The sequence below is a fragment of the Hevea brasiliensis genome, chromosome 1 (genome assembly GCF_030052815.1).
Source record: "Hevea brasiliensis isolate MT/VB/25A 57/8 chromosome 1, ASM3005281v1, whole genome shotgun sequence".
In the NCBI taxonomy this organism is placed as follows: Eukaryota; Viridiplantae; Streptophyta; class Magnoliopsida; order Malpighiales; family Euphorbiaceae; genus Hevea; species Hevea brasiliensis.
Genome location: NC_079493.1, coordinates 7,308,035 through 7,372,618, shown reverse-complemented (window position 1 = coordinate 7,372,618; position 64,584 = coordinate 7,308,035). Strand labels below are relative to the sequence as shown.

The 64,584-nt window shown below is 32.0% G+C and overlaps 4 protein-coding genes and 1 pseudogene across 10 annotated transcripts; 4 read left to right on the top strand and 1 right to left on the bottom strand.

The window, feature by feature from the left end:
• The first annotated feature begins 11,132 nt into the window (after nt 1-11,132).
• On the top strand, nt 11,133-14,281 carry LOC131182982 (uncharacterized). Its single transcript, XM_058152550.1, has 3 exons — nt 11,133-11,347; nt 11,447-13,142; nt 13,262-14,281. Exons 1-3 carry the CDS (start codon nt 11,133-11,135, stop codon nt 14,279-14,281), a joined length of 2,931 nt encoding a protein of 976 aa, XP_058008533.1.
• Nucleotides 14,282-15,977: 1,696 nt separating this feature from the next.
• LOC131182977 (uncharacterized) lies at nt 15,978-16,463 on the top strand. Its single transcript, XM_058152547.1, has one exon. It carries the CDS (start codon nt 15,978-15,980, stop codon nt 16,461-16,463), a length of 486 nt encoding a protein of 161 aa, XP_058008530.1.
• Nucleotides 16,464-31,903: 15,440 nt separating this feature from the next.
• LOC110651351 (rust resistance kinase Lr10-like) lies at nt 31,904-40,958 on the top strand (annotated as a pseudogene).
• A 5,183-nt stretch (nt 40,959-46,141) lies between these two features.
• LOC110651352 (splicing factor U2af large subunit B) lies at nt 46,142-50,847 on the top strand. 7 transcript variants are annotated; one of them, XM_021806656.2, is made up of 13 exons: nt 46,142-46,393; nt 47,031-47,323; nt 47,438-47,551; nt 47,665-47,747; nt 48,369-48,439; nt 48,522-48,566; nt 48,705-48,764; nt 48,837-48,897; nt 48,988-49,100; nt 49,232-49,678; nt 49,927-50,059; nt 50,336-50,403; nt 50,526-50,847. In XM_021806656.2, exons 1-13 carry the CDS (start codon nt 46,235-46,237, stop codon nt 50,661-50,663), a joined length of 1,785 nt encoding a protein of 594 aa, XP_021662348.2. In that variant the 5' UTR covers nt 46,142-46,234; the 3' UTR covers nt 50,664-50,847. The 7 variants fall into 7 exon arrangements, with proteins under 7 accessions (XP_021662348.2, XP_021662346.2, XP_057999771.1 ...); XM_021806654.2 differs by having other exon boundaries at nt 48,519-48,566; XM_021806657.2 differs by having other exon boundaries at nt 46,145-46,393; nt 49,930-50,059.
• A 4,065-nt stretch (nt 50,848-54,912) lies between these two features.
• LOC131178619 (uncharacterized) lies at nt 54,913-57,202 on the bottom strand. The gene has a single exon (XM_058143786.1). It carries the CDS (start codon nt 56,978-56,980, stop codon nt 55,082-55,084), a length of 1,899 nt encoding a protein of 632 aa, XP_057999769.1. The 5' UTR covers nt 56,981-57,202; the 3' UTR covers nt 54,913-55,081.
• Nucleotides 57,203-64,584: the final 7,382 nt, after the last annotated feature.

Below are 64,584 nucleotides of genomic sequence, written 5' to 3'. Positions count from 1 at the left end.
AGTTAACTAGCGAGCTAAGATCATCAACTATCTTTCTAATTTTATACATCTATATCTTGTAAAGGATTAATTATTTATTTGTCTTTTTTTTTCTTATTTGTTAAAGAAAACTATATTTGATGTTTTTTTTTTTGTTAAATTTATAGTATGAATTAGAATGATAAAGTCCAACTAGAGATCAAAAACAAAACCTTTGCAAGATAGTACTTATTTGATGTTATGACTGTTATAGGCATGTTTTCGTTACTGGCAACTACAACCACAACCGCAATTTAAATTGATGATGTTTAACCTCAATGCCAAAATCTATGGTCATGATTTCAACCCCGACTATTTGTTGGTTAGCAAGTAGAATAGTGAGCTGATGGAGAAATAGAATGAACTGAATTCTCTAAACCCAATTGTAGTTCCTCAATAACCAATAAACCATACAAATTATCATAAAAGAGATTCTAACAGTCTCCAAGACTTCTACAAATGGTATATAAGCTGATCCTATGCGTAATATGATGGTGTCCATAAGATCATCCTAGGAGACAAAATTCCCTGACAAGGTAAGCTGATTGGATATTACCCTTGCTCTTTGCATGTATTTAAGATCATTCTTCCTTTTTATCTACTTTAATAGTGATTTCAAAGCTTGTGCCTTAGAATTAGACACATATGCTACAGTCAACTTTTGTTAGGCTTGGGTCCCTCCTATGTGGAAAGCCCATTTTGTTGAAGTCCACATTTATTTTGGCCCGTTAGGGCTATATATATATATATATATATATATATATATATATATTTGCCTTCTGTTACACTAATTCAAAGTAGCCTTATTCTCATTTTTTATTGCCCAAATAGATTAGAAAGAAGGAGAGAAAACAGAGAGCATTCTGCAGAATTTCTCAAGGAAGACAATACACATTTTTGAGCTTTAGGAGCTTGTTTACCGTTGGACTAAGCTCAAATTTGGTCTGCAAGATCCTCACATCTAGTTCTTCATTGTGAATGGTGGAGATCTTAGAGTTTTGTTTCTTCTATTTTTGGTTGCTTGAACGCCTATTGTTTTTCATTGATTTCCATAACAGTCTAGTTTCATCATTTCCAGCAATCGGAAAGTCATTTGTGGTCTGATTGAGCTAAATTTTGGTGGGAACATTGTGGACATATTGTTCTTTAATCTGAATGGTGGAGATCCTATTTTGACAACCAGAAGGTGGTCAATTTGCATGGACAACAACTTTATTTTGGTGAATTCTCTCCAAAACCTTGTTATCTCTTGTTAATTTTTTTGAATTGTCTTGAGATTTTTAGTTGAGAATTGTTTATGGTATTTGTAATTACTATAAACCATTGTTGTGATAGTGGAGCTATTTTAATTGGACCAAGAGAGGTCCCATGATTTTTATCCTTCACTTTGAAGGAGTTTTCCATGTAAAAATTATCTTGTCCTTATGTGATTGAATTGTGCATCTTTTGAGCAACCTATTATTGTGATTATTTGCTGTATATATATTCAATATGTTGTTTTTCGTAGGTTCACACAAGTAGGAAGAATTTGTTAGTTTTAATTGTTGTCCAATTTACTTCCTATCAAACTAGCATCAGAGCTTGGTTCTTTTAGTGATTGTCTTGTGTAGAACAATGGAAGTTAATACAAGTAGCATGATTTGTTTGAATGGCATAACTTATCACTTATGGAAAAATAAAGTGAAAGACCTTTTATTTGTGAAGTCACTGCATTTGCCCGCATTTTCTAGTCAAAAGCCAGATTCTAAAAGTCATGAAGAATGGGATTTTGAGCATGAGCAAGTATGCGGGTTTATTCAGCAATTTATTAATGATAATGTTTATAACCACATTTGCAATGAAAAACCTTATGGAATAAGCTTGAATATTGTATGCCTTAAAGAGTGGTAATAACAAATTATTTTTTCTGAACAAAATGATGTAGTTGTAATTTAGAGAAGGTAGTTTTATAGCTGACCATTTGAATGAGTTTAGGGGAATTATAGATCAGTTGTCTGGTATGGACATAAAATTTGATGATGAGATTCTTGGCCTCTAGTTACTTAATACTCTACCTGATTCTTGGAAGACTTTTCGAGTATCACTTACTAATTCAGCTACTAATGGTGTCATCTCCTTTGAAGCTGTTGAGGGAGGTGGTCTAAATGAAGAAATGAGAAGAAGGTCTCAAGCTTCTTCATCACAGATAGAGGTTCTGGTTATTGAAAATAGGGGGAGAAGTAAAAGCAAGAGTCAATATCAAAATAACAAAGGCAGAAGCAGGAGTAAATCAAAGTCAAGGTATAAAAACATTGAATGTCATCACTATGGTAAAATAGGTCACATCAAGAAATATTGTTTCAAGTGGAAAAAGGAGAACAAAGCTAACAAAGTCAAGCAAGAAAGGAAGCGCAATGATGACAATAATGATCGTGTCAACACCATTACTTTAGATGATTTGGTTGTTGTTTATCATGAAAACATGGTTAATGTTGCCAATAATGAAGTTAGTTGGGTATTTGATAATGATGCTTCCTTTCATGTTACATCAAGGAAGGAATTCTTTACATCTTATACTCTAGGTGATTTTGGGGTCTTGAAAATTGGTAATGATGGACTGTCATAGGTAGTGGGCATTGGAACTGTTTGTTTGAAGACCATTGGAACAAAGTAATTGCTCAAGGCTGTCAGATATGTGCTAAACATCTAATTACACTTGATCTTTGCCAGTAAACTTTATGATGATGGATATTCTGGCATGTTCAATGATGGGTAATAATTAAAACTCACCAAAGGTTCACTAGTTGTGGCTAGAGGGAAGAAGTCTTTGAGCTTATACTGGTTACAAGCTTCATTCTCTACCAATCTTGTGAATGTAGTTAAGAATGATAGTTCTTCAGAATTATGGCATAAGAGGTTCAGTCACATTAGTGAAAAATGGCTTGGTTGTCTAGCCAAGAAAAATCTACTTTCAGGATTGAAATGTATTCGAACTGATAATGGTGGAGAATACAGTGGGCCTTTTGATGAATATTGCAGAGAACAGGGTATCAGACATCAGAAAACACCTCCTAAGACTCCTTAGTTAAATGGTCTGACAGAAAGGATGAACAAAACATTAATGGAGAGAGTCATATGTTTGCTTTCAGATGTAAAATTGCTTAGATCTTTTTAGGGTAAGGCACTGTACACTGTTGTACATGTAATTAATTTACTCCTACTATTGCATTGGAGGCTAATGTTCCTAACAAGGTGTGGTACAGTAGGGATGTTTCCTATGACCACTTACATGTTTTTGTTTGCAAATGCTTTGCGTATGTCCCTAAAGATGAGAGATCCAAGTTAGATGCCAAGACAAGGTAATGGCTATGGTGAAGATGAGTTTGGCTACAGGTGTTATGGTCTAGTTGAAAAGAAACTTATCAAAAGCTGTGATGTGATCTTCATAGAGGATCTGAAACTGATGGTTTGATTGATTTGGATCTAACTCCTACAACAAATATGGCTTTTGCAGTTGAGGTTAATATGTAAAATAATACTCATAATAATAAAGCTAAGGGTGAACATGAAGTTACAAATGAGGTAGATTCTCCTGTACATGAAGCAGTTGATGATCAACAATAGACACATGTTGAGCAACTTGAATGAGGTAGATTCTTCTGTACATGAAGCAATGGATGATCAATAATAGACGCATGTTGAGCAACCTGAAGCTCCACTTAGGAGGTCTACTAGAGACTGCAAGGCTTCTACTCAATACTCTTCTAATGAGTATGTACTGTTGACAGATGGAGAGGAACCTGAATGCTACCAAAAAGCTATTGAGAGTGAGCAGTAGGTAGAATAGGTTATAGCCATGAAGGATGAAATGTAGTAGCTTTGCTTAATAATCATACTTTTGAACTAGTTAAGCTTCCCAAAGACAGAAAAGCTTAGAAGAATTAGTGGGTCGTAGGGTGAAGCATGAAGAAAATTCCTCATCTCCACGATATAAAGCTAGATTGGTTGTCAAAAGCTTCAGTCAGAAAAAGGGGATTGATTTTAAGGAGATCTTCTCACCAATGGTCAAAATGCCATCAAATCAAGTTATTTTGGGCTTAGCTGCAAGTCTTGACTTAAAAGTGAAGCAGATGGATGTGAAAACAACTTTTCTCCATGGTGACCTAGAGAAGGAAATTTATATAGAACAACTTGAAGGTTTTGTGGTAAAAGGAAAAGAGAATTATGTCCACAAATTGAAGAAGAGCTTGTATGGTTTAAAACAAATGCCTAGGCAGTGGTATAAGAAGTTTGAGTTAGTCATGGTGCAACAAGGATATAAGAAGACTACTTCTGATCATTGTGTCTTTATGCAAAAGTTCTCTAATAATGGCTTTGTCATTTTGCCTCTGTACGTTGATGACATACTTATTGTGGGTCCTAACTCTTTTAGGATTGATAGAATGAAGAAGAGTTGAGTAAGTCCTTTGCAATGAAAGATTTGGGACCAACAAAGTATATTCTTGGCATAGATCATCCGTGATAGAAAATGCAAGAAGTTATGGCTGTCTCAAGAAAAATACATTAAGAAGGTGCTACAACGGTTCAATATGGCTAAAGCTAAAACTGTAAGTACACCTCTTGCCATATCCTTTAAATTGAGTGTCAAACAGTCTCCTTCTAATGAGTAAGAGAAGGAAAACATAAAAAGAATCCCTTATGCGTCTGCAATAGAGAGTTTGATGTATGCTATGATTTGCACTAGGCCAGATATAGCTTATGCAGTTGGTACAGTTAGTAGATTTCTATCTAATCCAGGAATGGAGCACTGGAATGCAATAAAGTGGATTTTAAGATATCTCCATGGTACTTCTATTTTAAAACTGTGTTTTGAAACTGACAAACCTATTATCACCAACTATATAGATTCTGATTTGGCAGGTGATATTGATTTAAGGAAGTCTACTTCTGGATATTTGATCACCTTTGCATAGGGAGTTGCGGCATGGCAATCTAAATTGCAAAAATATATCGCATTATTTACTATAAAAGCCAAGTTTATTGCAGCTACTAAAGCTTGCCAGGAGATACTTTGGATGAAGCAATTTGTGTATGAGTTTGGGTTCACACAAAAGAGGTATGCCTTATTTTGTGACAGTTAAAGTGTTATTCATCTTGGTAAGAATCCTACTTTTCATAGTAGATCTAAACATATTGATGTGATGTATCATTGGATTCGAGATGTTTTGAATTCCAAATTGCTTGAACTTGAAAAAATACACACTAATGTAAGGTAGGGGGGGTCGTAGTAAGGCGTGAGGCAAAATATCATCCACTAGAATTATATAAAATGCACCAGGTTATGCCCAAGAAAGATGGTGGAGTCACAATGGTCTCACTTAAGTACCACCTCTTTAGACAGCATTTCCTGGGAGGTAATATCAACAAAATAAAATTTTATTTAAATTTAATTAAATTAATTTTTCAAAAATATATCATTATTTTTTTTTCAAGATCATACCATAGAATTAATAATTTAGCTCTATACCTCCAATTACATCTTACAGTCATACAAGTTTTTCATCATCGGGTTCCCCACGGCCTCAATGCACATACTTATAATAAATCACAAAATAAGGGTCTACAACTGATGATAATGGTTCTGATATGTTTACAAAAGTTCCACTAAGAATGAAGTTCGAGATATGCCATTTGGTTGCCAATTTAGCAAATTCCTCCACATAGTCGGGAGGGGGAGAATTGTTGAGCTTGGGTCCCTCCTATGTGGAGAGCCCATTTTGTTGAAGTATGCATTTATTTTGGCCCATTAGGGCTATATATATATATATATATATATATATATATATATATATATATATATATATATATATATATATATATATATATATATATATATATATTCCTTCTATTACACTAATTCACAGTAGCCCTATTCTCATTTTTTATTGCCCAAAGACATTAGAAAGAAGGAGAGAAAACAGAGAGCATTCTGCATAATTTTTTAAGGAGAATAGTACACATTTCTAATTTTTGGGAGCTTGTTTACCGTTGGATTGAGCTCAAATCTGGTCTGCAAGATCCTCACTGTAGACATAATATTTTGTCTAGATCGGAAATTTTTTTTTAAATAAAAATAAAATAAAATAGGAAAGTAAAGAAGAAAAAGAAATATTCTATTGGGTTTTAATTTGTTGCCATTAAATTTTAGTTATATATATATATATATATATATATATATATATATATATATATATATATATATATATATATATATGGAAGAAATAAAAGAAAATAAAATCAATTAATGAGGAATTAATTTTATTAAATTTCCTAAACTTTTTATCTACCTGTACAAGGAAACTCTTCCCTTTCCCTTTGATTGCTCTCTTGAAAACAACCCAGTTTCACATGAAAAGAGGAACCTTTCCACCCCCTTTGACTCTCTTGAAAAGATACAAGCCTCTCTTTAAAAGGGGAGAACAAATCCTCTCCTGGGGACTCTTGATAGCAACGTCATTAGCTTTCCTAGAAGGGGACTCATCTTCTTTCTTCTCAAAAGGAAAAACGTTGTCCCCTCCAAGATTTGATTCTCGCATCAACCGTCTTCTGTTCAATTCTCAGTTTTGCTCCAAGGATTAAGGTATCTTTCTTGATCCCAAACAACTCTTTTAGATTAAGTTTCATTCAATTTTAATGGGTTTTGTTAAAATAAATAAATTTATGGCTTTGATAAGATGATGTTTGAAATTTGTAGCTTTAAAATTCAGGTTGTTTTGAGTTGTTGAGTTGATTTCTTTTTGCTTTGATAGTGATTGAGAAAAGGAAACCTTGATTGTTATTTGTTGGTAACCAATTATAATGCTGGGTAAATTGAAAACGTACTCTCCTAGATGATCTATTGATATATGAATTGATTGTTCAGTTTTCTATGGGTTTAAAAATTATCTATCATATTGAAATGAGATGTAGGTGTGGAAAAATTATTAGTTCATTTTAGATCTCATCAATTAATCTTTTATTTGTTTTATTATTTTATTTTTTTTTTTTTTTGTGTCTAAATATAAGGCCTTCAAGTGGTATTATGTCAGTAGGGAGTGGTTGGATTTTTAAGAATGGGTTTTTTACACCTGGTTGTGGTTTGGATAGATAACTTTTTTAAAAAAAATGGTGATAATTCCATTGTAAATACTGAAAATAAATATTAAATAAATAAAATTAAAATTAATTAAAATTTTGAATTTACTGATATTTTCATCATAAATCTTGAAAAACAAAGTAAATAAACAAATTAAATTAAAGTAAAATTTAAATATCGGAGGTCTAATGATAATTTCATCATAGACCCTGTTTGTCATGAATTTGAGATTAATTATTCTAGGTCTATTGATAATTGCATCTTAGACCTTGTAATTAAAAAATATTAATTAAAAGATTGGTTGGGATTTATTGATAATTTGATCATGAATCCTAAAAACAAAAAATAAATAAATAAATTGAAAATGAGCAAATTGGATTAAAGGAACAAGATCTTCGGTCTAATGATAATTGTATCTTAGACCTCACAAAATCATATTAATTTGTTAGACTTATTGATAATTTTATCATAAATTCTAAAGATAAAAATCTAAATTAAAGCTTTGGGGTTAATGATAATTTCACTTTAAATCCTATTTAAAATAAAATTTTATAATTAATGCTTTAGGTTTAATGGTAATGTTACCTTAAACCTATTAAAATAAAATAATTAATCTAAATCTTGGGTTTTAATGAAAAGTTCTTCTTAAGCCCTATTAAAGTCCAATGGAAATAAATTAATTAAACCTTTGGGTTCATTGATAATTTCATCATGGACCCTAATTAGTATTTGATGGTAATTTCACCTTAAACATATTAAAAAAAATCAATCATTAATTAAAATTTATTGGGTTGGTTGATACTTTCATCACCTAAATATAAGTATAGCCTTAAACCCATAAAATGCACTAAAATACAAAATTAAAATAATTTTAGGTTTAATGATAATCTCATCTTAGATCTTTTTAATTACAAAATTTGGAATTAATTACTTCAGGTCTAATGATAATTGCATCTTAGACCTTAGGATTTAAAAATATAAAGTATTGTTAGGATTTAATAATAATTTCATCTTAAATCTTACAAACTTGAAATAAAGCATATAAAAATCTTTCAGGGTTTAATGATAATTTTATCTTAAATCTTATAAGTTAGATAATAATCAAGATTTTAGAGTTTAAAGATAATTCCATCTTAAGCTCTATGAATCAAATAAAACTAAAATAATTGGAGGTTTAATGATAATTTCATCTTAAATTCCACAAAATAAAATAAAATAAAGATCATCGGTTCGATGATAATAGCATCTCGGACCTAAAGAAATAACAATTAATAGTTTGTTGGGCGTAATGATAATTTCGTCTTATACCCCATAAAATAAAATAATTAGATTAATTTCTCTTAAACTATTCTAAAGATAATAATAAATTCAAACAGAATATTATTCTTGTATGGGAATTATTTAACCTGTCGAGAGCTACAAATTTTGGAAAATCCAGCTTTTGGAGGCATCTTGCTAAATCTCTCGGTCAACTTGTAAGTAATATACGTGTTCAACTCATAAGTTGCATTCGTATATAATTAGGCGCACCACGCACATAACACCCTCGGTCATTCGGACACCAATGATGGGATCAACAATGGAGAGTTGAAAGTTTTCACAATTTATTGGAATCCCTAGGAACTGAATGATACCTTTCTCGGTATTAAAGTTTTAATCATGGAAAGGGAGGAAATTAATAAAATGTTAAATAGATATCATTTGCATCACATATATGCTTGATTTCTTTTAGCAAGATTTGTATTTAATAAAATGACTGATACCTTTTAAAATAAAAATAAAAATTCATTTGGCTTCTATTTTCAATAATGTGGTTTTAAAAAATATATGAACTCTTAAAAATAAAGATCTATTTTAAGATTCATCGTCCGTTCAAATTTTACAAGTCAAAATTTAATTTTTCAAGTTAATTTCATTGCAAACAAGATTTTATTTTAACAAATTTAATTTTCAAAGTACAATTTAATTTTCAATCAGAATTTTGTTTTCAAGCCAAATTTAATTTTCAAATAAATTTTAATATCTGTCAAATTTAGAAGTCTCCTTTAAAATAAAAATTTTCAAAAACAAAATATGGAGTCATAATTCACTTTTAGGGTATTTTCACTTACTTGTGTATTTGACTTACCCTAAGAGTGAGACATTCAAGTGTTCCAACCTTTTTGATCAAAATAAGGAACAGACATTGTAAATTAATCTCCATTTCCAATCATTGACATTAATTTATTTGAGCACATTCTTAAATCCATCTACCCTTTTGGGACAATGCGGGGTGCCTAACACCTTCTCCACACATATAAGGACCCCGAACCTTGAATCTCTGGAATAGAAGTGGATCGTTTTCTTTAAAACAAAAGTTTCAAAAATATAATAAAAGGTTTTCTCTATTTTTCCCACAAAATTAGAGTGGCAACTCCTTACCTTTCCACTTTGATGTGAATTGAAGTATTCAAACCAATGCTTCTGGTCCAAAGGTCCAATGGTGGATTTATTTTTGTGCTCTAATAAATTAAAGTTAATAATTATGGAGTTTAATTTATGGTATTCTTAAAATTTCTTGTGTTTGATTAAACTTGTTAAATTTGCCTCATCTTATTACTTTTTTATGCTTTATTTATTGGTAATTTCTATTTGTACTTAAATGTATATTTGTGTATATATATTTGTTTTTATTTTGCAGTTGTTTGGGTATGGTAGTGTAACCCCTGAAAGGGAAGAGGTTTGTATGTCCCTTCACACACATTCACTTTACACAATGTCCTCACACACTTGAGCTCTACACCCAAGCTATTTTAACCCTTTAGGAATTAGGATTTCCATCATGAGGACTTTCACTTATGTTGGAACTTGTTTCATGTACTGTGATACCTGTGGATTCCCCGTCAGTATCATGGAAGTGAAATGAGGCTCTGCTATTTATAGTAGGGACAATCTGGGGACTTTTTAAACCTTAGCAAGTTAAATCTTGTTTGAGGATAATACCATCCCATTAGATAGCCTCTTCTAATCCTTAGGATGGTTCCTTATTAGGACAAAAGGGACATGCTTACTTCTCTCTTACTCTTTTGCATATCATTTCACAGTCATTAAAGCTAGAACTTGAATCATGTGCCATTAATAATAGAGAATGTTTTCAAATTATATTATCAAAGTGAGTTAATAAGCATCTTCCTACTTTAACAGATGTTTAAAAAAATTTTCTCACCTTGATAATACAATTCGAAATTGTTGAATAGTGTCACTGTATCCTTTAATCAAATAAGAAGTGAACAAAAAAAGTGACTCAAATAATTTTTAAAATTAACTTAGTTGTGTTTTCTCAGAGATTAATTTATCAAAATTGCTAAGATCAAAGGAACTCCAGTAACGCAATCTAATACGCAAACAAGAGTTTACTAGACATCAGCTAGAGCAAGGAAATAGAGAATGGAGGAGCAAGAACAAAATCAGGATTTGCAAGGACAAGTAATAGAGCTGAAAAATTAGATTGCTGAGTTGACAAAAATTATAAAGGGAAAAGGAACTACTAACCTAGAGTCATCTGGTCATTTGCTTGACACAACTGTTCGCTCTGATATTGCTACTTTTAAGCAGCATGTTGGTGATAATTTCCCTCAGGTTTACATGCCAGGATCCTCGGGACAACCTGGAACAGCCTCCATAAGCTTTTCACAATGTTTCTTCCCCTTTAGAGGGCGATGTTTACACATATGCGATGCCTCTGTCCACCAGTTTGCCAGTTCCTCCAAATGTCACTAGCTTGCCTATCCCTAATTTTCCCACCCACCAGAATCACCCTATGGAACAATTAACACAAAGCTTTGCCCAAACTTCTCTTGCCCCACCACCTGCTCCCACTACTTAAGCCATTAATTTCCAATATTCAATAGGGAATGAGATACCCCAGGGACCTGCTACGTTTGACAAAGGAAAGGGAAAAGCAGAAGATGAGAAGTTTTCATTAATTGAAGAGAGGTTATGAGCAATTGAGGGGTTGAACATGTATGGTTCAATAGATGTGTCTGCATTGAGATTGGTTCCCGATGTGGTTGTCCCCAAGAAGTTCAAGGTTCTAGAGTTCGAGAAATACAATGGAACTTCTGACCCACGTATTCACTTGGCAATGTACATAGCAAAAATGTCTGCATTAACTGAAGATGACAAGCTCCTCATCCATTTCTTTCATGAAGGACTTACTGGGTCAGCTTTACCCTGGTATGTTCAGCTAGACAGGAGTAAGCTGCATACATGGAAAGATTTGGCAGATGCCTTTCTTAAGTAGTATAAGTTCAATTGCGATATAGCCCCAACTAGGAGGGATTTACAGAATTTGCTACAGAAGGAGGGGGAAACTTTCAAAGAGTATGCTCAGAGATGGAGAGAGAAAGCGGCAGAGGTGTATCCCCTTGTGACTGATCATGAACTTTGCTCCTTATTCATTGAAACTCTGAAGGCACCTTACTTTAATCTGATGATTGGTAATACTTATAATAGTTTTGCTGACATAATACAGACTAGGGAAAGGATTGAAGCAAATCTGAGACTGGGAAGGTTGCAAGAAATAGCAGGGGAGAGTACTATGAAAAAGGCTACTAATCCTAATAGAAAGAAAGATGGAGAAGTACATGCTATAACTCATGGCAGCTATCAGCCTTTCTTTCCCAGAGGCAATTTTAGCCCAAAATTCCCCAATCAAGCTCCCATGGTAACTCTGAAAAGCCCAATGATTGCAAACATTCCTCAGACATATAGCCAGCCATCATTCCAAACCTATCCTCAATACCAACAAATTCCTCGTCTCCAAAACCAATACATCCCTAGACCAGTAAATCAATTCCCCAGACCACCACTGCCAGTGAATCAAAACAACTTTAGGCCCCCAAGAAATTCAAATCCTCCGCTTCCTATGCCTTTGAGCGATATTTATCGCTACCTGCAGAGTATAAACCAAATTTTGCCTGTTCCTATGGACCCCATTCAGCCTCCTTACCCAAGATGGTATGATCCCAATGCTAAGTGTGATTACCATGCTGAGGCAATTGGCCACTCCATTGATAATTGTTTTAAGTTTCGAGGTGTAGTAAATGCTCTCATTTGGAATGGCTGGTTGAAGATTGAAGATAAGGGGATATCTCTGAATGTATCGACTAACCCTTTACCCACTCACGGGGCTGGAAATAGTGGCCAAGTGAATAGGGTGGAATTCAAAAGAGGGGAACAGATTATAAAAATTGAACAGTTGATAGATCATTTTGAAGATATTCTGGAATTAGCAACGAGGGAAGGGTATGTAACCCTAGTAGCACTAAACGTGGATGAAAAGTTTGTTGGGAATCAGCTAGAATTGAGTTGTAGCTTTCATAAGGGAGCACGAGGTCATGACATCAGGAGTTGTAATCGATTTAAAGAGGAGGTCTTGAGACTTCTAGATTTTAAAATTCTGAGGTGTCAAAAAGGAAGTTTGGAAAGAGAACAGGAAGTAAATGCTAATGAGGCAACTAAACCCACCTCAGGATCAGTTAGTAGCCCCAGAATCTCATTCACCGTTCCCATCATATCATCATCTCAAGTAGTTATCAGAGCTCCTACTCCACTCCCTATCACTAACACTCATGTTGTACCTTGGAATTACAATTACCAGATATTTACCCAGTCTGCTATGGTTAGCACTCCCTTTCCACCTTTAAGCAATCTCGCCTTTGCCTCACCTGCTATGTCATCTAGCCTACGTCCAAACACATCTCCAAACCTCAAAATCATTTACACTGGGCCATCTTACCTTGATAGTCACTTAAGCTTACCCAATAACCAAAGTGAGCCTAAGATTAAGTTTCAATCTCCTTACCCTCAAGGTAGTTCAGTTGCTGAAGAATGGGAAGTAGAGTATATCACCAGAAGTGGAAGATGCTATGGCTCAAAAGAGGCTGAAAGGGTCAAAAAAGGGAAAGCAAAGGTAGGAGAATCAACTGAGAGTACAGAGGAAGTGCCCAAAGAAAAGGAAGAAGGTGAGGCAAGTGAAAAGAAAAACGAAGGGGAATTGTTGCTACAAGTAATGAAACAAAGTGATTATAGTGTGGTTGACCAGCTGAAAAGAACACTAGCCAGAATTTCACTTTTATCCTTGATCAGGCTTACATTGTTCCTGATATTTCTCTAGAAAAGTTTGAGAAAATTGTGGGGCAAATTCAAGCTTCGAATGTTGTGACTTTCTCCGATGATGAAATTGACCCAGCTGGGTTAAAGCACATTAAGGCTTTACATATCACCGTAAAATGCAAGGGATGCATGGTAGCCAAAGTTTTGGTTGATAATGGATTTGCTCTTAATGTATTGCCAAGTGCCATTTTGGCTAAACTTTCTATTGAACCTTCTCTGATGCATTCAAGCAATATGGTAGTTAGAGCCTTTGACGGAACCAAAAGAGAGGTGTTAGGGGACATTGAATTGCCATTGCAAGTTGGGGCTTGTACTTTTAATGTCATTTTTCAAGTAATGGATATTGAGCCTGCCTATACGATGCTGCTGGGTAGACCATGGATACATTCGGCTAATGCGGTACCTTCCTCCTTGCATCAAAGAATCAAGTATGTTGCTAATGGAAAGCTAGTGACAGTCAAGGGGGAAGAAGCAATGCTGGTTACTAAACCTCAATCTATCCCTTATATAGAAACAACTGAACAAGAGCTTGAAAGTTCTTTTCAAGCACTAGAATCAGCGGGTATACCTAGGCATACTCTGGAGGCATCCAACATGGTGGCAAAGGTGATGTTAAAGAGTGGATATCAAAATGGAAAAGGCTTGGGCATTAGGCTGCAAGAGATAGTAGAACCTATTACTGTGACTAAGAGAGAAGGGCATTTTGGGCTAGGGTATAGTGAAAATGGTTTGTTTGATAAGAAGCCCTGGATGAAGCATACTATGAGAGATCAGCGCTTTGACCAATTTTATGATGAGAAGATGGTTATCCCTCATATTCAAGAGACTTTCCTCTCGGCCACTCAAGTAGCTCGTCCACTCCCAGTCATTCAAGATATCACTGAAGAGATTGAGGGGTCTTTGTCAAAATTATCCATTAATGTCCTTGAGCCAAGTCAGAGCTATGATTTGTTGATTGTGCCTATGCAAGAAGGTGAACTGCTAAACAATTAGGAAGAAGAGGATGCTCCAGCATTATTTTTAAAGTAATATATTTGATGTTACCAACCCCTTGATTACTTAGTCCATGGTATTGAATGGGTCTTATGTAAATGGATCTTATTTTATGATTTTGCATTAATAAAAGTAGCACATCTTTCAAATCTTGTTTATTATGTTCCATTCTTCTTTCTAAGCCAACAATTGACTTCTCCTTTTTCATTAATTTCCAAGCCCAATATGGAAAGTAATATTCAATCAACATGGATATTCCCTTGATTAACTTTGATAAACCTTTGATTGCCATGGAGGACAACAGTGTTGATGGGGAAGAAGAGTGTACACCTCTAAAAGAAATAGTTAAGCAACTAGAAATAGATAAGCCCAATCTAATACCTTGTGGTGACGGAATGAACATGTTGAATTTGGGAACAGAAGAGGATAAAAAGGAGTTGAAAGTCATAGATAATGAGGAGATGAATGAAATGGTTTCATTGCTCAAAGAGTTCCTAGATGTATTTTCCTGGACTTATGATGACATGCCAGGAGTTGATCTGCGCATTGTAACCCACAAAATCCCTCTGGCACTAGGGATGATACCTGTGAAGCAAAAACTTAGAATAATACATCCAGACATGTTGATAAAGGTTAAGGATGAAGTCAAAAAGCAATATGATACTGGGTTTCTAGAAGTGGTAAAATATCCTGAATGGGTAGCTAATGTGGTTCCAGTAATGAAGAAAAATGGTAAAGTGAGGGTATGTGTGGATTATAGAGATCTCAATAAAGCTAGCTTAAAGGATGATTTTCCTCTTCCACATATCGATGTACTAGTTGACAATGCCGCAGGTTTGGGCAGGTGTTCTTATGTTGATGGAGCCTTTAGTTACAATCAGATTCTAATGGATGAGCCAGACAAGGAAAACACGACTTTCATCACCCAGTGGGGAGTCTTCTACTATAGAGTTATGCCATTTGGGCTCAAGAATGCTAGGGCAACATATTAGCGTGCTATGGTTACTTTGTTTCATGATTTGATGCACAAAGAAGTTGAGATTTATGTGGATGATATGATTATCAAATCAAGAGGGGCAGAAAGCCATGTGGCAGTGTTGCAAAAAGTGTTCGAAAGGTTGAGAAAATATAGATTGAAACTGAATCCTGCAAAATGTGTCTTTGGTGCAAAGTCAGGAAAGTTGTTAGGATTCATTGTCAGTGAAAAGGGAATTGAAATTGACCCTGATAAGATCAAAGCTACCTAGGAAATGCTGCCACCGCAAACTGAAAAGGAAGTTCAAAGCTTTCTAGGGAAACTGAATTACATTTTCTGATTTATTTCTAATCTCACAGCCAAAGCTGAGCCAATTTTCAAGTTATTGAGAAAAAATAAGTCTGCTACTTGGAACGATGATTGCCAAGAAGCATTTGAGAAAATTAAGAATTACTTATCAAATCCACCCATTCTGGTCCCACCTATTCTAGGTAGACCATTAATCTTGTACATGGCAGTTCTTCAGGTCTCAATGGGCTGTGTTTTGGGGCAACATGATGATTCTGGCAAGAAAGAAAGGGCTATTTACTATCTGAGCAAAAGTTCAATGATTGTGAAGCTCGGTATTCATTTGTTGAGAGAACTTGTTGTGCACTAGCCTGGACTGCTAATTGCCTCAAGCATTATATGTTAAATTATAAGGCCTGGCTCATTTCCAGAATGGATCCAATCAAGTATGTGTTTGAAAGTCCATATCTACCAGGGAGAATAGCCAAATGGCAAGTTATACTATCTCAATATGATATCGTCTATATGACCAGAAAGGCAATAAAGGGAAGTGTTATAGCAGATCTCTTAGCAGAAAATCTAATCGAGGAATATGAAGCTTTGGATTTTGAATTCCTAGATGAGTATGTAAATACAGTAGAGGAAGAAATAGGAGAGCAGAGTGATGTCTGGCAAATGTATTTTGATGGGGCAATCAATGTATCAGGTAATGGAATCGGATCAGTCTTGGTATCTCCAGATGGAAAACATTTCCCAATTGCAGTAAAGTTAAAATTTGAATGTATAAACAATATCACTGAATATGAAGCTTGTGTGAGTGGTTTACAAGCAGCCATTAAAATGAAAATCAAGAAGTTAGAAGTATATGGCGATTCAGCTTTAATAATTTATCAAGTGAAAGGGGAATGGCAGACTTGAGATCCGAAGTTGATTCCATACCAGAAATATCTCATTGAATTAATTAAGAAATTTGATGAGATTACTTTTACTCATTTAAGTCGTGATAAGAATCAGTTCGCCAATGCTCTAGCGACACTAGCTGTCATGGCACGAATTGAGGAAGGTAAAGGAGTACAGATTCTTCTTACCCTGCTTATTGCTTGATGATCGAAGAAGAAGTGGATGGGAAGCCCTGGTATTATGATATTCAACAATATATCAAGATAAGGGAATACCCACCGGGAGCAAGCAAAAATGATAAGAGAATGATCAAAAGAATGTCTTTGGGATATTTCCTTAGCAGGGAAATCCTATACAAAAGGAATTTTGATGGGGAATTGTTATGTTGTATTGATGCAAAAGAAGCTAAGAAGATTCTATTTGAAACAAATGAGGGGAATTGTGCAGCGCACGCTAATGGACACATGATGGCTAGACAGATTCTCCGTCGAGGTTATTTTTGGCTTACTTTGGAAAAGGATTGTATTGAGTATTTTCGAAGATGTCATAAGTGCCAGATTTATGCTGATAGAATAAATGCTCCTCCTCATCAGCTCTTCAATTTAGTAGCCCCATCGCCCTTTGCAATGTGGGGCATGGATGTTATTGGTCCAATCACTCCAAAAGCATCAAATGGGCATCGGTTTATTCTTGTTGCCATCGATTACTTTACTAAATGGGTTGAAGCAGAATCATATGCCAGTGTTACTCAGAATGCAGCAGTGAAGTTTCTTAAATGGAACATTATCTGTAGATATGGCCTTCCTAACAAGCTTATAACTGACAATGCCAAAAACTTGAATGGCTCAAAAGTCAAAGAGTTGTGTGATCAGTATAAAATTCGTCATCTCAATTCATCACTATACCGGCCACAGATGAATGGGGCAGTAGAGGCCGCGAATAAGAATTTTAAGAAGATAATTGAGAAAATGACAATCACGTACAAGGATTGGCACGAAGTGCTCCCATTTGCTCTACATGCATACCGGACTGCAGTGAGAACTTCTACTGGGGCAACTCCATACTCACTAGTATATGGTATGGAAGCAGTCTCGCCAATAGAGGTAGAGATACCTTCATTGAGGATTTTGGCAGAAGCATAATTAGATGCATAAAGTGGGTTTAAACGTGGTTGGATCACTCAACTTGATTAATGACAAATGGTTGGCTACTGTGTGTCATGGTCAATTGTACCAAAGTCGAATGGCTCGAGCATTTGATAAGAAAGTTCATCAACCCGGAGACATTGTCTTGAAGAAAGTTTTATTGGATCAAAGTGATCTGAGAGGAAAATGGACACCGACTTATGAAGGTCCTTATGTGGTAAAGAAATCATTTTTGGGAGGAGCTCTAATATTGACACACATGGATGGAAAGGAGTTGCCAAACCCAGTAAACTCAGATGCGGTGAAGAGGTATTTTGCCTAAAAAAAAAGAGTTGCAAGGATGAAAACCCGAAAGGGCGTCCTTGGCAAAATGAGTGAAAGAGGGTGAAAACTCGAAAGAGCACTCTCTGCAAAATGAGAAAGGGGCGAAAACCTGAAAAGGCATCCTTAAAAAAAAAAAAAAACAAGGATGAAAACCCGAAAGGGCATCTTCGAAACTTTGGAGGAATAAGGAAGATTAGTACGACAGTTGAAATGTTAGGGTTTTCCAAATCTAGAGATTCAAGCACTAAGGTACTTTTCAGAGGAATTGAATTACCAAAGAGATAGGCTACTGGCATTCATGGCAAGAAAAGGTTTTAAAAGTTAATCTGCCAAATTTCAGAGATTGTCCACCACTTCCTGTTCAAAGTCGTAAATCATATTCTTGCTTCTAATCCTTGTACAAATCTGTCCAATATGAATAGAATAATACTTTTGTCATCATCTTTTTCCTTTACCTATCATATTTTCTCATGAAAATTGTGCTGCTTTTCTTATTAATGCTTGATCATAAAATAAGAAATTACAAATTCAGGTGACATTATATATCTTGCTTTATGAATAGTGTTGGAAAGATTTCCTGATAACTTAAGCATGCAGATACAAAGGACTAAGTGGATTTCTCTGATGGCCTAAACATGCAGATATGAGGGCAAAAGGTCAAGCTCGATTGGGGCAGCAATTGGTAGAGAAAGTTCCTCAAGCTCTTACAAAAAGGAAAAATAAATAAATAAAATAAAAACCAGCAAGGATGAAAACCCAAAAGGGCGTCCTTGGCAAAATGAGGGAAAGAGAGTGAAAACCTAAAAGGGCGCTCTCTGTAAAATGAGCGAAAGATGAAGACTTAAAAAAAAAGGGGGTAAAAGGAAAAGAAAAGCTTGAAGGGGGGAATCCGAAAAGGGTGTTCTCGGCAAATGCTCAAAAAAAGTATAAAAGTCCTTCAGGTTCTATTGGGATTGACTCTCTGTCTCTATTTTGGCTTCAAGCTTAATGTCCAGTAAACTCTTGCAAGTAAAAAGGATCCTCTACTAGAGTTTCTTTAAGATCTTATAGTATTTTGTAGGTATTGAATCAAGATTATATCTAATTATTCATGTTTTCCTTAAGTGCACAAATACCCTAACAAATTTAGGAGGCAACTTATCCAAAAATGACAAGCAATTAAATTTCTTTAATTTTTTTTTCACTTTTAAATTTCTGTCAAGCTACGTTGCTCTTCAAATTTTTGTATTATTTTTAAATTTCTGTTGAGCTTTATTGCTCTTTTAACTCCTGCATTTAAATTTCTGTCGAGCTACGTCGCCCTTTAAATTTCCCATTGCTTTTAAATTTCTAGTGAACTATGTCGTTTTTTCAATTTCTGCATTTAAATTTCTATCAGGCTACGTCGCCCTTTAAATTCCTGCATTGCTTTTAAGTTTCTGGTAAGCTATGTCGCTCTTTAAATCCCTGTTCTTAAAATCTTTTTGAGCTATGTCGCTCTTTCAACTCTTGCATTAAATTTCTGTCAGGCTACATCGCCCTTTAAATTTCCCATTACTTTTAAATTTCTGGTGAGCTATGTCACTTTTTCAATTCTTGTTCTTAAATTTTTGTTGAGCTATGCCGCTCCTTCAATTCCTGCATTTAAATTTCTGTAGGGCCACGTCGCCCTTTAAATTTCCCATTGCTTTTAAATTTCTGGTGAGCTATGTCGCTTTTTCAATTCTTGTTTTTAAATTTCTGTTGAGCTATATCACTCTTTCAACTCCTGCATTTAAATTTTTGTCGGGCTATGTCGCCCTTTAAATTTCCCATTGCTTTTAAATTTCTAGTGAGCTATGTCGCTTTTTCAATTCCTGCATTTAAATTTCTATCAGGCTACGTCGCCCTTTAAATTCCTGCATTGCTTTTAAGTTTCTGGTGAGCTATGTCGCTCTTTAAATCCCTGTTCTTAAAATCTTTTTGAGCTATGTCGCTCTTTCAACTCCTGCATTTAAATTTCTGTCAGGCTACGTCGCCTTTTAAATTTCCCATTGCTTTTAAATTTCTAGTGAGCTATGTCGCTTTTTCAATTCCCGCATTTAAATTTCTGTCAGGCTACGTTGCCCTTTAAATTCCTGCATTGCTTTTAAGTTTCTGGTGAGCTATGTCGCTCTTTAAATCCCTGTTCTTAAAATCTTTTTGAGCTATGTCGCTCTTTCAACTCCTGTATTTAAATTTCTGTCAGGCTACGTTGCCCTTTAAATTTCCCATTGCTTTTAAATTTCTATTGAGCTATGTCGCTTTTTCAATTCCTGCATTTAAATTTCTGTCAGGCTACGTCACTCTTAAAATTCCCGCACTGCTTTTAAATTTATGTTGAGTTATGTCGCTCTTTAAATTCTTGTTTTTAAATTTCTATTAAGCTATGTCGCTCTTTCAATTCCTGCTTTTACTCTTTTGTTAAGCTACGTCACTCCTTAAAATTTTTTTTTTTTTTTGCTTTCAGATTTTGTTGAACTATGCCGCTTTTTAAATTTTCACTTTGGAATTTTCGTTGAGCTATATTGTTTTTTAAATTTCCTACATTTAAATTTCTGTTGAGCTCAAATTGTTCATTTATTTCATCCTTTTGTTCAAAATGAGTCTATACCTTCACATGTTTCCTGTTATTAGGAAATTAGAAAATTCTTTTACTTTTCGGACCTTTGTGTCCATAATTTTGCATTGTACTTCAAATTTCTCCTACCTAGTTATCTAGTTTTTTTTTTTCTCTCCAATTTAAATCCCAATTTATTTAATGTTTTTATTTGCTTTGTCTTCTAATTTCGCTAATCCCAATTTATTTAATGTTTTTATTTGCTTTGTCTTTTAATTTACTTACTTTGTCTTCTAATTTCGCCCGTCCAAAATATGTCTTTTTGTCTTTACATGTTTTCTGTTACGAGGAAATTAGAAAATGCTTTTCTTCTTCCCTTTAACAGAAAACATGTAAAGAGGGGCAACTGTAGACATAATATTTTGTCCGGATCGAAAATTATTTTTTAAAAAAAAAATAAAAATAAAATAAAATAGGAAAGTAAAGAAGAAAAAGAATATTCTATTGGGTTTTAATTTGTTGCCATTAAATTTTAGTTATATATATATATATATATATATATATATATATATATATATATATTGGAAGAAATAAAAGAAAATAAAATCAATTAATGAGGAATTAATTTTATTAAATTTCCTAAACTTTTTATCTACCTGTACAAGGAAACTCTTCCCTTTCCCTTTGATTGCTCTCTTGAAAACAACCCAATTTCACGTGAAAAGAGGAACCTTTCCACCCCCTTTGACTCTCTTGAAAAGACACAAGCCTCTCTTTAAAAGGGGAGAACAAATCCTTTCCCGGGAACTCTTGATAGCAACGTCATTAGCTTTCCTAGAAGGATACTCATCTTCTTTCTTCTCAAAAGGAAAAATGTTGTCCCCTCAAAGATTTGATTCTCACATCAGCTGTCTTCTGTTCAATTCTCAGTTTTGCTCCAAGGATTAAGGCATCTTTCTTGATCCCAAACAACTCTTTTAGATTAAGTTTCATTCAATTTTAATGGGTTTTGTTAAAATAAATAAATTTATGGCTTTGATAAGATGATGTTTGAAATTTGTAGCTTTAAAATTCAGGTTGTTTTGAGTTGTTGAGTTGATTTCTTTTTGCTTTGATAGTGATTGAGAAAAGGAAACCTTGATTGTTATTTGTTGATAACCAATTATAATGCTGGGTAAATTGAAAACGTACTCTCCTAGATGATCTATTGATATATGAATTGATTGTTCAGTTTTCTATGAATTTAAAAATTATCTATCACATTGAAATAAGATGTAGGTGTGGAAAAATTATTAGTTCATTTTAGATCTCATCAATTAATCTTTTATTTATTTTATTTTATTATTATTATTTTTTTGTTGAGTCCAAATATAAGGCCTTCAAGTGGTATTATGTCAGTAGGGAGTAGTTGGACAGTTTTTTTTAAGAATGGGTTTTTTACATTTGGTTGTGGTTTGGATAGATAATTTTTTTAAAAAAATAGTGACAATTCCATTGTAAATACTGAAAATAAATATTAAATAAATAAAATTAAAATTAATTAAAATTTTGAATTTACTGATATTTTCATCATAAATCTTGAAAAACAAAGTAAATAAACAAATTAAATTAAAGTAAAATTTAAATATCGGAGGTCTAATGATAATTTCATCATAGACCCTGTTTGTCATGAATTTGAGATTAATTATTCTAGGTCTATTGATAATTGCATCTTAGACCTTGTAATTAAAAAATATTAATTAAAAGATTGGTTGGGATTTATTGATAATTTGATCATGAATCCTAAAAACAAAAAAAAAATAAATTGAAAATGAGCAAATTGGATTAAAGGAACAAGATCTTCGGTCTAATGATAATTGTATCTTAGACCTCACAAAATCATATTAATTTGTTAGACTTATTGATAATTTTATCATAAATTCTAAAGATAAAAATCTAAATTAAAGCTTTGGGGTTAATGATAATTTCACTTTAAATCCTATTTAAAATAAAATTTTATAATTAATGCTTTAGGTTTAATGGTAATGTTACCTTAAACCTATTAAAATAAAACAATTAATCTAAATCTTGGGTTTTAATGAAAAGTTCTTCTTAAGCCCTATTAAAGTCCAATGGAAATAAATTAATTAAACCTTTGGGTTCATTGATAATTTCATCATGGACCCTAATTAGTATTTGATGGTAATTTCACCTTAAACATATTTAAAAAAAAAATCAATCATTAATTAAAATTTTTTGGGTTGGTTGATACTTTCATCACCTAAATATAAGTATAGCCTTAAACCCATAAAATGCACTAAAATACGAAATTAAAATAATTTTAGGTCTAATGATAATCTCATCTTAGATCTTTTTAATTACAAAATTTGGAATTAATTACTTCAGGTCTAATGATAATTGCATCTTAGACCTTAGGATTTAAAAATATAAAGTATTGTTAGGATTTAATAATAATTTCATCTTAAATCTTACAAACTTGAAATAAAGCATATAAAAATCTTTCAGGATTTAATGATAATTTTATCTTAAATCTTATAAGTCAGATAATAATCAAGATTTTAGAGTTTAATGATAATTCCATCTTAAGCTCTATGAATCAAATAAAACTAAAATAATTGAAGGTTTAATGATAATTTCATCTTAAATCCCACAAAATAAAATAAAATAAAGATCATGGGTTCGATGATAATTGCATCTCGGACCTAAAGAAATAACAATTAATGGTTTGTTGGGCGTAATGATAATTTCATCTTATACCCCATAAAATAAAATAATTAGATTAATTTCTCTTAAACTATTCTAAAGATAATAATAAATTCAAACAGAATATTATTCTTGTATGGGAATTATTTAACCTGTCGAGAGCTACAAATTTTGGAAAATCCAGCTTTTGGGGGCATCTCGCTAAATCTCTCGGTCAACTTGTAAGTAATATACGTGTTCAACTCATAAGTTGCATTTGTATATAATTAGGTGCACCACGCACATAACACCCTTGGTCATTCGGACACCAACGATGGGATCAATAATTGAGAGTTGAAAGTTTTCACAATTTATTGGAATCCCTAAGAACTGAATGATACATTTCTCGGTATTAAAGTTTTAATCATGGAAAGGGAGGAAATTAATAAAATGTTAAATAGATATCATTTGCATCACATATATGCTTGATTTCTTTTAGCAAGATTTGTATTTAATAAAATGACTGATACCTTTTAAAATAAAAATAAAAATTCATTTGGCTTCTATTTTCAATAATGTGGTTTTAAAAAATATATGAACTCTTAAAAATAAAGATCTATTTTAAGATTCATCGTCCGTTCAAATTTTACAAGTCAAAATTTAATTTTTCAAGATAATTTCATTGCGAACAAGATTTTATTTTAACAAATTTAATTTTTAAAGTGCAATTTAATTTTCAATCAGAATTTTGTTTTCAAGCCAAATTTAATTTTCAAATAAATTTTAATATCTGTCAAATTTAGAAGTCTCCTTTAAAATAAAAATTTTCAAAAACAAAATATGGAGTCATAATTCACTTTTAGGGTATTTTCACTTACTTGTGTATTTGACTTACCCTAAGAGTGAGACTGTAACACCTCTCATCCGACTACAGTGTAACCGAATAAGGTATGTCACACTCGGTGCCGGAGCACTCTATTTTATCTTACTTTATTCCTTTAAAAATTTTGTTCTCATTATTTTTTAATATTAATTATTTTTCTATGGAGAATCCAGCGGAGTTTTCCCTGTTTCTTTTACCATTTGGTTTATTTTACTATTCACCTACTTGAAATTTCAACAATATTTTCACAATAAAATCTCATCAGTTATTTTCATAATCATCTCATCACACATTCAATTATTGCAACTCATTTGCATACATATCCATTCATACTCAATTTATTTATCAAAATTCTCAAACTTTATAATTTACATGATTTACAAGCTAATTTCATAAATTCACAATTTACATGATGTACAAATTAATTATAATACCATAATTTACATTACAATTAATAACTAATTATAAATACATAAAGTAACTTTTGTGAGCCCTATCTACATGCATTGCTGAGGAGGTGACAACCTTGAGCACTTCTGACACTTCTGCAGATCTGGACTCCAAAAATCTCAGTCAAAGTATCTGCGCGAGGAAACAAATCCATCGCGCTAAGCATTGCTGCTTAGTGGTGTAATAATATAACAAGAAAAATAATATATACAAATAAGAAAGAATCAAGCATTCTAAATATTCAAGTATCAATTTGATTTAAAATGATATTTCTAGTATTAACTATCTTATATGCTAATTCATTCCTCTTTGGAAGTACCGAGTTTATAGCCTTACAGTAATAATATTCAATATACATTTTATTCTAAGAGTATTGTATTTGAGGTCTCTCTACGATTCTACAAATTATATTTTTATTATATTTCTATTGCTAATCTCTTTTTCACATTTCATTCAATACTTTCTAATGTTTTTAATTGCTAATATTCTTAAATAATTTCAATAATTTTACACTATGACAGGCTGACTAAATCGATAATGTGTCGTTGGTCATACAATGGGAAGTGGAACATCAACCACGTATGCAGTCAGTATAGCTAAAAAACCATGATAACACATAATCGGGCATAAAAGCCATGAGTGCGGGCGTAAAGCCATGAGTGCAGGCATAAAGCCTTTCGCAGTACTGCTAAAACAATACCCTATTGGCATGCCAATCTATCCAATCTGACACACGTGTCTAGGCAATACATGGGCACATAGTACCATTAAATGTTAATATATTGTGTTTTATGACTTCATTATTTCATGACAAATTCCATAATTTATACATTCATTTGATAATTCATATGATCACAATTCTCATCAATGGTTCTCATGCACCATTGTACTTAAAACATTCTTCTATGTTTTAGGGTCACTCAAATTCAAAAATCACAATTCACTAATCATATTATATATTATCAATCATAATGGCTTCTTTAATTTCTTTTATTATTCCTTATGTTTTTGGGGTTACTATTCACATATTACTATTCACTCAATTTGTTAACTTTTTCATACATAATATGTATACAAATTATAGATACATAATTATACCACATTTTGGGTTCTAGATTTGTTGGTATTGATTGCCAATACCATTTCAAAGCTTATTTTATGTTATTTAAAATTTTCAGATTTTATGCCTTAAGTTTACTATTCCATTGGTTATTGTTACAGTAGAATTTTGATAAAACTTTCTTCAAAAAAGTTGTTTCTTTATGTGTCTTCTTTAATTTCCTTTTTGAATCACTCAATTTGGGATTTTATAGCTCAAGTTATGGCCATTTTACCATAACTAGCCAGATTGACCTGTACCCAGAATTTCTGGGCAATTTGGTTCTGCCAAATTTTGTGTCCTAACTTGGACTAGCAATTTGAATTGGTTAGGTTCAGAATTTGAGTTTGTTTCTTCATGAAAGTTGTTCTAAATTATCTAAGCTTTCTATTGATATAAAATTTAGGTCAATTGGATATTTCTACTCTGAGTTATGGCTAAATGAATAAACACTGTTTGTTTGGTCACTTTTACCAGGTCCATAATTAGTTACCCGGATTTGGCCAATTTTTAGGTCATCCTAAGTTTGTTTTCTAGGCAAGGTTTCTTCATCAAAGTTGTGCCATTATGTGTCTAGTTTCATGTCCAATTGGCCTTGCACCAATTGAACCTACACAACTCAAGTTACAACTGCCCAAACTTGCTTGACTCACATCTAGCTTTGCAGGTCCTATGAGGCAGCATACCCAACCTCAAATCCAAAGCCATAATTCACTTCAATTCCTCATCAAACACAGCCAAATGGTCACTAATTGACCATTAGGACTCCAATTCCACAACACATGAACAAAACCCTAACTTCATGCCTCAAACCCTAATTTTCAAATGTCCATTTCATACAACCCATGCAAAACTAGCATTCTAATCATATATACAAACTAAACAACTCCAATAATCACAATTTATTTCATTCAAATTCATCAACTCTCTTAACTCATAAGCTGGCCAAAATTTCTCTTGAATTAAATGTGAATAATTTCTCAATTTCTCTTGAATTTCTTTCCATTTTCCTACTCAAGTTCAAGTTTAAAGAAGAGAAAGGGAAGAAGGTAGCACTAACCTCTTTGGAGCTCCTACTTGAGCCTGTAAATCTTCTAATTTTCTCCTTCTAATGGCTGCCCCAAGCTTGCTCTAGTTGCAAGGATAAATTTTTGTGAAGACTAGATAGGGTTTTATGGTGATTGAAGGTGGAAATTGAAGCTTGGACAAGAGCTTCAATGGTGGTTTCTTTCTTCTCTCTCTCTCTTTTTCTCTTTGGTTCGGCTGCCCATGGTGAGAAGATGCAGATTTGTTTTTCAATTTTTGTCTTATTTATCTCCTTTTATTAGTTTATTAATTAGTTGTTTAATGGTGATTGGTGGAGGGCTTTTAATTACATCATGCTTACTCAAGCATGATGTAATTATTAAGCTTTTCTTTCATTTTTCTTTTCTTTCATTTCTACTCATTTTTAATTAAATTTTTAGCAATATTTATTCACATTTTATGTCATGTAAATTATTTATTTAACTGGACAAGTCAGTCAAAAATAATCTTTGAGGACGAAATGACCAAAATGCTCTCCGTTTGGCTTATTGAGCCAAAATCATCTGTACCAATCTAAAAATTTTTCTAAGCATTTTCTTGGCATTCTAATGCCATCGAAACCTCAATGACTCTTCTCTGGAGTTTCAAAAATTATTTCATGAATTTTCTCCCGGGTTTAGGGCTCCTAGCTGCGAGGACCGCAACTTCCCACTGGGTTACCCATCGCTAGGACACCGGCTCATTTAACTTGGTTGTATTTCATTTATAAATTTTTTCCTAAATTTTTCTTATCGTTATTTGAGTTATTTATGACTCCTCACTCTAGTTTACATATAGTTCCAGTCATTCTAGCTGTCCGGATAGACATTGGTCACCGGAACAGTCGAATGTACAGACTAGCTCAGTGTTACAGAGACATTCAAGTGTTTCAACCTTTTTTATCAAAATAAGGAACATACATTGTAAATTAATCTCCATTTCCAATCATTGACATTAATTTATTTGAGCACATTCTTAAATCCATCTACCCTTTTGGGACAATGTGGAGTGCCTAACATCTTTCCCACACGTATAAGAACTCCGAACCTTGAATCTCTGGAATAGAAGTGGATCGTTTTCTTTAAAACAAAAGTTTCAAAAATATAATAAAAGGTTTTCTCTATTTTTCCAGCAAAATTAGAGTGACGACTCCTCACCTTTCCACTTCGGTGTGAATTGCCTGGCAACCGCAAAACACGTTGCGACACTCACATCTGATTCTTCATTGTGAACGGTGTGGATCTTGTTTGGAGCTATATTTCTTCTATTTTTGCTTACTTGAACAGCTATTATTTTCATTCATTTCCAGCACAGTCCAGTTTCAACATTTTCAGCAATCAGAAGGTCATTTGTGGTCCAATTGAACTGAATTTTGGTGGGCACAGTGGAGACATATTATTCTTTAATCTGAACATTCGTGTTTTGACAACTAGAAGATGGTCATTTTGCATGGACAGCAGTTGTGTTTTGGTGAATTCTCTCCAAAACCTTGTTATCTCTTGTTAATTTGTTTGAATTATCTTGAGATTTTTGGTTGAGAATTGTTTATAGTGTTTGTAATTTCTGTATATCTTTGTTGTGATAGTGGAGTTATTTTAATTGGACCAAGAGAGGTCCCGTGATTTTTATCATTCATTTTGAATGAGTTTTCCACGTATAAATTGCCTTGTTCTTGTGTGATAGAATTGTGCATCTTTTGAGCAGCCTATTATTGTAATTATTTGCTACATATATATTCAATTGTTGTTCTTCATATGGTCACACAAGTAGGAAGAATTTGTTGGTTTGAATTGCTGTCCATTTTACTTCCTATTAACTTTTTCAACGCTTCACTGGTTGTCTCTACCCCAACAACCTGAGTTGAAATATTATCCATCTCAAGACCAACTGATCCTATTCAAATCGTTGGAAAAATTTTAGGTTAGGCTTATTAGTGGCAATCCGCCTAGGTGGTGCCTATTGTGTTCTCGTTATTGTATACATGCTAGTGAAAAATATGCAAGTTAATGGGAATCATCCATCGATATATATTGCATGAATTCTAACATGACCCGAATTTGTATGTGTTATCGTAATCATTTTTAACTTCTCATCAACCGAGGGAAACAAAAAAGTAAGAGCATTTCTCTGCATCATTTATGGTTAATTTTTCCCTTAGCTGAGTGAAGTTGGTGACTTTTATAATTTCCCCTTCACATGCATGATCAGATTAACTCCACCATATAATTTAGAATGTATTTTCAATCAAACTACTCGATTCTGAAAAATCAACTCACGTAGATTAAGAATATTCTCCATCCTTGATCATAGTTTCTTCAGGATAGAGTAGTTGGCCTTGGGGACATTTGTAGACTTCATAATTCTCCTCTATGACTTTGTTCTCTATAGGGCAATTGCTTGGATTTATTTGCATACGACACGGGCCGAACACAACCATTTTCTTAGCTATTTTATGGGGCTCCTCTGCCATCACAAACTGCTACAACTGTTGAGAGCCGTGACATTTTGCCATCACCCTAAGCTTGTTGCATTGATATTTTTGGTTATTTACCCCTTATTTGGAATCTGGAATTTTATAAGAATTAAATTCACTTTTTTTTTTATCAATTTTCATATTTAAAATGAAAGAATTCAATTTTTTTTAACTAAAAAAAATTCGTTTCCAGGGAAAAAGAAATCAAGTATGATTACGTGAGTATTCAATTGAATTTTTTTCTTACAAATGATATATTCCAAACAAGGCCTTAATGTTTTTGTAAGAAATGATGCTGCAGAGGTAAAGGAGAATATATATATATATAAAAGCTCATGAATGAAAGAACGCGCTGTTGGTTTTTCTCTCCGAGAAATCTCTCCATTTCTTTGCTTTTGATATCTAATAGGTGGTATCAGAGCCTCTTCACTGATCCTAGAGAGGGCTAAGGGTGATCAGAGGCATAGAAAAGTGAGAAAGAAAAGCTAAAAGCAGGAATATTGCGCATGGTTTCCAGCCATTATTCTGCACAACCACCATCACAATTTACAGGTGAAAATTATGCCTCCTGGGCAATAAAAAGAAAGCCTAGCCATTCATACAGCAGTTTCAGAGGCAATTTTCACCAGGTTTATGATATTTACCTCATCAAAGGAAGCTTGGGACAAGCTTAAGGAAGAGTTCCATAGAAGCATGAGAACTAGGAAAATGCAAGTTCTGAATTTGAGGAGAGAATTTGAATCCCTCAAGATGAAGGAGTCAGAGACGGTGAAGGAATTCTCTGATAGACTTCTCGAAGTTCTAAATCAAATCAAAACTCTAGGCGAAGAGTTGGGTGATTAACGTATAGTGGAGAAGGTTCTGGTAAGTCTACCAGAAAGGTTTGAAGCAAAGATCTCAATGTTGGAGTCTAGAGATCTTTCACAAATTTCCTTTGCTGAGTTGGTAAATGCCTTGTAGGCAACAGAATAGACGGGGGGCTATTAGACCAGATAAGTCCTTTGAAAATGCTTTTGTGGCTGAGTAGAAATGAAGACACCCATAAATAAATGGAGGAAAAAGGAATAATGGTGGTAGAAGGGACAAATAGTAGGAATGGTGATCATAAGCAGGGAAAGAATCCACCCCACTCAATCTGCAAAAAGGGTATCATTCTGAAAGATTTTGTTGGTTCAGACCTCGAGTACAATGCAGGGCTTGCCAAAAATAAAAAGGGGGGGCGGGGGGGGAGGGGGTGGGGCGCATGTTGAAAGGGTTTGTAAGAATAAAGAGAACAAGCTCAAGCAGCCAAGAAGAAGAACCAGCATAGCTACCTAAAGAAATGTTATTTGCAGCTAGTTGCTATTTAGCCAATTGCAGTGTAGAATCATGGCTGTAGATGGTGGAAGTTCTCACCACTTTGACTTCTGAATTAAAGAACTATAGAAAGATTGATAATACTGACAAGTCAAGGGTAAGAATTGGAAATAAAGAGTACTTGGAGATCAAAAGGAAGCGGAACTGTTGATGTGACAACTTTGCAGGTGCTAAATATATTTCTAATGTTTTATATGTACCTGCAATAGACCAAAATTTGCTTAATGTTGGTCAGATGCTTGAGAATAATTATTCACTTGGTTTTATAGATAAAATGTGCAAGATACTTGATCTAGCTGGTTCTGAATTGATGAATGTTAGATATATAGAAGTTTCTCCTTGAATGGAAAACTTCCAATTTTTGTGCAAGTTCAAAATATGCATATACTCTTTGGCAAAGGGCGTTTGGCAATTCCAATTTCTCAGCATTAAAGCTGATGCATGACTAGCAATTTGAGATCTATCAATTTGGAAAGCTAAAATAGACTTCCATTTCCCACAAACAAAGCTTGGAGTGCTAGTGAGAAGCTTCAGCTCATCCATTCTGGTGTGTGTGGTCCTATGGGGACTTCACCACTGAATGGAAGTATATATTTTATACTATTTATTGATGACTTCTCTAAGGTGTCTTGTTTGTTTTTTATGAAGCAAAAATTTGATGTCTTTGAAATGTTTCAGAACTTTTTTTTTTATGAAAGTAAGTATTTCAGAAGTTCAAAGCATGGGTGGAAAATCAGTGTGACAAGAGAATTAAGGCACTTAGTACTGACAAATACTTCTCAGTGCACTTTAGGAAAATTAAACATGTGAGGATCCCACAAATGTGAATGAATGTAATAAAGATCCTAATTGTGCAGTAAAATTAGGAGTAACTTTAGGAAAATGATATTACTTCCATTCATGTTGTAATCTATTTGTATATATATATTCCATCAGCTTGAGGGAATAATCAAGCCTTTTCAATCCAATCTTCTTCTCTTATATTCTCTCTCCACTCTCCACCCTTTCCTTCAAGGACCATTCCTGTGAACATTATAGGAAAGAGAATACTGATTTTTCATATAAAAATCATCAAGAAATATCACTTCTTCATTATTGATGCAGCTTATCCTGCAAAGGATCAATTCAATGTTTTTTGCAGGTACTAGAAATGCTTCCAGATGTCAGACCTTCAATAATGACCCAGACTAATAATAGAAACAAATAGATATGGACAAGATTTTGATATTTGTATAACGTAACCAATTACTTACATTGAAATATTCACAAAGGACAAACAGGCACTCCCCAAATTTGCTTTATACATTAATTTATATTTGGTCTAATGAGAATTTCAGAACATAGATGTCAATGTCATCATTCCAACCCCAGTTTTCATCTGGTTCGTTTGTTATTTATGTAGTTAAATCACAGTGTAAGCTCCTTGAGGCATGAGATTGATCTGACCTCTTTCGTCCTTGAGAAAATCATACAAAAATATACTTGAGGCATGATGACCAAATTATGTCTCTTCTATTTCTTTCTGGTCCTTAGACCCTGGATTAGGCTATAACATGGATGAGTGCAAAGAATCTAAATGTGGAAGTCATGGTCCGGCAGTCCGATTTCCTTTCCAAATCAAAGGCCAGCGACCTGACCACTGTGGCTACCCTGAGACTGGGTTTGATCTATCTTGCTCGGAGAGGCAGGATACAGTGCTGGAGCTCCCAAATTCAATGAAACTCTTGGTCAAAAAGATTGATTATGTTTCTCAAGTTATTTATGCAAGTGATCCACGAGATTGCCTTCCAAGACAGCTTTCCAACATGAACTTATCTGCTTCTTCCTTCCAGTTTTGGGACATGGACTTCAACAATTACTTCTTGTTCAACTGTTCATGAAGAAGAAATCCATCCTATCAGTATCAGATGCCTTGTCTCAATGCTCCTGGATACCAAGTTTATGTATTTCATTCACAAGTTTCCACGGACGACTTTAACCTTTTGTATTTTACCAAGATCCATGACGTTTCACCATTTCAAAAAGACATGATTGATGGAGGTAACGTTCTTCATTTGAACTGGTTCGATCCAAGTTGTGGATCTTGTGCAGCACACGGCAAATTTTGCAGATTGAAAGCTAACAGCACTGAAGCTGAAACTGAATGTTATGGCAAGCTCAGGCATATTAAATGTACGTATCTGTTCCACGATTTCTTCCATTTGTTCAATTATACTATTATAATTTGAATATTGTGGTCTGCATGCCATAAGATGTGGAAATATTTAATCATTTGATTAGTAACAGTTCCTAGAGGTCTGGGTTGAATTATTCTTAATAGCAGTTGCGTTCCAAAATTCCTATCAGAATTTAAGACAAATGTTGATTATATGACACAAGCAACAAGGCATCCAGGGCTTATAGCTTATGGTCAGGAAAAATATATACAAAGTCTAATCTGCCTGTAAATATATGTCAGTTTATAAATATAAAGAAAGGGAGAATCTATCCTATTAATATGAATATTTTTGCAGGGTCATCCCCGAAGTTTGTGGCCCCCGGTTAGTTGTCAAATTCAATCTTAGTTCTCTGCTTATTTTGGAAATAGGTGTTCGCGTTCTTGACTTGGAATGTTCCATCTTCATTCTGCAGGTACAGTCCTGGTTTTGATTCTTCTATTGGTAGTGGGAATTGTTTTTTACCGCATCTACAGCTTCAATAGAATTGAAAAAGAATATCAATCCAAGATTGAAAATTTTCTGGACGATTACAAAGCTTTTAAGCCTGCAAGATATTCCCATGCTGATATAAAGAGGATCACAAATCAATTCAAGGAAGAATTAGGCCAAGGAGCTTACGGAACAGTGTTCAAAGGAAAGCTTTCAAATGAAATTCTGGGAAATTGACCGTACAAGGGTGAGGAAGAAATAAAAATTACTAAAATTAGGTGTGATGTGAAAAATTTACCTGATGAGGGTGAAAAGAGTTAAGAGCGTAAAAACGCTAGTATTAATAGCGTTTTAATGTCCAAAACGCTATTAACAATAGCGTTAAAAAAAAAAACGTCAAAAACGGAAGCTATTCAATTTTTAAAAAAAAAAAAAAAAGCTGGACGCTACTTATAGTAGCGTCCAGCTTTTGTTTAAATTTTTTTAATATTTTAAATAAAATATAAATATTATTTTAATAAATAATATTATAATAATTAATATTATAATATTTTTATTATAAAAAATTATTTTTTATTTAAAATTAAATTTTAATTAAATAAAAAATTAAAATATAAAATATTATTTATTAAAATAATATTTTAAATTTATTTAAAATATAAAATAAAATAATTAAAAATTTAAAGAAAAATTGGACGCTACTTACAGTAGCGTCCAATTTTTTTTAAATTTTTTAATTATTTATTTTTTTAATTTTAATTTTTATTTTATTAAATTTTAATTTAATTTTAAATTAAAAATATTATTTATAATAAAAGTATTATAATATATATTATTAAATATTATAATTTTATTTATTAAAATAATATTTATATTTTATTTAAAATATAAAATAAAATAATTAAAAATTTAAAAAAAAGTTGGACGGTAAGTAGCGTCCAACTTTTTTTAAATTTTTTAATTATTTATTTTTTTAATTTTATTAAATTTTAATTTAATTTTAAATTAAAAATATTATTTATAATAAAAATTTAAAATATATAATATTAAATATTATAATTTTATTTATTAAAATAATATTTTTAATTTATTTAAAATATAAAATAAAATAATTAAAAAATTTAAAGAAAAATTGGACGCTAGTAGCGTCCAATTTTTCTTAAATTTTTTAATTATTTATTTTTTTAATTTTAATTTTATTAAATTTTAATTTAATTTTAAATTAAAAATATTATTTATAATAAAAATTTAAAATATATATTATTAAATATTATAATTTTATTTATTAAAATAATATTTTTAATTTATTTAAAATATAAAATAAAATAATTAAAAATTTAAAGAAAAATTGGACGCCACTTATAACAGTGTCCAATTTTTTTTAAATTTTTTAATTATTTATTTTTTTAATTTTAATTTTATTAAATTTTAATTTAATTTTAAATTAAAAATATTATTTATAATAAAAATTTAAAATATATATTATTAAATATTATAATTTTATTTATTAAAATAATATTTTTAATTTATTTAAAATATAAAATAAAATAATTAAAAATTTAAAGAAAAATTAGACGCTACTTATAGTAGCGTCCAATTTTTCTTAAATTTTTTAATTATTTATTTTTTTAATTTTAATTTTTATTTTATTAAATTTTAATTTAATTTTAAATTAAAAATATTATTTATAATAAAAATATTATAATATATATTATTAAATATTATAATTTTATTTATTAAAATAATATTTTTAATTTATTTAAAATATAAAATAAAATAATTAAAAATTTAAAGAAAAAAGTAGCGTCCAATTTTTCTTAAATTTTTTAATTATTTATTTTTTTAATTTTAATTTTTATTTTATTAAATTTTAATTTAATTTTAAATTAAAAATATTATTTATAATAAAAATATTATAATATATATTATTAAATATTATAATTTTATTTATTAAAATAATATTTATATTTTATTTAAAATATAAAATAAAATAATTAAAAATTTTAAAAAAGATTAGACGCTACTATAAGTAGTGTCCAACCATTAAATTTTTTTTTAATTAATTTTTTATTATTTAAAGGAAAGCTGAACGCTATTTTGAATAGCGTCCAGCTTTCCTTCCAAATTATTTCATCCGGACGCTATTATAAATAGCGTCCGGACCTTAAAAACGCTACTACAATTAGCGTTTTGCACTCAGTCCGTCCACCTCAGCAAAATTCACTCCTTTTTGGTAATTAATTTCAAATCACCTATTTTGGTAAATTTTATTTTTTATTACCCCTTTTTGGTAATTAACCCTGAAATTCTGGTAGCTGTTAAGGTCCTCAACAATTCCAAAGCAAATGGAGAGGAATTTGTGAATGAAATGGGAACCATAGGAAAAATTCACCATGTCAATGTTGGTGGATTTTTTATTAAATGTGGTTCGCTTGATTGGTTTTTGTGCTGATGGATTCAGACGAGCTCTAGTTTACGAGTACTTACCTAATGACTCCCTAGAGAAATTTATATCATCACCAGATGACAAGAACAATTTTCTTGGCTGGAAAAGGCTGCAAGATATTGCTCTTGGCATAGCCAAAGGGATTTAATATCTCCACCAAGCATGCAATCAAAGAATCCTACATTTTGACATAAAACCACAAAATATCCTACTCGACAACAACTTCAATCCCAAGATCTCTGATTTTGGCCTGGCAAAGTTGTGTTCTAAAGATCAAAGAGCAGTATCCATGACAACAGCTAGAGTAACCATTGGCTACATCACTCCTAACGTCTTCTCAAGGAACTATGGGAATGTTTCGTACAAGTCTGATGTTTATAGTTTTGGAATGTTGGTGTTAGAAATGGTTGGAGGAAGGAAGACTATTGCTGATGTTAAAGAAAGAACAAATGATCATCAAATATACTTCTCAGACTGGATTCACAATCTTTTAGAAGGAGGAGAAGATCAAAGGTTTGAAATTGATGCAAAGTATTACAGAATGAACCAGAAATGAAATTGCAACTTGCATTGAATTTAAGTAGAGAAGTGTTTTATATACACTTGAAGAGAAGGGTGGGAAAATAATAGAAATTAGTTATATCTAACTACTTCCTATCACAGTATAAATAAACTAACTTCATTAATTCTCTGGTAGGACCCCCTCCCAAGCTGGAGAATGTATGTCAAGCATTCCCAGCTTGAGAACCATAGATTGAAAAGAAGAAACTAGAAGAGCTTTAGTGTAGATGTCTGCAAGTTGAATAGAAGAAGCTACTTGCAGCAGACATATAAGTCCAAATAGATCCTTTTCCCTTACAACATAACAATCAAGCTCTATATGCTTGGTTTTCTCATGAAATGTAGGATTAGCTGCAATGTGGGCAGAGGCAACTGTTGAGCAATAGAAAGGTCATTCAATAAGTAAACAAGCCACTAAATATCATAAGTTGTTGCTGCATGTGTGCTATAAGAGATAGTGCTTTGCTTTTTAGATTTTTGAATCACCAACAGAAACACCAAAATCTATAACAGACCTCGTGGTATCCATACAACTAGCCCAATCTGAGTCATTGAAATCTTTTAAGTGCAAATTAGAATTGGATGGGAAAAATAACCCTTTGCCAGGATAACTCTTAATGTACCTTAAGTGCTATGTGAAGCTTGAAAATGAGCTGAGGTAGGCTTGGATAAAAAGTGATTGAGTTGTTGAATAGCAAAGCTAATGTCTGGCCTAGTGGTAGTAAGATAAAGCAACCTTCTTGCCAACCTTCTATAAGAAGCATGATCTTGTAAAAGATCTCTTGTGTAATTACTGAAGTTTAGTATGAGGGTCCTTTAGAGTCTTGGCAGGTTTTGTAGCTAGATATCCTATGTCAAAGAGAATTTTCAAGGCATATTTTCTTTGACAAACTGAAATTCCTTTCTTAGATCTTCCAATTTTAAGCCCTAAGAAAAATTTCGAGTCAGCAGGTTCCTTGATTACAATCATCAAGAAACCTTTAATTCTATTAATCTCAAGAAGATAATTCCCTGCTATTATGACATCATCAACATAGACTAAAATGGCAGTAAAAGAATTCCTTTGTTTGTTAACAAAAAGAGAGTAATCTACTTTAGATTGAACATAACCACACTTAATAAGCTCTTGTAACAATTTGGAGTACCATTGCCTGCTAGCCTCTTATGGCCATAAAGAGATTTTTGAAATTTACAAACTTTGGTGGGCGTGGGAGACTGAAATCTAGGAGGTAGAATCTTGTAAACTTCCTTATCAAGCTCCCTATGCAAAAAAACATTATTGACATCCAATTGGTGAATATGCCACTTATTAACATAAGCTAATGCAAGTAGTAACCTAATGGTGGTATGCTTAGTTACTGGGGAGAAAGTATGAAAATAATCTACCCCTTCTGTTTGTGTATACCCCTTAGCCAAAGTTTAGCTTTATACCTCTCAATTTTAGCCATCTAACTTGTATTTAATTTTATACACCCATTTAGATCCAACTGGGGTTGTGCTAGCAGGAAGATCAATAAAAATCCAAGTATGATTTTGCTCAAGAGCAACAATCTCATTGGCTATTGCCTCTCTCCTATGTTTACTTTTGATAGCTTATGAATAGGTTTTGGGTTCAGATGTAGCGGAAATGCTAAGAGTGAAATGATGATTTGAAGCAAATAGATGGTTATAAGAAATAGTAGAGGAAAGTGGATATTTAGGACCTGAAGAATTGGTGACTACAGCTGATTGGGAAAGATTGCAGTGATAGTCTTGAAGATAAGTAGGTGGTCTCCTTAGTCTAGTAGAATGTCTTACACCAGTAGAATGAATAGAAGATGAGCGAATATTAGAATGAAGTTCTGGTATAGGATACTCAATAGAAGATATGTCAGTAAGCTGCAAAAGAGAAAAAGGAGAAGAAGATGAAAAAGAAAAAGGAAAAACATTTTCATGGAATTGAACATTTCTAGAAAGAAAACTTCTTTGGAGTTAAAATCCATTAACACATAGCCTTTTGTATCAGGCTTATGTCCCAGAAAAATGGACTTCCTTGCTCTAAGATCCAATTTGGATCTATGAACAGACAATGTAGAAGCAAAGCATAGAGAACCAAAGACCTTGAGGTCATTATAATCTGGAATATTGTTATGCAATATTTGAAAATGACATTTATCTTGAAGAAGAGAAGTGGGAATTCTGTTTATAAGAAAAACAACATGAGTGATAGCATAACACCAAAATGATTTTGGTAAATGGGATTGAAATAATAAAGTTCTTGCTATATTGAGAATGTGTTGATGTTTTCTTTCTACAAGGCCATTTTGTTGAGGGGTTTCAACACTACTGGTCTGGTGAATAATTCCTTTGGAAGCATAGAAATCAGTCATGAAAAACTCATGACCATTGCCACTTCAGATAGCTTTAATTGAGGTATTAAACTGAGTTTCAACCATGACAACAAAAGATTGTAAAAGGGTCCTAACATCAAATTTAGCTTTCATGAGAAAAACCCAAGTATACCTTGAAAAATCATCCACTATGGTTAAAAAGAATCTATGACCATGAATTGATGTTATAGAACAAGCACCCCAGATATCTTCATGAATAAATTGAAATAAAGCAAAAATATAAGAAACACTGTGTGGAAAAGATAGTTTCTTTTGCTTTGCATAGTGACAAATGTCACAAACATGTGTATCAACATTACAAGAAATAGAAGAGCAAAGCTTATTCAAGGCTAAAATTCTTGAATGAGAAGGATGGCCAAGTCTATAGTGCCATAGGCTAGCAGGAGGAAAAGAAGGAACAGTAGTGATGATAGAAGCAATTGAGGTAGTGGAATGAGATGATGGATTGACCAAAACATAAAATCCTTCCTTCATTTCAGCTAAACTAATCATCCACCAAGTACTCAACTCCTGAATGAAACAAGAATTATGCTAAATTAGTAAGCTACAATTCAAAGAAGAAATGAGTTTGGTTACTGAAATTAAATTGAAAGTAAAGGATGGGATATAAAGGACATCTAACAAGTAAAAATAAGATGTAAATTGTACAGTTCCAGAAATGGTGGCTATAACATGAGTACCATTAGGTAAATTGACTGAAACAGGTTTAATTTTTTTATAAGTTGTAAAAGCAGATAGGGTGAAAATCAAGTATCCATGTGTTAGAATTGACATTAGTATAGAGAACAATGGGATTACCTGTGGAAGAGTTGGGAGTGGCAGTAGTTAAATGAGAAATGTTACCATTGTGCTGTGTAACCAAATGATTGACTAAAAGAGATTGAGGTGATGGAGAAAGTGATCCTGAATTAAAGTCAATAGCTTCTGATATTGCTCAGGAGTGAAACTCACATTAGAACCGTCTACATGAGCTGATGGTAGAGATTTAGAAATAGCAACAGCAACTGGTTCAACATTCTCAATAGTGATAACAACATGTGTAGCAGCATTAGAATTTCGAAATTTATATCTTGGAGGGAAACCATGTTTCCTATAACAAGTATCAACAGTGTGTCTTTGTTTGCCATAGAATGTGCAAACCTTGACTGATCCAATAGACTAACCTCTTCCAGTATAAGGCACATTATTGGAATTAAAATATCCTCTACCATAAGACTAGAACCAACAAACCACCACTCTCAGATTTGACAGCTCTATTCAGAATTCTTTAGATTCTATAATAGGATTAGAGATTTGTCTTTCTTGCTGAATCACTGAGGAGAAAGCCTTATTAATTGAAGGTAGAGACTCTATTAGCATAATCTGAAATTTAACATTCGAAAATTGCTCATTCAAACCTTTCAAGAATCTTATCGCATAATCACTCTTCATATACTTTTGAATAGTCGAAATTGCCCCACAAGAACATGGTGTAGCACATGAACAAGAAGGAATTGGGTGAAAATTAACCAACTCATCCCGTAGAATCTTTAATTGAGTAAATACTCTGCTACTGAAAGCTCACCTTGTTTGAAATTGTAGATCTCTTCCTGCAGATAAGAAATTTGAACAATGTCTCCTTGCGAAAACCTATCTTTCAAATCATTCCATACATCTACTGCCCAATCAATCCAAAGTACACTCTGTGCAATAGAAGGTGAAAGTGACCTTGTAATCCAAGAAAGAACCATTGTGTTGCATCTCTCCCATGTAGAATACATTGGATCTGTCCTCACAGGTGCAGGAAGAGAAGCATCGATGAATTGCAGTTTGTTCTTTAAGGCTAAAGCCATCCTCATAGCCCTAGCCCAAGAATGGTAATTAGATCCAATAAGAACTGGAGAAACTAATACCAAAGCTGGATTTTCATTAGGATGTAGAAAGTAAGGATTAGCTGGATTTGTTAGATGATCACTGGTATTGACAGCCACTGAAGCAAAGAAATTTTCTCAAGAAAACCGTCGAGAGAAAAAGTGCTCGATGCCATATTACAGAATGAACCAGAAATGAAATTGCAACTTGTATTGAATTGAAGTAGAGAAGTGTTTTATATACACTTGAAGAGAAAGGCGGGAAAATAAGAGAAATTAGTTATATCTAACTACTTCCTATCACAGAATAAATAAACTGACTTCCTTAGTTCTCTAGTAAGACAGAGAAAGACGCTAGAATTGCAAAGAAACTTGCAATTGTGGGTCTATGGTGTGTTCAATGGAACCCAGTGGATCGTCCTTCCATGAAAATTGTTGTTCAAAATTTGGAAGGAGATGGGAGCAATTTAATAACGCCTCCTAATCCTTTTAGCTCCACAGCTCCTGCTGAGAGAATGCGATCAAGGATTATTGCAGGCAAAAGCTTTCACCAAGACTTGGAGGTCATCAAAGAAATTGAATAATCATTACTAGTAGTCTTCCATTGTCATGTACATTAGGTAGCAATCCCTAAATACAAGAACACTGTTGTTTTCTGGGTTTAAATATGTCTGAAGTATGCATTTGATGTCTAATTTGTGAGTTTTCTTTCAGAAATAAGAGATTTAATTCCAAAACTAGATAAATTACATCCTAACGAAATTCATGAACTCTCTGATCTTAGACAAAACTCAGAATTGTAGAGAACTTTTTGGGCTAGCTCATGAGCTCTTCTGACAAGTCCATACCATTGTTGGTAGCAAGAGCCTGGTTTTCTTGGTTTGCGATTTTGAAATCCTTCTTGTGTCTAAGTGTGTGCTACACTATCTCTGAAACATGCAGCGTCTGCCCATTGAAGAGACCAGCTTTCCTTGCTTTCCATGGTTACCATAGCACGTACACAGCTTATTACACACTATCACCAGAGTCCTCAGCAGCTTGGAGCTGGTGGACAAAATTACTCCCCACATCCTTTATTTACATCTTACTAGCGAGGCAATCAGTTCTCAGAGCCAGGGGGGACCAAAACCAGACTGCTCTGGCTCTCTCACAATGGAAGGAGTGCAGCATTAGTTATAATTTGCACTGCTTTGATAGATATTGAATTTGAGGGATCATAAAAATGGACTAGATAGAAGAAAATTTTTATTGGAAATGCAAACACCCAATCAACAGATAATCACATACACATATAATGTGTTGTTATCTGGAGCCATTATAATTTTAATTAAAATAGCAATTGATAATTGGCGGAGACTATACATCAAGGTGAACTTAAAAACTACTCATTTTTATTAGCATGCATCAAAAAACATGAAAATACATTCACTTGTCGACAATGAAAAATAAATTTCTGAATCAAAATCAGTCATATCTTTTATAATTAAAAAAATTCATTATAAAGCATTTAAAAATTTAATTTACTTTAAGATTTTTTTAATATGTGTTATTTATTTTTTATAATAATATGATTAATTTTTTTGTTGTTGTAAATAAATGAATTTTGAAATAATTATTCATTTTTTATTATAAAAAATTATAATATAATTTTATTATAAAAAAATCATTATTTTCTATTTAGAAAAAGTTAAAAAAATAATAAATTTTATAAAAAAATAATAAAATTTTTTTTTAAATTTAATTAAATTCTAAAAAACTAATTTTTCTAATTGTCTACTTTGAAAACTCATCACCTCACACACTCACTTGTGTATTTCTCTCATCCCTCTTGCACTCTCCTTTCTCTATTACACACGCATTTATATCATGCATATGCCGATGATAAGGGGCGAAGCCCTTTGGTGAAAAGAGGGGGCCACCACCCCTCTTCACGCCGCGCGCGCGCGGCCCCCTCCTCCCACAAAAAAAATATATATATATCTTTTATTGTATATGAAATTTAAAGAATATATATTAAGGTTGTACACAGTTATTGGAAGATTTAAATCGAATCAAAATTTAAAAAAATTATTATTGTAAGAACTCAACCAAATCAAATTGAAGTTGTTTTATTGTTTTGATTCGATTCTGATTCTTCATTAAAAACTGAATCAAAACCATATCGAAATCGAACTGAATTGAAACTGAACCGATTTTATGCAAATATATTTTCTATACATTTTAGATATATTACATATTTTCAATAAAATTATATATTATATGCAATTAAAATTGTTATATATATAATTTAATTTGTTATTAGTTATAAGTGTATGCATGTAACATAATATTAATTTTTATTATTTTTAATTATAAATATATTAAATCACTTTATAGAAATTAATTATCTTATTAATTCACCTTTTAATCATATAGTATATTTTCTTATTGAAAATTATATAATTGAAAAATATGTACAATATAGTAAAATATATTTATTAAGATATATGTTATGAACTTATATATATATTGTTTAATATAATTGAATTATGTTCCACTTAAAATGTCAATGGTACAATCAAAAAAAAAATATTTTGTGAGATTTGTGGTGATAATAGAGAGTATGAGCCAAAACAATATTTAAGATTCAATGTTAATAATTAAATCCATTAAGTTTAATATTACATTAGCTATCTTATTTTTAATTTGAAAAAGTTTTAATTATAATATGTAAAATTTTTATAAACATCTACTATATTAAAATTAAATTTATTTGTAGTACTCAGTATTGTGAATCAAAATTTAAACTAGCAAAAATTATACATTATCCAACAAAATTTTAACTTTAAGAGTTGAATGAAAATATAATTAAAATTTTTTTCTAAAACCAAAAATTACATAATTTTGTGCCCTTAGCTTAGGTTACATTAATCCTAACTTATGTTATACCCACTAATTTGCTATTATTTTATAATTTGAATGAAAATATTATATAACTTATTATATGTAGGATTGAGCTATACTCACTCAGTATCAACAATTCATTCTTAGCATCTGCAAGGGATTTGAACTCATAACTTCGACTCTGATACCAATTGTAGAATTGAATACTTAGCACCATATTAAAAGTTTAAACTTTTAGCAAAGGTATAACTCTAATCCCTTATAACATAACAGCTTAAGCGCTATGAGCTGAAGGGATCTGAGTAGAATGTTGGCCGACTAAGTTATCTCTACTCAGTACTAATATTATGGATATTTGATCTTATCTTATACTTTTATATGAGAATTATTAGTTTGATTTTAGTATTCCTCTTGAGTAAGTTATTATTTTTATATTATTTAATTGATATTTTATTTAGATATTGATATTACTATTTTAATATTAGTACTATTATTTTTATTAATATTTTGATGTTAAAAATATATAATTATTTTTATTCTTTTAAAAGGAATATAATAATATTGTAATTTTAAGTGTAGAAACCAATAATTGAACCGAATTAAAATTAATAAATATTTATATTTATATTTTAAGGAAATAAATCCCATAATATTTATATTTTAATAGTTAATTAATAAATATTTATATTTCATAACATCTCATAATAATTATTTTCATTATCATTTAATATATTGTATTAAAAATGAGTTCTTTAATTTTAAATAAATAAGCCATCAAATCAAACTATAAATACAATAAAAAAAAATATTTTTTTTAATAAATCACTACCTCAAAATAAACTTCTTACATCCGCAACTGTCGATGATGAGAAGCTCAAGCTATAATTTCTCTGTAAGTCACAAATTAAGCTTCTTGAATGGCAGCGTAAAAACCTTCTCTATCCAGTGGCATCATACTTTTTCTTGGACTCTTCTAGCTATCTTTAAATTATAGTCCAGATTTTTCTCTAACTTGAAATTAAACTATCTTCTGGATAGAGAGAGGCAATGATGAATTTCTTCAATACTCCCTCTTAGTACTTGATGCTAGGGGAGAGCAGTTTTCGGTTTAAACTGAAAAATTGAACCGAACTGATTAATTTGATTCAATCGGTTCGGTTTTAAAATTTAATCGGTTCGGTTCGGTTTATAATTTTGATAATTTCGATTAATCGGTTCGGTTCGGTTATTTTCATAAAAAATCAAAAAAAATTGAATCAAATTGAATCGAACCGAATCAAACCGAACCGAAATCAAAGAAAACCGAACGGAACCTTAAGATTTTTGAGTTTTGATTTCTAATTTTTTTTGTTTTTATGTTTTTATTATTTAGATTTAATGTTAAAAATATGAAATTTTATAAATTTCGGTTTGATCGGTTTAAAACCGAACCGAATCGAAATTTATCGGTTCGATTCGGTTCGATTTTCTCTTATCAATCGGTTCGGTGGTTTTTAAAATTTTTTATTTTTTATTTTAAATTTTATCGGTTCGGTTCGGTTCGGAACCGAACCGACTGTTTGCACATCCCTACTTGATGCTGCCTAGTCTTTCAGGGTCAATGAATGGATATAAATTGATCTAAGACTGTATGAAATATAGAAGGATGAGGTCAATAGCCTAATGACAGCTACTCTGATGCCTTAGTCAAAAAAGATTTCAAAGAAAATATTCTAAAAGCAGCATATCAGAGTAATTGTTAAAAATCATAGAAAAATGCCAGGGTGACTACTGTTAGACCACCAACCTCATCCTTCTGTGTTTCAGGCAGTTCAGGATCAAACTACATCTAGGCAGCATTAGTACTAACTCATTGCAAATCCAATTTTCTTGCCTTGCTTTAAAAGCTCCATGTCTAACTTGATCACAACAGTCTTTAACTTTCATGTGGTTGTTTTTATTTATTATGTATATTATACATCTTCATGTTATTTTTATTTATTACTACTCCAAAATATTTTCTCACAATAATTAGATCGGTTTGGTGTAAAGCCAAAATCAAATCATGGATCTTTTTATTAATCTTTCTGAAGTAATGTTTTTTAAAGTAAAATTTTTTAAATTACAATTTTTCATAGTTTTTAAATCTTTATAATTTTTAGCTTTTGAAAGGAAATAAAAGTTTTAAAGGTATTTGAAAGTTTATTATATATTATTAATTTTATTTTGCAATAGATAAATATTTTATCTGTGAAAAAAGAGACATTTCTCTAAAAAAAACTCTCAAAAGTTTAAATAATTAACAAAATTGATTCAATAAATTTATCAGAATACGCATCTCGACCTAGACAATGCTAATATTGAGTCTCTGCTTTTTAGTCAATTTATTCAGGGAAGTAGATTTTTGAACGGCTTAGATTATCCATTTAGACTAACAGCAGATATTTGAATAAATGATTTGGATATAAATAAATTATTTAATTAAACTAATTTAATAAATTTAATATATATTTTATTATATAATTAATTAAGTAAATTATAAATATTATAATAAAAAACAATTATCACATATTTTAAATGTTTTATATGCAATGCATATGTCAAATAATTATTAAAATGCTATAATACATTTATTGAGTAATTTTTTTTTTATTAGAATATCCTCTACATTTGATAATTTAAATATCTTCGCTGATTTATAAAAAAAATATTAAATTAAATTATTAGCAATATAAAAATCTAGGCTAAGAAATGTTAAATTAATTTAGTTTCATAAAAAAAGTATATATCAATGGTTATATCTATAAACGGTAATAAAAATAATTTTGGGCCCAATTTTATATAAAAAGATTATAATTAATAAATTAATTAATTAATTAAATTTACCATTTGATTACTCTCTTTGTGCTAGAAGGTAAGAAACATCTTTAGCAGCAACGCGAACGCGACTATTTTAGCTTGTAATCATTCAAAAATATATATTTAAAAAAAAATTAAGATGTCCGACTACGAAGAAGAAGGGTACCAAGGCAACGGTGAGGATTTCGAGATCGAAAAGTACGCTGCAGGTGGTGGTACTGGTGGTTCCTCTCCCCAGCCTCGCACTAGCAGCCACAGCCATGGCGGTACCGACGATCTCAGTGTTTCCAAATCTAAGGTGAGAATTCAACTCTACGCAAATTATAAAGCTCTATCCATACCCATATGGACCAATTCAATGGGGAAGATACTTCAGTGCTGGTTTAATTTAGGCTTGATGGGTGTAATAGTTAGATTAAGAACATTCTTGGATTTTAGGTGGTGTTAGGGTTTTTAGTTTGTTGCTATGTTAGTTTTGTATATTATTTCTTCATGCCTAGATGTGTATTATAGAAGTTCCTGGCAGGTAAAAGGGTTTTGATCAGAGGGACTTATCGAGTGTTATGTATTGACTTGTAGAATTTTCCTTTTAATTAATTGTAAAGGAATAGTTTCGGAGTAATTTTATGAATTAAGATAGGATTTGGGTTTAATTATTATTTGTGGATTTGGACCATTTGATGCTGGGATTCTCTAAATATTGGCGGTTCTTATGTTAATGTCTGTTATGCGCTTGTATACTTAATTTAGATATTTGGGGTGTCATGCAGTGAAATGAATTTATTGGTTGGCTGCATTTTAGTTATTGTCCTTGTGTAATTAATCCGACGTTATGTTATCCATTTTGCTATGTGCCTATGTTGCATTTTAAGTTATATTGTTACTTGCTATCACTTATTTTCTGGAATTGCCCTACTACAATTTGTCAATTCCAGTATGGATATCATGACCAGGCAAGAGAGTCTTCAAAAAGTAGGGAAAAAGAAAGAGAAAGGAGGCTTGATAGGGAGAGGGATCGAAATCTTGAAAGGGATGAGGATAGGAATCATGAGAGGGACAAGGATAAGAAGAGAAGCAGGGACAGGGAAAGGGAAAGAGAAAGAAACAAGGATAGTGAAAGTCACTATGGGCGTCGTGATCGCCACAGAGATCGTGGTGAGAAGAGGGAACAGGGCAGAGATAGGGTTAACAATGATCGTTATCGAAGCCGAAACTATGTCAGTGACAGGTAATAAAAATTTGTTAACCATATGAAACTGAGTTTAAATGCTGTTCCATCTTTCATATTTCATTGTTTTATAGAACAAAACATTGATTATTTGTTGTTTGATGCTATTCACAGACACATAGATTATGATAGAGACAGGGAAGACAGACACAGGAATCGATCACAATCTCCTTCAAGGGGTAGATCTGAGAACAGATCAAAATCACACTCCCGCTCACGTTCTAGGAGGTATGCTATGTTCTTAAAAGTGTTGGGGATAGCCACTTATGCTCCGTGATTATCACCATGCTCTTTGCTAACCTATCCTTTCTTTTTGGTTTGTGTGCTATACCTACTTTCAGTAAAAGGGTTAGTGGCTTTGATATGGCTCCTTCCCCATCTGCAATGTTGATCAGCCCAGCTGCTGCTGCTGCTGCTACTGCAGGTACATGTACCATTAAACTTGCACTTTTTCACTGTTGTTTTGTTTGAGTGTGATCTCGTGTGGAAAGATCATATCAAATTACATGATGTCATTTTGGTAAGCAACATTTGGTTATTTTATTTTGTGAGTATGGCTTTTTAAAATTTATGGTCTCTAAGTGGGCTGTATTTTTTATTATTATTGCTTGGTGAAATAATTCTGGAACTGAGAGATGTTTTGGTTTGTCTTCTGTTTGGTGTTTGTTTGTTTGTTTTTTGGTGTCTTGTCATTGTTGTAAGAAGGCAATGTTGGGCTACTTGCCCCAATGTGCTGACAAATACAATGGGCGTGAGCCGACTTCTGTAGCTTTTATGTACAAGGAGGAATCAATGCACGGGTGGTGCTTGTTCATCTTCAACTGACAGCTATTGCCTGCTTCGGTAGTCTTGCAAATGTCACCTCCAGAACTTGAATGCTGCATACCTTTCTTCTTTTTTCTAAAAATCTTCTTTTGAAAATTGGGATTTTTTTTTTTTCTATTAGAACATAAAACAGGAGTCAAACTTTTGGTATCTCAACTACATTGAAATTTTTTTTTTTTTAAATGATTGTGCTTTAAGTGTGATTAAATTACCTTTACAGGTCAGAATCCTGGGACACATCCTGCCATTCCTGGAATATTTCCCAATATGTTTCCTATGGGAGCCAGTCAAGTATGACTCATCTTGATGCACATAAACTAGTATCTGGATCCTTTGATTTATTAATTTTGTGTCATTTGTTCACCTGCAGCAGTTTGGCTCTCTCCCTATTATGCCAATTCAGGCAATGACACAGCAGGTTGGCAGGATAAAAGATGCATTATGTTTGCCTTTTGAACATCTATTTGCCTTTTTGAACACCTTTTTTTTTTTTTTTTTTTGCATTCTGTTATAATTTTTTGTCTCAACAATTTTATGATTTATTTTGTTACTTCAGGCTACTAGGCATGCTCGGCGGGTCTATGTTGGAGGCCTCCTCCCTACAGCGAATGAACAGGTTTTGCCCTCATTTTTCTGTTGGACAATGGATATATCTAGTTGGCATACTGACACTATTTTTTTTCTGCAGTCTGTAGCAACCTTTTTTAGCCAGGTTATGGCTGCAATTGGAGGAAACTCTGCTGGCCCAGGTATCCAGCATTTGTCCTCTTTCCTTGATAACTAGACCCACCTGCATTGTTTCCTTGTCGCCAAATCTTTTTCATGTTTGTTTTCTAAAGGGGATGCCGTTGTAAATGTCTATATAAACCATGAAAAGAAGTTTGCATTTGTGGAGATGAGATCTGTTGAGGAGGCTAGTAATGCAATGGCTTTAGATGGGATCATTTTTGAGGTAAATATATATTTGAACTGATCTCCAAAGTCCATAGGCTTACGACTTTGTTCTGTAATAGTCAATGTTATGTGGTGCTGACTGCTGATCTATTTGAATCTTTTTTCTGGAAAAAATAACTATGCCTCCAGGGAGCTCCTGTCAAGGTGAGAAGACCTAGTGATTATAACCCATCCCTTGCTGCAACACTTGGTCCAAGCCAGCCTAATCCCAATCTTAACCTGGCTGCAGTTGGCTTAAGTCCAAACTCTGCTGGTGGGCTTGAGGGTCCGGACCGCATCTTTGTGGGTGGACTTCCCTATTATTTTACTGAAGCTCAAGTCAGAGAGTTGTTGGAGTCCTTTGGTCCCCTTCAAGGTTTTGATCTAGTAAAAGATAGAGAAACTGGGAATTCGAAGGGCTATGCATTCTGTGTGTACCAAGACATTGCAGTTACAGACATAGCTTGTGCTGCTCTGAATGGAATCAAAATGGGCGATAAAACTCTCACTGTTAGACGAGCCAACCAGGGAACTAACCAACCTAAGCCTGAGCAAGAGAATGTTCTGTTACATGCCCAGCAGCAAATTGCATTGCAGGTGAAATTACATTCCATTGTTCTCTCCTAAATTCCATGTCGCCCCTCTGTAGAAATTATCTGGTTATCCTTCCTTTTTGCCTTTTTGTTCCCTGGTTTCTCATTTTAAGTATTGGTTATTGTTTATAGGTTACTTAGAAGCTTCACTTCTTTTATTTTCTTCTCTCTCCCTTCGTTTTCCTTTTGGCTTTTCCCTTTTCTTTTAACTTGCTTTCCCTTTTTTTTCTTTTCTTTTTCTTTTGGGGTCAGCAGAGACTTATGTTACAGCCTGTCCCTACTAAAGTTGTATGCCTGACTCAAGTAGTTAGTGTGGATGAGCTCAAAGATGATGAGGAGTATGAAGAGATTTTGGAAGACATGAGAATGGAAGGCGGGAAATTTGGTAAAAATCTCTTAACTGAGCATTTATTTTCTTTGTTAGCCTCTATTTTCCCTCCCTTTCCTCTGATGCTTCTTCATGATAATTGGTTTTCTTTATTTTCTTTTTTATATATCCGTTTTACAGCCTTTTGTAATCCCTTATTCTGCTAAAAGAATCAAGCCTAACACAGACAGAAGACTCCATTGCCCTTACTTTTCTTGAGATAATTTCTTAAAAGGAAAAAAAGAAGATAATTTGGAAAATTTCAGTTTCTGTCTTTTCACACGATAAATGCAGGTACATTGGTGAACGTTGTTATCCCTCGCCCAAAGCCAGATGGTGAAGCTTCACCAGGAGTTGGGAAGGTGATTATGCATTGCTTTTTTTTTCTTTTTTGTGGGTTCCCTTGGTGCACTTCTCCTTGTGCTTATTTTGAGATCTTATGTTTTGAGGGTATTGGCTGACTACAAAATCTTTTTATTTTAAGGTGTTCTTGGAGTATGCTGATGTTGAAGGTGCTACGAAAGCCCGAGCAGGGATGAATGGAAGGAAGTTTGGTGGAAATCAAGTTGTAGCTGTGTTTTTCCTGGAGAACAAGTTTTATCAGTGTGAATATGATGCCTAATCATTGTCTACTTTCTTATGTTGATTTGTTAATGGAGTTTCATAAGGATTAGTATTTATTCTAGCTAGCACAACAAATGAACATGTTATTCTGGGAAGTTATGTTGTACTTGGGCTAGTGGTAATTGCCCATTCTCTTTCTTTCTTCATTTTTCTCCAGTATCTCAAGCCCATCATTCTCAAAACATTCGTAATTGAACTTCTTTCACAGCACTAATGTATTTGTTTTGTTGTCCCAACGCATGTATGGCTAAAGAAGAGGTGAGGAATCAGTGAGAGTCGTTTGTGAGTCATTCATTTGTGGGAAATATATTTTTTAAAGTAATTTTTAGTCATATTTTTTGGGTTTTTAGGGCATAAATAAAAGACCAATAGAAGCAAATAATAATAATAATAATATTATTATTATTATTAAAGATTAAATTCAATCCTTGTTGACGAGTGTTCAGATCTAAATCCATCAGTCTTGGTATAGATGGATGTTGTTCCGGGATATTATTTTATTATAAAAAAAAAAATTATATTCAAATGTTAAATTTGAACTGAAATCAAATTTAGCCCATTAGTATGATAATGAGAGAAATTTTAATAAAAAAATTTAAAATTTTGAGAAGGTAGAGTTCAATTTTGAAGGGTAATATTTATGTCCGGTTTAAATTTTATACATTAGATATTTATTATCTGAATCTATTTATATACATAATATATAAATGTGTAGAGAGAATGTTAGTGTCGTCAAGTTGTTTTTCATTATTTATAAAATTTATAATTATATTTTTTAATATTTAATTTAATATTAGAGTTTATATAAATTTAAAATTTTTATGACTTAAAAATTTAATTGTTTATATAATTTAAAAATTTATATAAATTTAAAATTTTTTATCTCTTTTTCTTAAATAATCCTCATAAATTTTTATCCATACGATTAAATTATTTTAATATAATTATATTTAAATTTATATAGAAAAATAAAAAAAATAATTTTTATTAGTCACATATAAATTCTTTTTTTAATATTTTTAAAATTTTGATTTAATTAAAATAAAGAAAAAATTAATTTTATCGATCACACATATAAATTCTTTTATTAATATTTTTAAAATTTTCATTTAATTTAATTTCTTATAAATTCATTAAAAAAATCTCATATAAAATAAATTTATATTTTTCTTAATTGTAAATATTTATTTCTAAAATTTTTTTATTATATTAATATATAAATTAATTTTAATTAAAATTAAATTTATAAGTCTTATATAATTATTACAAATTGATAAACTTTATATATATATATATATATATATATACACACACACACAGTAAGACCAGCGCAGTATTCTGCCGTCCTATGGTAATATCTCAATCTCACGATTGAAAGCCAACAAAGGGGATTGTCATTTTATGCCAAAAACACGATGTTTTATAAAACAAGGACGATGTCAATGTCACTTAGGAAGGGAAATTGCAGTGATGCCAAAAAAACGCGGAGCTTGGATGCAAGTGGCACGATTGAAATTGACGTAATGTATAAAAAAATTCATATTTGTTAAATTTATAAAAAAAAAAATTAATTAGTATATAATATAAATTAAAATTATATAAATTTAAAATATCTAAATAATATATAATTACTTATAAAATATAAAAAAAAAACTATATATATAAGAAAAAATATTTAAATAGATAAATATATATTATTTAAAAAATTAATAATTAACAGGATATATTAAGTTTAAACTTTTTATAAAATTAATATAATTAATAAGATTATTATAATTTATTATATTATTTTTTTATTTTAAAATATATATTATTAGTAGTTTAAAAATATTAATGTTTATATATATATAAATAATTTTTTTAATTTTTTAATATTATAATATTACCCTAGAAATTATATTTTAAATAAAAAATTATTATTTTAATTTAATAAATTTATATTTAAATTAAATATAACATTAAATCTTATTTAGATTAAAATTTTTCTTTATTAAAATTTAACGTTTGCTCCAAAAAAATAATTATAAAAAAATTTAATTTAAAAATACATTATAAATTATTTAACAAAATATTTTACTATAAATTAAATAATTATTTATATATTTTTTATTATAATTATTTTAATTAAAAATAATAATATATTAATGTTAGCGTTTTTTATTTTATTCTCATCAATTTTTTAATTTTTTATATAAAAAATTTAGTTATTAATTTATTATTTATAAATAATTTATTATGATTAATATATTTTTCAATCTTATTTTTAAAATTTTATTCCACATCATAAAAAAATGAAATTATGTAAAATATTATATATTAAATAAAAATTAATAATATTGATACTTAATAATATGGATGTATATAATTATATATCAAACAAAATTAAAAAAATAAATTGAAAATAATTAGAAATTAAAAAACATTAATATTATATAAAATTATATCAAATTAAATTTATTTTACTATTATGTATATAAACTCTTAAATAATATTAGAAAAAATTTATATTTTTTATGTTAATTATATATATATATATATATATATATATATATATATATATATATATATATAAAATTAACATAAAAAATATAAATTTTTTCTATAAATATATATATTATAAAAATTATAAAATGACAAAAACTAATTAGTATTTGTAAGCTCAACGCTTAAAAACCAACCAAATAATAAATATTTAAATTTATATATTTATTAAACACTTATAACTATAAAACTTTATTATAATAATAATTTTTTATTATAAATTTTAATTCTACAATTTCTTATTTTTATTATTATACTTTCATTTTCATTAACTTAATCTAAAAATGATAAGTATATATACAATATAAATACCGCGAAAAAAAATTATTATATTATCATAATAGTAATTAATATATTATAATAATATTATATCATGTAAAAATTAATAAAAAATAATATGTAAAAATATTAAATTACAAGTAAATACAATAAATACAAAAATGTGTAATACACGTTTAATAAAAATTAGTATAAATAAATAATTAAACATAAAATATTTATTTTTTATAATAATATTTATAAATTTTAAATAATTAAAATTTTAATATTTTATAAAAAATTTTAAATTATATTTATTAATAAAAAATATTTTTTATGTAAATTAATAATTAAAACATATAAAATTAAATATATTTATATATTTTTTGAGCAATAATAATCGTATTTGAGATGAATTTGAATATTAAAATTATTAATCCAGTATGAGTTCAAGTTCAAATACAACTACCCATTTCCATCCTTCACGTAACCTCCTGGTTGATCAAATTTAATAAATAAAAACTTGAAAAAAGAAAAAGAACAAAGAGAAAGATAACTAACCATGGAATAATTTCTCTTACCAAACCTAGAATGGTAAACAGCTAGATGAAATATGCAGGTAGTTGCTGGTTCCAGTTTTACAAGCTTTTTCTCTAATCTCTTCTAATCCCACAAGATATGTAGATCTATTATTAGTTACTGCATTGTTCATCAAGTTTTGCCAGGCCACCCATAGATGGTACGTCAGAAGACTAAACAAATAAGGGATTCAAGAACCTCTCAGCCACATCTTAGAAGCCAAACACCAAGAAAGCATCAATTTCCACTTCTCACAAATAGTCACTACTTTGTCATTGCGTTTGGTCTGTGTGGACATATCTCATGTCGTTAATTCAGTTCTTCAATGCCATTGAGATATGCAATCTTACTAAGATCTTTAAATTGCTGCAGGTTTAAATTACAACAATTCATAATTCAACATCAAATTAATCATTGTAACCTCTAAATGATATCTGGAAAGGAATAAAGAATGAATTTATTAATTATATACATATTTTCCACTGAAAAAAAAAAAAAAAAAACAAGCAGTACGTTCTATCCCTGCAAAATAATCTACTCCTACGTAATGTATGCAACAATTTCTGACCATATTTATCTTGTGAAAGGAAGTTGAAGAAAAATCGCAACTGAGCAGAAACCAATGAATGACTTCCAGCACACATGACCATTGAAATATTTGATTAACAGCAAGGAAAGAAATCTGTTCGAAGCAAAATCAAATTGTAATGGGATAAGAACCAACAAGATGCAGCAAAAGTTCTTCAAAACTTACAACATGCTGTTAATATAAAATGAAGGTCCAAAAGAGTAACAGAGAATGGAAAGGCTGCCATTTTAACTTAAATATAGAGGGGCAAAAAAGAATACTTGTTAATGACTTTTCTTGGTTGTATAACAATAAAGCTTTATCGTTTAAAATTAACTTCAAACAAAGAATATAAAGATAGTCATCCATGATGATACTAAAAACCCCAATGTATACGCATTATTTACAGAAGAATTCTCTAAATTTAGGGGCAATCACTTCTAGTATACAATGAAGAGAAGATTTGTACTCTATTGAATCTTTACTTTCGTCAAACTATACATCAGTGACTCTATGGCTTTTTGTATTCTGGTGCCATCCTTCTGCCCCACTTCTCGAGATACCTGATGCAAATTTTGAATCCCACGACCCAAACTGGCAATTGAAGGGGCGGCAGGAACAGATTCAGCAGCACATTCAATCCCATCTCCATACGTAAGCAAAGCTGAGCACGTTGCAATACTGCAACCAAATGTTGCCCAAGGCAGGAAACCTATGGGTTGGACCTGTCGTTTTCTCATTATCTCATAGAATGCTGTTCTCATGGCTGAAAAACTGGTCTTCTCAACAGAGGCTATAATGCTGTGGGCCACTGTCCGTATTTTCTCAGCAGAAGCAGCTGCTTTTAACACAGATGTCACATTGGCTCCAGAGTTTGCCAGTCCTGGGGCAACTACTTTTGGACCAAGAGTCTTGCTTAGAGCTATTGCCATAGTCTTCTGAGTTTGGGTTAGCACAAAATTAAGAGAAGCAGGCAATTTAAATGTTACAACCTTGAAGAATGTTGATGTGGGAACCACTTTAGAGAGAGATGAAGCTCCTAAGACTGCTGTTGCTCCAGCTCCAACTGCCATTACAGATTTACTAGAAAATAGACTCTTCTTGTCTGTCTGATTTGAAAAGTCCTCATCCAATTCAAAAGTAGTGGCAAGCTCGCCAACCAATTCCTTGATTTCTGGGGGCACAGAAGTGTCCCAGTGTTTCCTGAGACCTGCCAAGTTACTAGCATCTACTAAAGCTACTATAGTCTTGAGCTTCCTAGTCTGAGTACGAAGGGCCTGTGCAAGGAGTGCATGTAACTTGTCTTCAACTGGAAGCTCTGAAAACTCAACCTTATTTTTGTTAGGCTTCCCCAAGCTTTTGATAGGTAACCTACCAGCACTATTTAGGGCAATTCTCAGCCCCTCAACTGCAATTCGGAAGGTGTAAACTTCAGATATAATTTGGGCATCCACAATTTCCCCTCTGCTTACACCATAAAGCATCTTCTGTGATGAGGCCAAAGCCCGTCCTATTGAAGGAAGATCAATAAATATATCATGTAGATCTGAAAGTAATGGATAAACAGATTGGGCAAATGGTGGCAACAGGTAACTGCTTCCTGGGTGAATTTCTTTTGACCCTGCCTCTGAAACAGAACTTGAAGGACGTAACTTCTGCATAGATACTTCCATATATGGAGACAATAACTTCACCATCTGGAACTGAATTTCATCTGTAAGACAAAATTTCCCTGAACTTGATGAAACAGCCGAACCCAATTTCTGTGGAATCAAACTACTAACTAAACCACGAACCACACTCTCTGTGTCAACTTCACTGGAAGAATCATCCACAACAGAAGTCTGAACAAGTGGTGTTTCAAGCAACAAAAATGATGAACCAACCTCCCTAGCCACTCTCTTAGCTGCCATGATATGACCATAAAAACCAATCCCAAAAATTTCTTTCAAAACCAACTTTCCAGCCACATTTTCATACTTGTCCTTACTGATTTTATCAATAAAACATCTTTTAATCACCCCAAAGAACGAAGTTGGCACTGGTTCTTCTATATTATTTCCCAATTCCCCCTCCTCTGATTGAATTTGACATAATGCAGAAGAAGACACCTGAACCACAACAGCTTCGGGTCGAATCTCCCTAATAAGGCACTCCGCATCTATAGCCGATCGCTCAGACAAATTCTGAACAGAGAGTATGTAAATCACAGATTGAGATTCAGGATCACGAACTGCATAAACAAATCTCTTGATGTTCTCGGGTATGGATAGTTTGCTAACCAATCCATTGGATGCTCTCAAATCATCAAACTTAAAAATCGATAAAGGCCATAGATTCTGCAGGCTATAGATAAATGCTAGTGCCATTACATTAGCATCAAGCACTCGTTTGGTTTCCCAGAAACTCAATGATTCAATAAGTAAACAATTCGATGCCCAACCCTAGAAACGTATTGGTTCTACAATAACTAAGAACCCAAAACAAGACATCGAAAACAATTACAGAAATCAATTGGGACACATCTCAAACATGATCAAGAAACGCCTAATAAAACTCTGGCAAAACTTTCAGACTTTCAAGGATGTACCTTTGTTTGACGCCAGACTCCAACCGGAGTAGATTCTGCCCAGAATATGAGAGAATCCATATAGATCAATCAAAATCTATTATCTACCTGGAAAAAAGAAAGGTTTGATTAGGGTTTTCGATGAGGCAGTTAATACTGGTGCAGTGGACTTGGAGAAGGAGAGAGGACGCATCCGTCTAGAATGACCTATATTTACACGAAGAGGAAAAGCACCTGGCTCTTCGGAGTTGGGATATTAATTTAAAAGAAAAAATTATTATTTTAAATTATTTAATTCCCTCGTGTAATTCTCTTTCTCAATCATTATCAGATAAATTCTTATTTTTTTTTTATTTTAATAAAATTAATTAATTAATTTTTATATTTTAAAAATATTATTATTTAACTTATTTATTGTACTAAAATTAATTAATTAATTTTTATATTTAAAAAAATATTTCAAAATGAAAAATAAAGATTTATTTATGTAGAAAATATTTCTGAATTTATATTTTTTTAAATTATTTTAAGTATAATTTTATTTAATTTTTTATATATTATTTTTATATTTTCTTTATTAAATACTATTTTTTTTTATTATCAGTTGATTACTTGGAGATCTAAATAAGTATTGTTTTTAAATAAAAAAAATAAAAAAATGATATAAAAAAATAAATGAAAAACTTGAAAAATTTTAAAAATATATATAAATTTAAATTTAGTATTTACATAATAAAATTTTTATTTTTCATCTAAGAATATATTTTTTAAAATATATAGATTAATTAATTAATTTCACTAAAATAAAAAAATAAAATAATAATATTTTTTAAAATATAAGAATTAATTAATTAGTTTCGATAGATAAAATAAATAGTAGCTTAATTAGATTAAAATTCATTGACTAACAGAAACAATGAACTAAACCGTTTAACGAATTAAAAGTAAAAAGACTAAATTGTCTATTTATTAACACAAATGAATTAAATAATTAATTTTATTAAAATATGAATACAAAATAATAATTTTTTTCATTTAAAAAGGACAAAATGTTCAATTTCACGTTGTCGTTGGAAAGTTCAATTTAGCCTTTTTTTTTTTACCTTTTATTTAAATTAATCTAAAAATTTCAATTTAATCTAAAAATTAAAATTTAAGAGTTAAATTTTATATTTTTTATTTAAATCAAACATTAAAAATATTAATTATTTTTATTTTTAACTAAATTTTCTATTTTTTAATTTAATTTTATAAATTAAAAGTTAATTTAATTTTATAAATTAAAAAGTTTACGTTCTTGATTTTCTTTATTTTTAGTTAAATTAAGTTTAAGTTAAAAATTTTAAATTAACTTTAAAAAAAAGAAATAAAAATTTGACTAAATTGAGCTCTTTAATAAATAGTAAAATTGAGCTTTAAACTATTTAAAAAAGGGCATATAGTCTTTGAGGTTAGGCAACAACCACAATTTAAAATGTAATCATTTTTTTAATTTGTTAATATTTTAATTTATTTTTTTTGTTAAATTTAACTTTAATTTTATAACAATGTAATCCTTACTATTTCAATTTAATAATAATTTCATCTTTTATTATTTCAATTTAATAACACTAACTGTAACACCCCTGATTTTTTTTTATATTATTATTGGGCTTCGTGTAGGTATCCTCAATTCATGAAATTAAAGTCTCCGAATTGGATCGAGGTTTTGGCTACCTCACCATTGTCAGCATCCCCGTTTCCTCAAGTGGAATCGGCAAAGGTAAACGAACCTTGCTTTTCGTAATTTTCTAATGCTTAAATAGGATTGAAAATCCATAAAATATTCGTGGTAGCTTAGAAAATTACGATTCTTTTGCAATAGCTTAGTAATATTTCTAAGGACACAAGCTGAGTTTTATAATTTTTAGAGCTTATTTGAGCGTTTTGCAAAAATGATCAATTATAAGGACTAAATTGAAATTTTACATATTGTGATGAATGATTGATTTGATGGGCTCGGGAGGGCTGTGTGATATGATTGAGTTGTGGATATATGGATTGTGGATATAGAAGTGTGTTTTGAGCCCTTTTGCAGTTGGGTAGGTCCTAGGTATAGGAGACTCGTGGGATTTTAAACACGACTTAGGGCGTATTGGGTCTTTTCTTGATTTGTATTGAGTCATTTGTATTAAATAATTGTAATATAATTGTCGTGAGCGACGATCTTCTTCCTTCTCCCCACCCGCCATGATTCGTCAAGTCGCGTGAGTAAAATATTAATTTTAATTGTAATTTCGATATTATTATATGTTTAGCATGCCCATGCATCACTTATATGCATATATTTATGTAGTTAAACTCTAGGCACGATTTATGATGCATTGATAAATGTTAAAGTGCCATGTATGTTGTTGTGGTAATTTGGAGCGATGTGTGATGTGGTGTGGACTATGGATAGGGCGGGTAGTCACGGCTTGAGTTCTTCGGGGGAACCCGATCCTCTTGAGTTCTTAGCTGGGACCTCGATTTGGTTTATTAAGCGAAAGTCCGCTTTGAGTTCTTCCAAAGGAAGTTGGATTTAAGAGACAGGGCTGGCTCCCATATGTTATGATTGATGCTACAGGTGCGTGAGTGCTCCAAATTACCTTTTGATGTTATGATGTGAAAATGTTGTTGATGTTGCATTTCACTCCAAAAGTTGCATTAGTTCTAGATAGTTATAGAGATTATGGTTAAAATTGATATTTTACTCTCTCACTCCTGTTCAAAAATTTTAGCCCCACAGGAGGATATTTTGTTTTGGGTTAACCTGCTTTTCTACCTCGCAGGTTGTTTATCAATATTTGTGTAATTTTATTTACTCCTAGAATTTCCGCATGTGTTAGAAGTATTTATTGATTATGGTGTAATATTATTATCATGTTGGACTGTAAGCGTATAATGATATGCATGTTTGATGGATTGGATGAGGATTTATTATTATGAGGATATGAGTATGTGGAGGGTGGTGAGCTCCCCAATTGAGTATTTATTGTGTTTAAGTCGGGTGAGTCGAAAACTCCCGTTGGAAAGTCCATTTATGGTGGACTCATCCGTGCTTGTTTTCTTGATCGGGCCCAAATGGGCCTTAGAGTTGGGTTAATGAGCAGTTAGGCTTACTACGGGCCTCGGGGCTTTAGGTCGCCTGAGTCCTAGTAGTCCGGCCCGCCCATAGATTGGGTCGTGACAAATGTGGTATCGAGCTTAGGCTCAGTTCATAGGGAAAAATTATCTAAGTGTTGGGAAGAGTCTACTAGAGTCACATGCGAGTATAGGATTCTGTTTCGTCTTTTCTGTAATTCTTTGTTTCTAGATTCTACGTTATACCGGAAATATAAGATTACCTCGGTTAGTGTCTTGATTTTCGTGGAGTACATGAAATGTGAAATAGAGTTAGTAGACATGTGAGATCTATCATGAGGATACTCCAAGAAATGTTATATTTTTGTCAAGATGGGTTTAAATGGTGTGCCCATTAAGACACGAGTACATAAAAGTGAGTCTTAAAAGGGTTTGCCTAGATAAGGATGAGGATACCACTTTGAGCGTGTCGGTAGATGACCAATAAGTTTGTGATAATAGAAGATTCAGAGAGATAAGAAATTAGGAGACCTATCCCGGGACGTATCGTAGTAACTATACAATGTTCTCGATGTCCGCTTTGTAAATGAGATTATTGTGTAGAGTGCGTGCATCCCGTGGTGCTCCATAATGAGGGTGTTTGAGATGGCTTCGCTTGGCATGGCTTTATGCTTAACGTAGTTCTATAATTGCAGAGGAGTTGGGAACTCCGGCTAAGAGTCTAGAGTTAGAATATTGAAAGGTCACGGTTGGGTGATAACTAGAGTCTTCGATTACTGACATGAGCTAGAGTTACATCAAGAGTTGCCATAGGTTTGGACTAGTTGCAAAGTAAAGGTGACACTTATAGAGTGAGAATAGTATACCTTGTGTGTATCAAGATGGAATAAAGTACAACTCTACTACCTAGAGAAGGTCAAACTATGAATTGATGATTTATAGAGCTATGATATGATAAAAGAGTCATTAACTTGACATGGTTCGGCAAGGTGGTAGGTGTAGTACCTTTGTTGCAAGTTAGGATATAGTCCTATCTTTTGAATGGATCAAGGTTATTCGATAATGATGACTTATGGAATAGGTCCTGGATGGACCGTAGAGTGTGGTAGAGAGTAGTTGGCTCGGGTATCACGGAGAGGATACAAGTTCCATTATAGGAATCATATATAATCGATCACGATGGATGTAAATCCTTTGAATTGGATAACGGCTTTGGGTGCGAAATCTTAAGTTTTGGAATTGAGTAAACATGGAAAATAATAATAATAATAATAATAAAAATAATAATAAATAAAATTACTGCAGAATCAGTTCTCGAGGTAGTAAGGGTATTATGTAAGCTAAAGGATAAGAATAGAGATCATACAATAAAAGTATGACTGTAATTTGCTGAGTTCCTTTCTAATTTCAAATTATTCAAAACAATAGTATAATCTAATTATAATAGTGTTAAGAGTAATAAATTAGCGAAGATAAATCACAGAAGGCCAATGGATAAAGAAAGTAATGAAAGTTTGGGCAATTGATTGGATGCAATATAATCTAAATGCTAGTGGAAGTACTAGCTAGAGTGGTCAAAGGACCAAATCGAGTAGCACATATGATAACGCGATAGAGACTTTGAAAGATATAGTTAGCAAGTACAGCTATTATGTTAGGAAGAAGAATGGAACCAGGGATAGAATAGTCAAGTTCTATTTTGGGTAAGACAAAGGAAATAAATGAAAGGATAACCTAAAGAGTGCATAATAAAAGGAACAAAGTTAAGATATAGGATAGGCTAAGTGTTATTCTTGGCAAGGAGAGTGACAAGGATGGAAAACCCAAAATGGGACCACATTAGTGAGAAAAGTGATGGAGGTATGGAATACAATAATAATGAGTAAATGTTAGAAGGTGTGCGATGGTATTGCGGACTACCTAAATAGGTAGAGAAAGAGAAGTTAGTAAGGTAAGTTGAATAAAAGTCACTAAGGGATCAAATAGGTATGATGAGAGGAAAAGAATGATAGATAATGACACATAGGTTTTAGGTTAGACTTTTGAGATAGTGAGAAGGTAGTTAGAGGTTCGTTATGAATGTCGGCAAACATTTTTAGTGTGATCAACGGAATCACTTTGTAGTGAAGCAATATGACGGGACAATAGTAGGGTAGAGCGAAAAGTGACAAGTCCGGATGGTTATAAATCACTAGAAAGTTCAAGGATCAAATTAATGACCCTAGATAAGGGTGGAATTAGTGTTGGAAGAATTTATTAGTGAGAGAAATCTTTCAGAATCAACAAAAGTTAAGGGCACAATAAAAACGATAATAGATATGAATCATAGGTCGAGTATAAGTAAAGTTAATAAATTATAAAATATTATGTCAAGAAGGAAAATGTACGCAGAAAGGGTTCATGCAGATGATACCTTATAGATAGAGCATAATTATGCTAGGAGATGATGAAATTTGGAGAGAAAGACCAAGAAACTTAGGTGAAACGTTATAATATGACAATCGGGTGTAGTTGAATATAAGAGGATATTTTCTTTCTTTTCAAGTTTAGCTTGTGCTTTTGGTTCTAGAAGGTTATATAAACTGAGTCAAGGAGACCTAGTTATTGAGAGTTTAGTAGGCACAAATTCATACATAATTTGATATAAGAATAAGTGCATACCTAGTATTAAGTATGAAAGGATGAGCAGTAATGTGAGTTAAATTGAGTTAGCTACTAAGGCTTGCAACTATTTTAAACTATGAGCTGGAGGAAGTACTATTTATGGTTGAGATTCAATAGATGAAATTGTTGCTGATGGGTAATTTGAGGTTGAAGTTTAGAAAGCTATGGGCAGTATATATGATTATATTAAGGAGAATGAACACGTGAAGTATCTTGTTTGGAATTAAGGCATGACACATATTTCCTCAGCTCTGTTAGTTCATATGGAACTTTTAGTTTATGGGGCTCATATTCATCCAGGATAAGCAATTTCCTACTAAGGCTGATAGGGAATGATAATGTTCTGATAGTTAAGTTGGAAAAAAGGGGATACAGAAAAAAAAAAAAAAAAAAAAATTTTCTATGGGTAATTATAAGTGTTACATAAGGTGAAGAATGTGCTGGTAGGAGTAAATCATAGGGTTAGAATTCTTGAAGTAATGAAACTAGTATTCAAGATAAGACTAAGAAATAAAAAGAAAGTTAAAGTTGATGATGGGATAGACATCTTTGAAGGAAAAGGTGTAAGGATGAGATAGGACTAAAATTAAGGAATAAGTACAGCAGGTTGAAATGATACCAACAATACCAAAAATAGGAAAAGGGAAGTGGATAAGATGCAAAGGACAGGAAGAGACAGTTATAATGATGAGGATAAGGAGTGTCTAACCACTGCCCCTGTGTTAACACTACCTATGAGCGGTGAAGGATACACCGTGTACTGTGACGCCTCCAGAGTTGGCCTAGGGTGTGTTTTGATGCGGAATGGAAAAGTAGTGGCTTATGCTTCAAGGCAGCTGAAGAGGCATGAGCAGAACTATCCCACCCATGATTTGGAAATGGCGGCTGTAGTCTTTGCACTAAAAATCTGGAGACACTACGTATGGTGAAGTGTGCGAGATATACACCATAAGAGTTTGAAGTACATCTTCCAGAGGGATTTAAACTTGAGACAGAGGAGATGGATGGAGCTGAAGACTATGATTGCCCCATCCAGCACCACCTGGAAGGCCAATGTAGTAGCAGATGCTTTGAGAAAATCTTCCGCGATTTGGCACACATTTCAAGCAGAGAAGAGATGGAGGTACATGAGTTGATGGATCAAGGTTTAATCCTAGATCTTTCAGATGAGGGGTATTGTTGGCTCACTTTTGGTGAGGCCAGACTTGAGGGACAGAGTTAGAGTTTCCAAGAAAGAGACCAACAATTGATGAAGTTTATAGAAAGAGTACAAAGAAGGTGAAGGTGGTGAGTTCGGATTTGCCAATGATGGCGTCCTAGTGCAAGGTTCTAGGATATGTGTGCCCGATGTGGACAACCTCGGGAATGAAATCATGCGAGAGGCACACTATACCATCTGATGTCCACCTGAGTTCCACCAAGATGTACCATGATGTGAAAGATAGCTATTGGTGGTATGTCATGAAGAGAGACATTGCAGTCTTTGTGTCCAAGTTCTTGACTTGTCAGAAGGTGAAGTTTGAACACCAGAGACCGTTAGGGAATCTGCAAGAGCTCCCTATCCCAGAATGGAAGTGGGAAATGATCACTATGGATTTTGTGGGTTGCCTCGTACCACGCGAGGATATGATTCGATAT

What these genes read in the sequence shown, in the direction of transcription:
- LOC131182982 (XM_058152550.1), top strand. Translation starts at nt 11,133, where the DNA reads ATGTATGGTTCAATAGATGTGTCTGCATTGAGATTGGTTCCCGATGTG. An exon ending in ACTGGGTCAGCTTTACCCTG is followed by an intron (nt 11,348 to 11,446) that starts GTATGTTCAGCT and finishes AGCCCCAACTAG; the next exon opens with GAGGGATTTACAGAATTTGC. An exon ending in AAGAAAAGGAAGAAGGTGAG is followed by an intron (nt 13,143 to 13,261) that starts GCAAGTGAAAAG and finishes ATCCTTGATCAG; the next exon opens with GCTTACATTGTTCCTGATAT.
- LOC131182977 (XM_058152547.1), top strand. Translation starts at nt 15,978, where the DNA reads ATGGATCCAATCAAGTATGTGTTTGAAAGTCCATATCTACCAGGGAGA.
- LOC110651352 (XM_058143788.1), top strand. Translation starts at nt 46,235, where the DNA reads ATGTCCGACTACGAAGAAGAAGGGTACCAAGGCAACGGTGAGGATTTC. An exon ending in CGAAACTATGTCAGTGACAG is followed by an intron (nt 47,324 to 47,437) that starts GTAATAAAAATT and finishes TGCTATTCACAG; the next exon opens with ACACATAGATTATGATAGAG. An exon ending in CTTCACCAGGAGTTGGGAAG is followed by an intron (nt 50,404 to 50,525) that starts GTGATTATGCAT and finishes TTTTATTTTAAG; the next exon opens with GTGTTCTTGGAGTATGCTGA.
- LOC131178619 (XM_058143786.1), bottom strand. Translation starts at nt 56,980, where the DNA reads ATGGCACTAGCATTTATCTATAGCCTGCAGAATCTATGGCCTTTATCG.